Source organism: Tachyglossus aculeatus, chromosome 14 (assembly GCF_015852505.1).
Source record: "Tachyglossus aculeatus isolate mTacAcu1 chromosome 14, mTacAcu1.pri, whole genome shotgun sequence".
In the NCBI taxonomy this organism is placed as follows: domain Eukaryota; kingdom Metazoa; phylum Chordata; class Mammalia; order Monotremata; family Tachyglossidae; genus Tachyglossus; species Tachyglossus aculeatus.
Genome location: NC_052079.1, coordinates 58,785,118 through 58,855,205, shown reverse-complemented (window position 1 = coordinate 58,855,205; position 70,088 = coordinate 58,785,118). Strand labels below are relative to the sequence as shown.

At 51.6% G+C, this 70,088-nt stretch overlaps 2 protein-coding genes across 6 annotated transcripts; one reads left to right on the top strand and one right to left on the bottom strand.

Annotated features, from left to right (window-relative positions):
* The first annotated feature begins 9,545 nt into the window (after positions 1 to 9,545).
* On the top strand, positions 9,546 to 40,197 carry MPPED1 (metallophosphoesterase domain containing 1). Of its 3 annotated transcripts, none has more exons than XM_038756879.1 (7): positions 9,546 to 9,622; positions 19,528 to 19,815; positions 22,366 to 22,547; positions 23,891 to 24,116; positions 32,328 to 32,443; positions 37,516 to 37,629; positions 39,344 to 40,197. In XM_038756879.1, the coding sequence occupies exons 2-7, from the start codon at positions 19,664 to 19,666 to the stop codon at positions 39,460 to 39,462; spliced, it is 909 nt and encodes a 302-aa protein (XP_038612807.1). In that variant the 5' UTR covers positions 9,546 to 9,622; positions 19,528 to 19,663; the 3' UTR covers positions 39,463 to 40,197. The 3 variants fall into 3 exon arrangements, with proteins under 3 accessions (XP_038612807.1, XP_038612806.1, XP_038612808.1); XM_038756878.1 differs by lacking the exon at positions 9,546 to 9,622 and adding an exon at positions 13,579 to 14,541; XM_038756880.1 differs by lacking the exon at positions 9,546 to 9,622 and adding an exon at positions 17,569 to 17,623.
* A 7,553-nt stretch (positions 40,198 to 47,750) lies between these two features.
* EFCAB6 (EF-hand calcium binding domain 6) lies at positions 47,751 to 57,897 on the bottom strand. Of its 3 annotated transcripts, none has more exons than XM_038756847.1 (7): positions 57,851 to 57,897; positions 53,598 to 53,840; positions 52,573 to 52,791; positions 51,671 to 51,842; positions 50,689 to 50,873; positions 49,024 to 49,173; positions 47,751 to 47,972 (listed from the first exon to the last, which is right to left on the bottom strand). In XM_038756847.1, the coding sequence occupies exons 1-7, from the start codon at positions 57,866 to 57,868 to the stop codon at positions 47,850 to 47,852; spliced, it is 1,110 nt and encodes a 369-aa protein (XP_038612775.1). In that variant the 5' UTR covers positions 57,869 to 57,897; the 3' UTR covers positions 47,751 to 47,849. The 3 variants fall into 3 exon arrangements, with proteins under 3 accessions (XP_038612775.1, XP_038612777.1, XP_038612776.1); XM_038756849.1 differs by lacking the exon at positions 57,851 to 57,897 and adding an exon at positions 57,733 to 57,818; XM_038756848.1 differs by lacking the exon at positions 57,851 to 57,897 and adding an exon at positions 57,733 to 57,818 and having other exon boundaries at positions 53,598 to 53,835.
* Positions 57,898 to 70,088: the final 12,191 nt, after the last annotated feature.

Here is a 70,088-nt window from a genome sequence, read left to right as displayed (position 1 = left end):
GTTTAGTCCCTGAGGGAGAAGACCTCCTCTCCCTAGAGAAACAGCGTGTAAAATCCTACGAGGAGGCCGTGCGGTTCTATGGGCAGGGCCGAGGCCCAGGAGCCGGGAGTCCCACGCCCTAGTTCTTCAGAGGTCTCGGAGGAGCAGTGCATTATGGGGCAGGCAGGGGGTGTTAGGGTCTGGGGGCCTGGGTCCCTCTTCAGCCCCAAACCCACAGATTTTCTTCCCCCGGGCCCCCAAAACACTCACGCGCTGAGGACAAAGACCCCGAGACTGCCTTACAGAAGAGAAGCAGCGTGGCTTAGTGTAAAGAGTCACGGGAGTCAGAGATCTTGAGTTCTAACCCCACCTCCACCACTTATCAGCTGTGTGACTTTGGGCAAGTCACTTAGCTTCTCTGTGCCTCAGTGACCTCATCTGTAAAACGGGGATTAAGACTGTGAGTCCAGTGTGGGACAGCCTGATTACCGTGAGCCCTTTGTTGGGTAGGGACCGTCTCTATATGTTGCCAGCTTGTACTTCCCAAGCGCTTAGTACAGTGCTCTGCACACAGTAAGCGCTCAATCAATCAATCAATCGTATTTATTGAGCACTTACTGTGTGCAGAGCACTTTACTAAGCGCTTGGGAAGTACAAGTCGGCAACACATAGAGACAGTCCCTACCCAACAGCGGGCTCACAGTCTAGAAGGGGGAGACAGAGAACAAAACCAAACATACTAACAAAATAAAATAAACAGAATAGATATGTACAAGTAAGATAAATAAATAAAGAGTAATAAATATGTACAAACATATATACATATATACAGGTGCTGTGGGGAAGGGAAGGAGGTAAGATGGGGGGATGGAAAGGGGGACGAGGGTTGAATGAATGAATGCTGGGCACATAGTAAGCACTTAACAAATACCATCATCATCATCATCCTCGCTCCGCCTCCGACTGCCCAGGCAGCGGCCTCTGCTCCCTGAGCCTCCCTGCCAGCACCGAGAAAGCCCACCTGGGACGGTCTCGGGTGTCACTCACAAATGTTTCACCAGGTGGCGCAGCTTCCCATCACATGGGAGACAGACAGAGACAGAGAGAGAGACAGAGATAGAGAGAGAGACAGAGGCAGAGATAGAGAGAGAGTCAGAGTCCCCGAGTGTCCATTCGCAAGAGAGTGAGAGTGACCTAGACTGTGAGCCCGCTGTTGGGTAGAGACCATCCCTATATGTTGCCAACTTGTACTTCCCAAGCGCTTAGTACTGTGCTCTGCACACAGTAAGCACTCAACAAATACGATTGAATGAATGAATGAATGACCTAGGTTCTAATCCCTTCTTCACCGCTTGCCTGTTGTGTGACCTTGAGCAGCTCACTAGACCGCTCTGTGCCTCAGTTTCATCTGTATAATGATGATTAAATATCTGTTCTTCCTCCTACTTAGTCTGTGAGCCCCATACAGGATAGGGATGCTCCCAGATCTGATGATCTTGTATCTGCCCCAATGCTTTAAACAGTGCTCGGTAATATAGCAAGCGCTTAACACATACAACAAATAATTATACAATAATTATAAATACAATAATTATAATTACCTCCCTGCTCTCCACGGCTGGCAAGATTCTACCCAGAATCCTCCTGGACTGGCCACTTTAGAATGTAGCCAGCTGGAATCCTGCTTGGTGCCTTTGTGGTGGGAAGGACAGAAGCAGTTTGGACACCGTCCCTGTCCCACGTGGGGCTCAGAGATCAGGGATCGAGAGAGGTAGAGAGAGGAGGAGGAGGAATCAGGGGTGTTGGGTGGTTCACTGGGTCAGTCAGGGCTGGGGAGATGGAGAGGAAAGAGTCGGGAGTGTGGGGTGGTCCCTCCCAAACTGTGAGGTTTAATGGCCAGGAGGTGATGCCCCTGTGGGAGAGGGAATCCTCGGCTGGACTGATTGAGCCAGGGTTGGGTTTCTCTTGGACTTGAGTGGCTTGTTCCACTAGCCCTGGCCAAACGGTTCCTTTCATGTGGGAGGAGGGGTATTTCTGAGGCTGCTCTTCCAGCTTGTCCACTCTCTCACAGAGGCTTGGGAGAAGAGAGGAAGAGGGGGAGGAGGTTAGGGATGCCGGGGTGGGGGATGGGGGAAGTGCACTACCCCATTGGCCGGTAAGATAACCCTCTGCCAACCGCCCCGCAGAAGCTCGACCCCGATGGCGGTGTGCTTGTGGGTGGGGGGGGTTGGGGAGGTGGAGCTAACGTTCCCTTCCCTCTGTTTGCGGTAAACACGGACTTTTACAGTTCGGACCTGGCTCAGGGCCCTTCCTGTTCCTCCCGGATTTACATCCTGCACGAGGGGTCCAGCCCCTACCCTTTCCCCGCGGGCATCATAGCAAGCCAGCCCTGATTGGGGGCGGGAGTTCACGCAAGGGGCCCCGGAGGGCAGAGGAGTTGAGGGAGGGAGGTCCCATGAGATCCTCCCCTTTCTAGGAGTTGGCCAGAATGGGAGGGTGGGGGCTGTCCAAGTTGGGATGGGCTCCTTGGGTCAGGGGGTCAGAGTTCAGAGGGGAGGCTGAGCACTTCTCACAACAGAAGCAGTGGTGATTGGTTCTATCTGAGCGAGGCAGACCCAAGTCCAGACTAGCCACCTGAGGGTGTCCTTGGTCTTCTTGGTCTTCTGCAGGAGGGTTGGACAGACGATGGTGAGGATGGTTCTCTCTCTCCCATGAGTGTCTCCCTGAGCCGGGGAGCAGCGGCTGGCCAAACCCGGGACCTGGCTGCGTGGGGAAGAGTGGAGAGGAAGGTTGTGGGGAGTGGGAACAGGGATAGAAGTGAGAGGGGGGTGAGAGAAGATAGGGATTTGGGGAAAGAAGATGGGGGGGAAGATGGTCTTTCCCCGTCAGGTGGCCCCCACCCACCCCTACCCCTGGCAGTCACAACCTTGAGCAATTAGTGCCAAGCCAAGACCATTGGCACTGTCTTGATCCAGTGCCAGGACCCAGCTCCACTTCCAGCTCCAGCTTCAGCTGCAGATTTAGCTCCAGACCCAAGCCCAGCTTCAGCCCCAGTATCAGCTCCAGACCCAGTTCCAGTTCCGTCACCACACCCAGCTCCACTTCTACCTCCAGTGCCAGTTCCAATACCAGACCCACCTCCAGTGCCAGCTCCAGCACCAACCCCTCCTCCAGCTCCACTTCCACCTCCAGTGCCAGCTCTGGTACCAGGCCCACCTTCAGCTCCAGCACCAGCCCTTCAGCTGCCAAGCCACTTCGGGGCCTCCTCAATGCAGTAGTAGGGTTTGGGCTGTGGTGCATCCAGAGAAGAGTACTCATTTGTGCCTTCTTGATAGGGATTAATTGATCTCCTGATCTTGTATTACCCCAGCCCTTAGTAATAAAAATAATAATAATAATAATAATAATGATGGTATTTGTTAAGTGCTGACTATATGCCAAGCACTGTTCTAAGTGCTGTGGTATATACAAGGCAATCAGGTTGTCCCACAGGAGACTCACAGTCTTCATCCCCATTTTACAGATGAGGTAACTGAGGCACAGAGAAGTTAGGTGGTTTGCCCAAGTTCACACAGCAGACAAGTGGTGGAGCAGGGATTAGAACCCACATCCTCTGACTCCCAAGCCCATGCTCTTTCAACTAAGCGATTCTGCTTGCTCAACAAATACAGCAATCATTATTATTAATAGTTCAATAACTCTCAATCACCACCCGTTAAAGATTGTGGGTCAGCTGTTCTCTCTGCTTCCGGTCTGTTCTCTCTGCTTCCAGTCTATTCTCCTTGCTTCCCATTTCTGCTTGTTTGCCTGTGTTGTCTGGCTCCAATCTGGGCTGTGCTGCTCTGGACAAGGTGCTCATCCATCCTTGGTGACCCACTCAAAACTCAAAGGGCCTCACGGCTTTCAGGGTTACCCGTTTCAACCAGTCAGTGGCATTTGCTGGGCACCTCTTGGGAGTGGGGCATTGTAGTAAATGTTTTCTGTGCGTAGAGCACTGCACTGAATGCACAGCATTGTGCTGGGCATCACCTGTGTGCAGAGCTGTGGTCTGGGAGCCTCCCGTGTACAGACTGCTGTTCTGGGCATCACCTGTTTGCAGAGTGCTGTACTGGGTATTTCCTGTGTGCAGAGCATTGTGCTGGGCCTCACCTGTGTGCAGATCACTGTGCTGGGCCTCACCTGTGTGCAGATCACTGTGCTGGGCACTTCCTGGGTTCAGAACACTGTCTGGGCATCACCTGTGTGCAGAATGTTGTGCTGAGCATCTCTTGTGTAGCTGAGCATCTCTTGTGTAGTGAGTGCTGTGCTGGCTGCCTCCTGTGGGGGCCTCCTGCTGCAATATTTACCTCTTTGGTACGAAGTACTGGTCTAGGCAAAGGAAGCGAAAGACACAATCCCTGCCCTCTTGGAACCTGCAATATACAGTGTGCAGAGCGCGGGACTGAGCATCTGAAAGAGTACAGTAGAGTTAGTAGGCATGATCCATCTGGATCAGGACATCTCCATCTGGATGTCTGCCCGCTACCTAAAACTCAACATGTCCAAGACTGAACTCCTTGTCTTCCCTCCCAAACCCTGCCCTCTCCCTGACTTTCCCATCTCTGTTGACGGCACTACCATCCTTCCCATCTCACAAGCCCGCAACCTTGGTGTTATCCTCGACTCCACTCTTCTCATTCACCCCTCACATCCAAGCAGTCACCAAAACCTGCCGGTTTCAGCTCCGCAACATTGCCAAGATCCGCCCTTTCCTCTCCATCCAAACCGCTACCCTGCTCGTTCAAGCTCTCATCCTATCCCATCTGGACTACTGTATCAGCCTTCTCTCTGATCTCCCATCCTCGTGTCTCTCCCCACTTCAATCCATACTTCATGCTGCTGCCCGGATTGTCTTTGTCCAGAAACGCTCTGGGCATGTTACTCCCCTCCTCAAAAATCTCCAGTGGCTACCAATCAATCTGCACATCAGGCAGAAACTCCTCACCCTCGGCTTCAAGGCTGTCCATCACCTCACCCCCTCCTACCTCACCTCCCTTCTCTCCTTCTACAGCCCAGCCCGCACCCTCAGATCCTCTGCCACTAATCTCCTCACCGTGCCTCGTTCTCGCCTGTCCCACCATCGACCCCCGGCCCACGTCATCCCCCGGGCCTGGAATGCCCTCCCTCTGCCCATCCACCAAGCTAGCTCTCTTCCTATCTTCAAGGCCCTACTGAGAGCTCACCTCCTCCAGGAGGTCTTCCCAGACTCAGCCCCTTCCTTCAGAGGAGTCCCCTTATCCCCCTCTCCATCCCCCCATCTTACCTCCTTCCCTTCCCCACAGCACCTGTATATATGTATATATTTTTGTACATATTTATTGCTCTATTTATTTATTTATTTTACTTGTACATATCTATTCTATTTTTTTATTTTGTTAGTATGCTTGGTTTCGTTCTCTGTCTCCCCCTTTTAGACTGTGAGCCCGCTGTTGGGTAGGGACTGTCTCTATATGTTGCCAACTTGTACTTCCCAAGCGCTTAGTACAGTGCTCTGCACACAGTAAGCACTCAATAAATGCGATTGATTGATTGATTGATTGATTGTACCAAGAGGATGCTCAAGAAATATTGACACTATCACTTCTAGAATTGTTTTTTGGTTTGGTTGTTATTGTTTTTTGTTAGAGATGGAACTGATTCAGCACCTACTTAGTGCTAAACAGTATGCTAAATGCTGGGGCAGTTACAAGATCACAAGATCAGATTCAATCCCTGTCCCATTTGGGGCTCACAGTCTAAGAGGGAGGGAGGACAGGGAATTTATCCCCCATTTCACAGAGGAAGAAACTGAGAGCCTAGAGAGGTTCAGTGACTTGCCCAAGGTCACACAGTGGACCAGGGGCATAGCTGAGACTAGAACCCCGTCTCCTGGTTCCCAGCCTTACGCTTGCTCCCCTAGGCCAGACTAGAAAAGCCCTTTTTCTCATCCTAATGTGACTCCTCCCCACATTGTCCAATCTGCCCTGCCTCCCCCTCCCCCTATCCAGCCCCCGCCCCTCGCGCCCCCGTCCCCTCCCCTCCCCTCCCCGACACGGGCGAGAGCTCTCACCAGGCCAGCTCTGAGTCAATCCCAGATCCTCTGGCTGTTTCCACTCACTACAGCCCCGGAGCCCTTGTACACAGAGAACCAGGCCAGAGGAGGAACAGACCAGCAGGCAGACAAACACAGGCAGACAGGCAGGAGTACAGACAAGGGGAGGCAGACAGCCAGTGCTGTCTGCAGAAACAAGTGGCTAGACACAGGCAGAAAGACAGACAGAGACAGGCAGGTGGGCAGTCAGGCAGACAGAGACAGGCAGGCAGACCAACACAGGCAGACATACAGATAGATGAGAGACAGGCAGACAGACAGACACACACAGGCAGAGAGGCAGGTGGACAGACACAGGTAGACAGGCAAGCAGAAAGGCACAGACACAAGTAAACACAGTCAGAAAGACAGATGGGCAGACATAGGCAGAAAGACAGGCGGACAGACACAGGCCCAGCAGGTGGAAAGACACAGGCAGACACATAATAATAATAATAATAATGATAATAATAATAATAATAGCATTTAATAATGATAGTACTTGTTAAGCACTTACTATGTGCCAAACACTGTTCTAAGCACTGGGATAGATACAAGTTGGACACAGTCCCTGTCTCACATGGTGCTCACACTCTTAATCTTCATTTTACAGATGAGGTAACTGGAGCTCAGAGAAGTTAAGTGACTTGCCCAAGGTCATACAGCACATGTGGCAGAGGCTGGATTAGAACCCAGGTCCTCCTGACTCCCGGGCCCACGCTCTATCCACAAAGCCACGCTGTTTCTCTAGATAGGCAGATAGACCCAGGCGGACAGACGCAGGCACAGAAAGGTGGATAGAGAGGTGGACAGAGAGACTGACACAGAAGCATGGGCAGGTGGGCAGACACGGGCAGATGGGCAGGCAGATGGACATGGGCAGACCAGTGGACAGATGGATGGCCCTGCACAGTCCGAACTCTTAATTGGTCACTGCAAGAGCAGGGAATGGACCCGGGCACTCGGGGACAGGTGAGGGCAACCCTGGAGCAGGGTCCTCGGGTCAGTCAGTGAGTTAATCATATTTATTGAGCTCTTACTGTGTGCACAGCACTCTACTAAGCACTTGGGAGAGTACAATATAACAGACACATTTCCTGCCCAAAATGAGCTTACAATATAGAGGGGGAGACAGACATTAATAGACATAGATAAATTACAGATATGGACGGACGTGCTTTGGGGCTGGGAGCAGAGGATGAATAAAGGGAGCAAGTCAGGGCGACACAGAAGGGAGTGGGAGAAGAGGAAAGGAGGGCTTAGTCAGGGAAGACCTCTTAGGACTGGGGGCCATAACTGCTGACATTAGCTAGGCCTGGTCTGAGGAAGGGGAGGGGAAGCTGTGTGATCAGTTGAGCCTGTGGTCAGTGGTAATGACCACAGAGCAAGAGAAGAAGCATGGTCTAGAGCACGGGCTTGAGAGTCAGAAGGTCATGGATTCTGATCCCAGCTCCACCACTTGTCTGCTGTGTGACCTTGGGCAAGTCACTTAATTCCTCAATTACCTCATCTGTAAAATGAAGACTGAGACTGTGAACCCCACATAAGACAAAGGAACTGTGTCCAACTCGATTTGCTCGTAACCATCCCAGGGCTTAGTACAGTGCTCTGCACACAGTAAGTGCTCAATAAATACGATTGAATGAATGAATGCCTGGTACACAGTAAGTGCTTAACAAATACCATTATTATTATTAATTGGCCCCCTCCTGGATGGCCCCTTCTGCCCCCTAGTCCACTCACCTGGGACTTCCCAGCCCCTGGCAGCCTTAGCCCCCTGGAGGGAGCCAATTCTGTACTGACTTCCCAAAGTGGGAGCAGAACAACAAGCCACCCCCACCCCAACTCTTCCTCCTCTCTGGGAGGTGAGGGGCAATGTGGCTGACCTTATGGGAAGAGCAGAGGGCTGGGAGTCAGGAATAATAATGAATGATGGGCATCAAGGTATTTATTAAGCACTTTCTATGCGACAAGCACTGTCCTAATCGCTGGGGTAGATAAAATGCAATGACAGCAGATACAGTCCCTGGCCCACATGAGGGTCTCAGTCTAAGGGGAAGAGAGAATAGGTATTTAACCCCCATTTTACAGATGAAGAACCTGAGGCACCTAGCAATTAGGGACTTGTCCAAGGTCAAGCAGCAGGCAAGTGGCTGAGAGAGGATTAGAACCCAGGACTCTGCTTCAAGAGATCTGGTTTCTTGGCCCAGTTCTCTTCCCGGCTTGATGTGTGACCCTGCAAGTTGTTTAACCTCGCTGGGCCTTAATCTCCCCATCTGTAAAGTGGCGATAAGATCGCTGCTCCTCCTCCCTCTTAAACTGTGAGCTTCTGGTGGAATGAAGACCACATCCACTCTGATTATCCCGCTTCTCTCCCCAGGGCTTAGCACTGTGCTTGGCACAAAGTATGAGACTAAATCACTGATATGATAATCATGATTATGGCTGCTGTGGGCTGCTGAGGTAGTGAGGATGGGGGAGGGGAGAGGGAGAGGGGGAAAAGAAAGGGAGGGCGAACAGGAGGGGAGGGTGAAGAGGAGGAGAGAGAAGGGGAAAAGGAAGACAGAAGGATAGGGAAGGGAGGAAGTGGAGGAGACGCAAAACGGGAGGGGTGAAGGGGTGGGACGCACAGCAGGAGAGAGGAGGGGAGTAGTAGGGGAGAAGGGGAGGGGAGAAGGGGGTCAGGAGAGGCGGGAGAAGGGGAGGGGAGAATGGGAGGGGAGGGAGGGTTACGGGAAGAGGGGGCACCGGTATCCCTGGAGGGGGTGCCAGGGGTCCCTGTTGACGGCGGGGCGGGGCCGGGCTCAGGACCTTGGAGAGGGGGCTAAGTGGGGGAGGATTCTCACTCCGTTTCCCTGAAGCTCCCCGTTCTCCTAGCCATTCTCGGCTCTTTTTCTGAAATTTTCGGCCTTCCCGGAGCTTACCGCTCCCCCTCGGATTCCAGGATCGGGGCGACGAGTGTTTTAGTGAAGGTCCCCGGGGGCGGCGGAGGGAGGAGGGAGGAGGGAAGGGGAAGAGGTCGGCCTCGCAGTTCTGCCCGGGCGCCCTGGGCCAAGTTACTTGGGGCAGGTGTCGGGGGAGGAGAGTGGAGTGGGGTGGAGGGGAGGCATAGCTCCCCACCCTCCCCGCCCCCCGCCCCCGTCCCCCGTCCGGAGACCCCCTGGTCGCGGATACCTACACTGGGACACGAGGGAGAGCGTGTCTTTGGGCGGCGGGCGGGCAAAGGACCTCACTCTGTCCCCTCCTCCACCTTTCCCCTCGGGCCCGGGGGGCTCCGGGGGACCCCAGACTTCCTCGCCCCCCCCCCCCCCCGGGGGAGGGGCGGGCCGCGGCGCCCAGGATCCCCCTTTCCGCGGGGGGGGGGGGGCCCGGGGGGCGGGGGGGGGGGGTGTCCCGGCTCCCCCAAACGAGCGGGGGGTGGGGAGGGGAGGGGAGGGAGGGAGGGGAGGCCGGGAGCTCTCGGAAAGCCCGGAGAAGAGGCCGGGTCTCCACTCCGGGCGGCGGCGGAGGCGGCGGCTCCCGGGGACCGGGGAGGTGAGTGCGGGGCGGGACCTCCGACCCCCAACCCGGGGGACCCGCGGCCTGTGGGCGAGTAAAGGCTTGGCCCCTCCGGAGACGGGGGTCTGGGCTAGCCCCCCTCCTTTTTTGCGCAGCACCTCCCTCCTCCCCCCCCATTCCTCCTCCTCCTGCAGCCCTCCGGGGCAGCCCGCCCACAGGGGTCCGGCCGCGACCCTCGGGGGCAGGACAGGACAGGACAACGGGAGAGGGGCGACGATTTGGCGGAGGACCCCCCCGCCCCCCGGCCTTTTCTTGTCCTTTCCTTGGTCGGGCTTCTGGATCGCTCCCTTACCCCGGCCCTTTCGGTTCCTTCGTCCTTCTTCGTCGCTCCTCGCGCTCCGGAGCCCCGGGGGCGGCGGGTGGACGGACGGCCCCCCGGACGGCCCCCCGGACGGCCCCCCGGACGGCCCCCCCGGACGGACCCCCGGGCTCTGGGAGCCTTTGCAGAGCGGCGGCGGCGGCGGCGAGGTGGCAGAGCCGGACCCAGCCCCGTCCCCTCCGTCCCAGCCCCCTCCATCCCAGCCCCCGCCCCTTCCCTCCCTCCCAGCCCCGTCCTCGTCCCCTGGCTGGGTTGGATGCCGCGAGGCTGCGCGGACTGCAGGGGTCTGTCCAGGTAGGAGTCCGAGTGCGTGGGCACGTGCGGGTGTCCGCGCGCGCGCGCGCTCTCTCTCCCGTGCGCGCGTCCGTGCGCGAGTGCGCCGGGCCGGGGGACAGAGGCCGAAAGGGGAGGGGGGCGGGGCGGGGTCCGGCCCCGGGAGCGGGACCGGGACCGGGACCCCCTAGCGGGAAGGACCGGCAAAAACTCCGAGGACCGAGGTCCGGGGGGCGGGGGGGGCGAGGGGGTGTCAGGCCTTCCTCCTTCCCTCCCTCCCCCCTTCCCGCCCTCCCGCCCTCCGTGCCCCCTGATGGCCCGCTCTTCCTCGTCTCCCTCCTGCCGGCCCTCTCGGCTTCGCCGCCCTGCAAACTTCCTGGTGATTTTCGCGAGTTCCCGCGGCCGCTTCCTCAGAGCTCCTTTCCTTCCTTCCTTCTTTTCTTTCTTCCTTCCTTCCTTCCTTCCTTCTTTTCTTCCTTCCTTCCTTCCTTCCTTCCTTCCTTCCTTCCTTCCTTCCTTCCGTCCGTTCTTCCCTCCCTCTCTCCCTCCACCGAGGCCCCTGGTCGCCCCTGGCCGGTCCTGCTGGAGGGTGAAGGGGGGCGGGTCCGGGAGCAGCTCACCCGATTACAACCCCCTCATCGCTCTTGGCGATTAGGGCAATCCAACTGAAAAACAAAAATTCCTTGAGACTGTGTCCCATTCTGTGCCTCTCCCTCCCAACCCAACCGCGCACCCTGGGGCTGTACCCCGCCCCCCCACCCCGCCATCTGCCCCCTGGAGCTGTCCCCTTCCTCTGTCCTCTCCAGCCCACACCCTGGGGCTGTGCCCACCCTCTGTGCCCCCTCAGTCTGCCCCCTGCCCCTCCAACCTGCACCCTGGAACTGTTTCCCTGCTGCTTCCAAGCTTTTTGTTTTCATTGGTCAGTTTGGCTGAGGGTTGGAGGTTCCTGTCTTCACCCAATTCCAAGTGTGCACTTCCATGGCTAGGCTGCTTAGGACAGAAGGGACTCCATTATGAAAGAAGCCCAGGGGTGAGCAGAAGGGGAGAACAAGTTTGTCCCACCCTCCTCCACCCCCACCCTCCTGCCCCTCCTGCTGGAAAGGCCCATCCTGAGTTTGGACCAAAGGCTGATTAAATCTGTCCAGCTACTCTCCTGCGAAATCACCCCCAAACGCTTTCGGAGTTGCAAACGAATCAGGAACTCTTCAAGAGGGTGATTCTTTGGAGAAGGCTGAAGGGGCTGGAGGGGACCTGTGTTTCAAGATGAACTTTCCTGTGTGTTTTGAGTGCAGTTTTGTGGATGAAGTGCTGTGGGCACAGTACTGTGGATGCAGTACAGGAGGTCTGGTGCTGTGAGCAGTACTGTAGACTTAGTGTTGTGGGCACAGTGCTGTGGAGGTAGTGCTGTGGATAGTATACTATGGGTGCAGTGTCATGGACAGTGTTGTGGCCACAGTGCCCATGGATGTAGTACTGGAGGTTTAGTGCTGTGGAGGCAGTTCTGTGGATGCAGTGCTGTGGGTGCAGTGCCATGGGGATAGTGCCGTGGGTAGTGCTGTGGATGGAATGCCATGAAAAGCAATATTTTGAGAACAATGCCATGGGTGCATTAAATCTGTGGATGCAGTGCTGTGAACTCGCCAGGGATTTGCCCTGGCATTAGTGAGGAGATGGGTCCTAAGGAACAAAGTGCCCGAGAACCACTGGATGGTCAGGGTCTTCTGCCCAGTTCGGCCTGCACTCCAGCTGAACTTAAAATGATCTTCCTTAGTGCCTAGCTGGGACCTGGCCCTGGCCCAGACATCCAGGGGAGCAGCCACGTGCTCGCAAACTCTTTTATCTGGGGATGGAAGTCAAAGAAATTGTGAAGATGGGTCCAAACTCCTCCTTCCCAGGACTTCAGGGATCAGCCGGCTGTCTCTCCCTCAGGAGCTAATTCAGCTGCGGAGCTCAGACCTGTCAGCAGAAGAGGCCATGGACACCCACTGTTGGCTCTCGCTCTGCCCGGATTCCAGAGACCCTGACTGATCTGCCCAGGGACACTTTCCCCATCTCTTTGTGGATGAAAGAGCAGCCCCAGAGGACTCCCTGCATCCAGCCAAGCCCCCTCCCAGCCACCTGCGTGCATGGGTCTCCGCAGGATTGGGTCACTTCCTGACCGAGCCCGCGAGGGAGACTCACGGACGCTGCCTTGGAGAGTCCAGAATTGAAATGGTTGCTGCAGCCGCAGCCATTCCCGAGTGAGAAGGCTCAGCCCTGAAGCTGAAAATCTCACCCGTCCTGAAACTATTCCAACCCGGGTACACGGGAGAAAGGGTTTTGGCCTCTTCTGAGGGTGGTGGGAGCAAGATTCCCACTTGGCTGTGCACTCTGGCCATGCTGTCATGGCTTTGGAGAGCCTGGAGTGTCTGCTTGATCCTTCTGGGTGATGGACCAGACCCACTCTGGCCATGGACCACCAAGTGGTCTTTCTGCCTAGCTGCACAACACTGGTCTCCCTGCCCGATGTGGGGTCGGGGGCTGGCAGAGAGCCAAGAAGGTGGCTGGGTGAGGGGGATCCCCTTCTCAGTCCAGTCCAGCTGACTGGATGAGTGCATGAGGACCGGGTGGTCCCTGGCTTGGGCTGGTCCCAGGGGTGGCCGAAGCTGAAGGCCCCTGTGGGAGCTGCTGGGTTTTCTCCCCGCATTAATCATGCAAGTTTCTCCATAAATGGCCTTGGCTTCCTTGCATCTCCCTTGCCGTTTCCGTGGAAAATCTGAGCTTCTCGGTGACACTGATCCTGGGCCCTGTTGGCTTGGTTTTGATGGGGGTTACCTGGGAATTTCTCTTACCTGTGGTGGCCCCTGGCCTAGATGGGGCAGGGATAGAGAAGGTGGGACCGGCTAGGCCGGACAGGAGTCCCAGGCCCAGGGCAACCGCATTGTGAGCATTAGGAAAGCATTCTGCCAATTCCCCTATGCCCACCCGTCTGGGCTCCCCCAGCTAGCTCCAGCCACTGGAACAGGTGGGTTGTGGCTTCTGGGAGAGGGTGGTCTCTCAGGTGAGACTCCAGGGGGGTCGGCTGGGGCCAACTGAAGCAGCATGGCCTCATAGATAAAGCATGGGCCTGGGAGTCAGAAGGACCTGGGTTCCAAACCCTGCTCTGCCACCCGTCTGCTGTGTGACTTTGAGCAAATCACTTGATTTTCTGTGCCTCAGTTACCTCATCTGTATTAAGTTTGTGAACCCCCACGTGGGACATGGACTGCATCCAACCCGATTAGCTTTTATCTACCCCAGCACTTAGTACAGTGCCTGGCACATAATAAGCACTTAACAAATACCATTAGAAGCAAAAGAGCTGGGGGCCAAAATGGAAAAAAAGCCAAACATCACATTGTCTCTTTCCCTCCTTATCCAATCCAGGACATGGAAGGCCATTTCCTTACAATGCTCCCATCTCTTTGTGTCTGCGTGGACCCCTGGGAGTCAGGGTCAGGTCAGAGTTGGATCAGGGTGGGGGCAGGTTAGGGTCAAATCAGGGCCATGTCAAGGGGCTGGTTAGGATTAGGGCCAGGTCAAGGTTAGGATTAGGGTGGCCAACTCTGAGGCAGATCAGGGCTAGGGTCAGGTCAGGGCTGGGGCAAGGTCCGGGCCAGATCAGGGTCAGATCAGAGTCAGGAAAGGAGATTGGGTCTGTTCAGGGTCAGGCCAGGGGCCGGATCAAGGTCATGGAGTCTCCGGGCCTCTCCTCCACATACCGTAGACCCTGTCACCCAGGAGATAGTTGCTCACTGGATTTTTTTCCCCTTTGGAATTTGGGCCTTCCAATAGGATGGGCCAGCTACTGTTGACTTGTTAGCCCAATGCGGGAGATTTCCCATTTCCTTTTTCGGGTCGGGAGGGGGGAGCGGTTCTGCTTTAGACCCCTCCACAAAGGCTCAGGCACATGATCCCCTCCAGACCTCATCCAGTTTCTGGGTCTCACACAGATCAGGCCCCTTAAACTAACTCGGGCACCCAGACAGACCCCCACACAGGTTGGGGTACTCGGACAGACACATGCCCATCTTGTCCAGCCCGGGATATTTGTGCTTGTGCGTGGGCTCTCTGGGCCACCTGCATATATGCCGTAAGAGCCATTGCAGCCAGGAAGCTGGCAGTGAGCAAAGAGTTTGGGCGTCGACCATTTCAGCTGCTCGTGCGGAGGGAGAAGACGAGAGGTGTAGAAATCGGAAGCCGCGGCGTCTCCCTCCCTTTGATGCGGAGCCTTGTCAGGCAGTATTCCGGCATCAGGGAATCAAGAGTTTTGACTGCACACCTGGTATGTTGTCACTCCATCCCGGGAATTTGGGCTTTGGGATTTCTGTGGGACTGAAGCTAGCAGCTCACTCTCTCACTCGGAATCATCATCCCTGAGTGCTGGGTCCTGAGGGCCAGGCCCCTGCTAGATTGTTCACTTCTTGATTAATTGATGGATTGATTTATTGGGTCTCACTGCGCGGAGGAGAATGAAATCTGGCCTTGGAGACTCTAGAAAAATGCTGCCCACAGCACCTGTATATATGTTTGTACAGATTTATTGCTCTATTTATTTTACTTGTACATATTTACTATTCTATTTATTTTGTTAATGATGTGCATCTAGCTTAATTTCTATTTATTCTGATGACTTGACACCTGTCCACATGTTTTGTTTTGTGGTCTGTCTCCCCCTTCTAGACTGTAAGCCCGTTGTTGGGTAGGGGCTGTTTCTATGTGTTGCCAACCTGTACTTCCCAAGCGCTCAGGACAGTGCTCTGCACAAAGTAAGCGCTCAATAAATACGATTGAGTGAATGAATGAATGAATGAGTCCTTACCCATAGCCTCCCGGTCGATTGAATTTTCATCTCTAACTGCTCAGAGAAACGCCAAGTCCATCAGAATCACCCTGTTCGATTACGCGCCAGTGACACCCGCTGAATAGGTTTTCACGAGGACTGCAGATTCTTGCTGACTTTCTGCATGAGTTTTATCTGACCGCCGAAACCCTGGGGGCCTACATGATCAGGCCACCCGAATGGAAAGGGAGATTTCTTTGGTGCGGATTTTACACATCTGCTTTACCTTTCATTCTGTGTTTCTGATGGAGTTAAGCAGATTCCAGGCATCTCTGTTTCATTCTGGATGTAAAACCAGCATAAAACAGTTCACTGTCTCAACAAAGGAACCCGATAGGAAATTGGCGGAATATCCATCCATCTATCATGGTGTTTCCTGCTGAAATCAGAGATAGGTGAAGTGAGAACCAGCCTCAGAATCATTTGGGAGGTGGCAGAGGGTTTTGCTGAATGTCTCTGTGCATTTAAATGCAGGTTTTTAAAAAGTCATTTTGTGCTAATATCTGTTGGAAGAGGGTACACTATAGAGCTACAGAGCGCGGAAGGAAGACATCCGGATGTAGCCGGGCTGCATTGATTCTAAAATGAAAGGAGTAAGTAGTGACTGTCTGTGGGCTCTGGCCATGATTCTGTACATAGTTTGGCCACTTTGTCATCCTGGAATCAAAGTATGTAATAAATTGGAAGCCATAGCAGTCATAGTCTTTTGGGGGTCAGAATTAAAAAGTGTAATGTAAAATTAGATAGTTGTGCTGCAAAGTGTTAGCCTGGATAAAAAAAGGTTTTTAAGTGGCAAACACCTTTCCATCAGCTGAAGTGGATTTGGATTTCATTATTATTATTATTACTACTACTATTAACAATAATAATAATTGTGGTATTTGTTAAGCGCTTACATGTGCCAAGCACTGCACTAAGCACTGGGGAAGCTACAAGATCATCAGGACCCACTTGGGGCTCACAGTATAAAAAGGAAGGAGGACAGGTAATAATAACAATAATAATAATAATTGTGGTATTAGTTAAGCACTTACTATGTGTGAGGCACTGTACTAATCGCTGGGGTGGATACAAGCTAATCGGGTTGGACACAGTCCCTGTCTCACATGGGGCTCACACTCTCAATCCCTATTTTACAGGTGAAGTAACTGAGGCACAAAGTGAAATGACTTGCCCAAGGTCACACAGTAGACATGTGGCAGAGGAGAGATCATTCTGGTTCCAACCCATGACCTTTCTGACTCACAGGCTTGAGCTGTATCCCCTATGCCGTGCTGCTTCTCTGGGGAGAAGGCCATGAGGCCTCTAATCTGCCAACAGGACCAGACCATAATAGTGGATGGGATGGGGTTAGAAAGGCAGTGAGCGGTTTAGTGGACAGAGCACAGGATTGGGAGTTAGGAAACCTGTGTTCTAGTTCCAGCTTTGGCCCTCATCTGATGTGTGATTGGGGGCAAGTCACTAGATCTCTGTAGCCTCAGTTTCCTCTCTTGTAAAATGGAGAAAAATCAGTTCCCCTTATCTCCCTCTTAGACCATGAGCCCCGCTGTGGCAGAGACTAGGTATAATAATAATAATGTGATAATAATAATAGTAGCTAGGCACTTATTAAGTGCAAAGCACCTTGCTAAATGTTGGAATAGATACAGGACCATCAGATCAGATACAGTTTCTTGACATCTGCCAAGCTAGCTCTCTTCCTTCCTTCAAATCCCTACTGAGAGCTCACCTCCTCCAGGAGGCCCTCCCGGACTGAGCCCCCTTTTTCCTCTCCTCCTCCCCATCCGCCCCACCCTACCTCCTTCCCCTCCCCACAGCACCTGTATATACATTTGTACAGATTTATTACTCTATTTATTTTACTTGTACAGATTTACTATTCTATTTATTTTGTTAATGATGTGCATCTAGCTTTATTTCTATTTATTCTGATGACTTGACACCTGTCCACATGTTTTGTTTTGTTGTCTGTCTCCCCCTTCTAGACTGTGAGCCCATTGTTGGGTAGGGACCGTCTCTGTATGTTGCCAACTTGTACTTCCCAAGCACTTAGTACAGTGCTCTGCATACAGTAAGTGCTCAATAAATATGATTGAATGAATGAATAAGTAGGAGGGAGAACGGATATTAAATCCACATTTTACAAATGAGGAAACAGAGGCACAGAGAAGTGAAATGATTTACCCAAAGTCACACAGCAATCCAGTAGTAGAGCTGAGATTAGGACTCAGGCCCTCTGACTTCCAGGCCTGTTCTCTTTCCACTAGTCATTGTTCTGTATCCATCTCAGTGCTTAGCACAGTGCTTGGCCCTAGATGGCTCTTAATCAATACTCCCATTATGGGTAACAGCTGAAATACTTGTTTTTTCACTTAATTGAACATTTATCCTTAGTTGATTTTTTCTTCATGATAATTTCCCTCTAGCTGGACCATGAATGGCTCTTAACAAGAAACGATAACTAGTCCGCACAATAATTGGAAGGAAAAGGAGGAGGGAAAAAACAAATTTCCCCCTCAAAAAGGTGAAAAATTCCCCCTCTGGCTTCCTTTTCGACCTTACTCATGCCCTTTCCAACTACAATGATTAAGGAGTGTCAGTACAGTCCATTTTTTCTTTCTTTTTTTATGGCATTTGTTAACCACTTACTCTGTACCAGGCACTGTACTATGCACTGGGGTAGATAAAAGATAGTCAGGTTGGACACAGTCCACGTCCTACATGGGGCTCACAGTATTAGTCTCCACTGTTCAGGTGAAGTAGCTGAGGCACAGAGAAGTTAAATGACTTGCCCAAGGTCACACACCAGACAAGTGATGGAACCGGGATTAGAACTCAGGTCCTTCTGACTGCCAGGCCCTTGCTCTATCCACTAGATCACACTGCCTTGACTTCCCCAGGGTCACCCAGCAGGCCAGGAGCAGAGCCAGGACTAGAACCCAGGTCTTCTGGCTCCCAGCCCCATGCTCTGTCCCCTGTACCATGCTGCTGCTCTTCTGCTTCCAGAGACAGTCTCAGCTGGAGATGAGGGACACAGCACCAAGGTCAGCGGACTTAGAGGATCATCTCTGGGGAGGGGAGGCTTTGGGCAGGAGGATCCAGGGCCCCCCCAGCCGCTGGTTTAATTGCCAATAGCACCTTGCTCCTCCCCAGAGAGCAGCTGGGCCCGAGGGAGAAGGACATTCATTCATTCATTCATTCAATCGTATTTATTGAGCACTTACTGTGTGCAGAGCACTGTACTAAGCGTTTGGGAAGTAGAAGTCGGCAACACATAGAGATGGTCCCTACCCAACAACGGGCTCACAGTCTAGAAGGGGAAGACAGACAACAAAACAAAACCTGTAGATAGGTGTCAAAATTGACAGAACAAATAGAATTAAAGCTATATGCACATCATTAACAAAAGAAATAGAATAGTAAACATGTACAAGTAAAATAAATAGAGTAATAAAATCTGTACATATATATATATATATATATATATATATATATATATACAGGTGCTGTGTGGAGGGGAAGGAGGTAGGGCGGGGGGATGGGGAGGAGGAGAGGAAAAAGGGGGCTCAGTCTGGGAGGGCCTCCTGGAGGGGGTGAGCTCTCAGTAGGGCTTTGAAGGGAGGAAGAGAGCTGAGAGCTAGGACAGAATGACCCCGCACAGATGGTTGGTCTTGGGCAGTCAGACTGAGCAGAGAATGAAGTCTCAGGGTGCTTTGGGCCTAGCTGCTTGGGTCCCCTCGTCCTGAAGGCTGGGTAAATCACCTTTTTGCCTTGGAAAACAATTAAAGCGTTCTCTAGTCTCTAATTTCTGTCATTTTCCTAATCTAATTTGTGTTCTGACTGTGCCTTCCAAGCACAGAGCGAAAGGGGCTTTTTCCTCATTTCATATGTCTTTGGAATATGACTGCAGAGGAGCTGAAACAGGCTCATTTTCTCCTTCGGTACACGCAGTGAAGAAATCAGCCCTCGGCCCTCAAGAAGACTGAGGAAAAAAAACATCTTGTATCTATCCCAGATCATAGCCTAGTGTTCAGTACTTAAGTAAGTGTTGCATACCATCATTACCAAAATACCAACTCTATTGCATTTTCCCAAGTGGTTAATGAAGTTCTCTGCTCACAGTAGACTTCCAATACAGCTCTCTGGATACAGAAGATGGTCAGTTCAGCACTCGGCACATGGAACACACCTCTTACAGCATTCTGTGCACAGTAGGCTCCCAGCACACCTTTGTTCAGGGCTCTGCTTTCAGGAGATTCCCAATACAGTGCTCTGCACACTTTAGGTACCCAGTATAACTCTCCAGATCTAGGAGGGAGGACAGCAGGCATCCAGTAGAGTGCTTTGCCCACAGGTGCCCAGTACATACTATTGGTGGGTAGGTAGGTTGACTGAAGGTTGTCTTCCTTCTCTGCCTTCTGCTCACAGGTGGTGAAAGTCACACATGCAGGGGAGTGAGGAGATGGCCTGGGCTCCTGCTGATGCTCTGGAGAGGAAGGGGCACTGAGAGTTGGAGGAGCCACTGGCTGGCTGCCCACCTAACCATCTGCCAGCCCCCGCCAGGATGGCCTTCTCCCAGTCACACATCATGGCGGCTCGCAGGGTGCAGCACGGCCGGCTCCTCATCGAGGTGGATGAGTACAGCTCCAACCCCACACAGGCCTTCACCTTCTACAATATCAACCAAGGTCGCTTCCAGCCGCCACATGTCCAGATGTGAGTGCGTGTCCTGCCATCCTGGACCCCCACTGGCCTCCGCCTCTGTCCACATGATCCCTGTTGTCCCCTACTATTTGTCCACATGATCTCCTGCTATCCCCTGCCATCAGTATACAAGGCCCTCACTGTGCCTTGCCATCTGTTCACCCTGGTGCCACCTTGGCCTGGACCGTGGCACAAAACAAATGCTGAGGGTTTGGGTCATGGTGGGTGCAGCTTCAGCCTATTTCCAGCTGTTCTATAATTCAGCTGTGAGTCTGGACACCAGTTCAGTATTGGCCACTGTGGGCATTTCAGTCCCCTTTATCCCCAGAGTTGGAACCTGGGGTCACCCGTCCCTGCCAGCCCCACAACTGGAGCCCGGGAACATCAGTCCCCACAACCTCCACAACTAGAACCCGAGGTCACCAGTACCCACCACCCACAAAGCTGGAATTAGGGAGCACCAGTCCCAATCCCCTCTCGGCTGGAATCAGGAGATACTGGTTCCCACTACCAAACAAGTGGAACCCCGGAGGATACTGGTCCCCACCACTCCCAGAACTGGAACCTGGGGTCATCAGTTCCTACCATGTCCTCAGCTGAAGCCCTGGGGCACTGGTGCACACAGCTAGAACCCAAGGTCATCGGTCTCCACCACCCATATAGCTGGAACCATGGAACCAAGGGTCACCCATCCCCACCACCCACACAGCTGGAATTAGGGAACACTGGCCCCAGTCCCCTCTTAGCTGGAGTCAAGGAACACCGGAGCCTGGGATCACTGGTCCCCACCACTCCCACAACTGGAATCTGGGGACACCCATCCCCAAAACCTCCACTGTTGGGACCCAGGATTGCCAGTCCACACTACTCACATAGCTAGAACCTGGGGTCACTTGTCCCCCACCACAGCTGGAACCCGGGGGGCCTGTGCTTTCACAGTACAGTATTAGCACAGGCGACTCCTATGTGAGCAATTCATGGGCTTCGGATGGTGCTCACAGTCTGTTGAGTTGGAAACGTTTCCCAGTGGAGTGAACATGTTTCACTGTTGATATTTTTCACTGTTGAATTTTAACTTGTTTTCATTGCCGATTGGGTTAGGGTGCTACTGTTTCTAATAATGATGTTATTCATTAAGTGCCTTTTACGTGCCAAGTACTGTGCTCAGTGCTGGGGCAAAGGTGAGGTAAACTGATCGGACATAATCCCAGGCCCCAGCGGGGCTCACAATCTATTTTATCCCCATTTTTCAGAGGAGGAGACTGAGGCCCAGAGAGATTAGTTGACTTGCCTTTGGTCACACAGCAAGACAGTGGCTGTGTCTCTGTCCACATGTCTCCCCCACCCTCCCCAATGCATGCGCGCGCATGCGCACACACACACACACACACACACACACACACAAATGGTGAATGTGGGGCAAGGACGTTTCTGAATTGATTTCCATGTTAATTTCCATATAAGTGATTCCAGCACTTAGTCCAGCATTTTACCCACCGGAAGCACTTTATAAGTGTGAGTGAAAATGATCACCGGAAGATTAAGCAGTGTAACAAGAATGGTCCCTATAAAAATACTTGTGTGGGCAGGTTGGGAAAGGGCCAAGGGAGGTGGGTCTTAGTGTGGGTGGGGCCCAGGGAGGATTAAGGGGAGTGGGCACAGCACCCTCCCCACACTGGGTACATAGTGGGCACACAGTAAGTGCTCAGTAAATACCAGCGATTAGTTAAAAGAAGAGATGGGAAAGGGAGGAAGGGGTAAATCAGGTACTCACTCTGTGCCCAGCACTGTACAAGAGACTCAGAGGGGACTGGTGGCCACTGCCCCTTGATTGCTTGTTTGTTTTGGTTTATGGTATTTGTTAAGTGCTTACTATGTTTCAAGCACTGTTCTAAGTACTGGAGTAGATATAAGTTTATCAGGTTGCACCCAGCCCCTGTCCCACCTGGGGCTCACAGTTTAAGTAAGCCCTAAGTGATGCCTCCCCAATCCCCTAAGGGGGTCTGCATTGGCCTGCTGAGTGTGGAAAACCAGCCGAGTTGAGTCTGAAGGGTCTGGATGAAGGGCTACTGGGACCGTGCCTTTATGAGACTGAGGCCAGGGCACTGGGAAGCAGCTGGACCTGTATTGAGTGCCCTGGGGCACCACCCCGCTTTTTGTCTGGACTAAGCCTGGCCTGAGCAGAGGGAAATGGAGGGAACTCTGGGCTCTGCAGCCTGTTGGCGACTCACAGGTTCTATCACTAACCTGTAAGCTCCTTGAAGGCAGGGGCTGTGGCTACCTATTTTATTGTATTGTGCACCTAGTGCAGTGCTCTATACACAGTAGACGCCAAGTTCCTTGAGGGCAGCAAATGTCTCTACCTACTCTATTATATTGTCCTCTCCAAGTGTTTATTTCAGTCTTCTTCTCACAGTAGATTCCAAATTCCTTGAGGGCAGGAACCAGGTCTACCAACCCTATCATATTGTCATCTTCAAGTGCTCAATAGAGTGCTCCACACACACTAAGTTCTCAATGCTTGCAAGTGATGGATTGATGGAGAGTAACTTTCTCTCCTAGGGTGGACCCAGTACCCCATGATGCTCCCAAACCTCCTGGCTACACGCGCTTTGTCTGTGTGTCTGACACTCACTCGAGGACGGATCCCATCCAGATGCCGTATGGAGATGTCTTAATCCATGCTGGTGACTTCACAGAGCTGGGCTTGCCGAGCGAAGTGAAGAAATTCAATGAGTGGTTGGGTGAGTGCTGGGTGATAACAACAGTAATAACTGTGGCCTTTGTTAAGAGTTTACTATGTGCCAGGCACTATTCTAAATGCTGGGTTGAATACGAGTAAATCAGGTTGGACACAGTCCCTGTTCCACATGGTGCTTTCAGCCTACATCCCCATTTTACAGATGAGAAAACTGAGACACAGAGAAGTGAAGTGACTTGCCTAGTGCTGCAGAAGCTGGGTCTACGCGGGCAGGCTCTCCAGATGATTCAGGCCCCCAAAATACCTGGGCCACAGCTGCTCAACTAGCAAAAGCAGAAGGGTTTTTTTTTGGCTTGCTGTATACTGGACTGGAAGCTCCTTAAGGGCAGGGACCAGGTGTTCTATTACATGCTCCCAAGTGCTCAGTACAGTGCTCTGCCCCAGGCCAACTGTAAGATCTTCAAGGGCAGGGAATCCTGCCTACTAACTTTTTTGTACTCTCTCCCAAGGGCTCAAGAGTAGACTTTAAGATCCTTGAGGGCAGGGATCATGCTCTACTAATTCTGTTGTGCTCTCCAAAGCACTCAGTCCAGTGCTCTGCACACCAGAGACTCTAAAACTCCTTGAGGGCAGAGATTGTGTCATCTACTACTACTACTAATGATGGTATTTGTTAAGCACTTACTATGTGCCAAGCACTATTCTAAGCACTGGGGTAGATACAAGGCAATCAGGTTGTCCCACATGGGGCTCCCAATCTCGATCCCCCTTTTACAGGTGAGGTAACTGACATACAGAGAAGTGAAGTGGCTTGCCCAAGGTCACACAGCAGACAAGTGGTGGAGCTGGGATTAGAACCCACGACCTCTGACTCCCAAACTGGGGCTCTTTCTGCTAAGCCATGCTGCTTCTCTAGCTCTAACTCTATTGTGCTCTCCCAAATGCTAAATACAGTGTGCAACACTCAGTAGATGCTGACTAAATACCAGAGATCAATGGATTTTTTTGATTTTGTCTAACTGCCCCTGTTCATGAAGAAAGAAAACCTTAGGGTTTGCCCAGTTCCTGCCCACTCCATTCCTAGTCCCTGGGAAAATGGCTGGCCGGTCGGTGCCTTCAGACTTGGAGCAGAGGAGGAAGGTGAAGGGAGCCCAGAAGTGTTAGGTGTGCCCTAAGCCGTGGGGAGTTTCTGTATCTGGAACAGCCAAATTGAAAATTCATGGGCACCCACCAGTGCCTGTCAACAAATTCCCTCTGACTTCCAGAGGGGACACTGCTCTTGGTCACAAGAGTGAGTTGGGTGGAGGACAGGTGGTGAGTGGTGGGGCGAGGGTTCTGGCCCCGGCTTTCAGAGAGGTGATGGCGCTCCACTTTCTTCCACTCTAGGGAGCCTCCCCTACGAATACAAGATTGTGATTGCCGGCAACCACGAGCTGACCTTCGACCAGGAGTTCATGGCTGACTTGATCAAACAAGACTTTTACTATTTTCCCTCTGTGTCCAAGCTGAAACCAGAGAATTATGAGAACGTTCAGTCTCTGCTCACCAACTGCATCTACCTTCAGGACTCAGAAGTGTCCGTAAGGGGCTTCAGGGTGTATGGGTCCCCATGGTAAGCAGCCTGGGCAGCAGCAAGTGCAGCCTCTGCCTGGGACATCCATTGGCCTGTCCATATGCCCGTCTGGGCACAACTGTGATCCTGGGAACAGGGGAACTGGGGTGGGGGGAATGGGGAGGGAGGGAGAGGGGCACCTGAAAGGTGAGGAAGGGCACCCTTAGGGTCTGGGAGGGGAGCTGACTTATAAGAAAATACATGCTTTTCCTTCCCACTGTGTGTTTTCCTGGGCCAACAAGCTCCCTGTTTGTCAGTATGAAAAAGTGGGATGCTTCTTGCTTGTCATGGGGAAAAGTGGGACACTGCCTGCTTGTCTATGCAGAAAAGTGGGACACTACCTGCTTGTCTGTGAAGAAAAGCGGGGCATGACTGGGTTGTCTGTGGGGAAAGCGGGGCACTGTCTGCTTGTATTTGGGGAAAAGTGAGATACTGCCTGCTGATCAGTGGGGAAGAGGGAAACATTGTCTGCTTGTCTGTAGGGAAAGTTGGGACATTACCTGCTTGTCTGTGGGTGAAAAGCTGGACACTACCAGCTTGTCTGTGGGGAAAAGTGAGGCACTGCCAGCTTGGCTATGTGGAAAAGTGGGATGCCTGCCTATTCATGGGTAGAATCAAATCGCCTCTGGTCAGGGTTGGGACCTTCTCCAGGACAGAGAGAAAGTGTCTGCTGCCACTATGGAGCACAGCCCCATGTTCCTACCATCCCCTGTCCCAAGCTCCCTGGGCACTGAGGACCAGCCTCCCCTCCCCGCACCCCCTCGCCCCACGTTGAGCACTGACGGGGTCTGATCCTAACCAAGTGGATCTAATAATAATAATAATAATGATAGCATTTATTAAGCACTTACTATGTGCAAAGCACTGTTCTAAGCACTGGGGAGGTTACACAGTGAACTGATTGTCCCACATGGGGCTCACAGTCTTAATCCCCATTTTACAGATGAGGTAACTGAGGCACAGAGAAGTTAAGTGACTTGCCCAAAGTCACACAGCTGACATGTGGCGGAGCAGGATTTGAACCCATGACCTCTGACTCCAAAGCCCATGTTCTTTCCATTGAGCCATGCTGCTTCTCAAGGAGCAGCTGACCAAACCACCTGACCAAGCCTCCTGCCCACTGAGCCATGGTTGGCTCAGGATGGGCAGAGCAGGCCCAGATGGGGGGTGGGAAATTCCCTGAGATTAGGAAGCAAGAGTCAGTGCTGGGTGGAAACTGGGGACTTCTCGAGGGCAAGGGTCACTGTGATCGATTAAGCCACCTTAATTGGACTTCATTGGGCGATAATGGGGGGAGTGCGAGGAGGCAGGAAGGGTTAACGTATAACAGATTACATTGTAGTCAGTGTTCTGTTAAAGTTTGAATTAATTTTTCCCATGGGTTTTTTCACATTCTAATTTTCAACTAAATGAGACATCTGTTTCAGAAAAGGAAAATTTGCTACGGTTGTCATGGCAACTATCATTCTGTAAGAAAATTATTCCAATGGTGACTTTAGAACAGAAAGACGGGAATTCGGTGCAAAAATCCTCACTGGATGGGCACAGGTGCTGCAGCTTCTGCCTCACCTCGGTGTGGGGTGGGGGTGGGAGCGGGGTCCTGGGGGAGGGCTGGGCCTAGGGCTCAGCACAGACCAGCAGAGAGTTGTCTTGGACACGGGCTCCTCGCTGTCTCTCTGTCTCTCCTTCTCTGAGGCCTCCTGCCATCTCTCTGTCTCTGAGATCACCCACTGTCTCTCTGCCTTTGAAGTATCTACCATCTCGGAGAAGTCTCACTGCCTCTGGGATGTCCTGACTATTTCTGAGTTGTCCTGTTGTCTGTGAGGTGTCCCGTTACTTCTGAGTTGTTCCACTGTCACTGAGGTGTTCTTTTGTATCTGAGGTGTCTGTCTCTGTGGTCTCCCGCTGTCTCTCGGTCTCTGAAATGTCCCACCTTCTCTGAGGTATCCCGCCGTCTCTCTGGTGTCCTGTTATCTCTGAACTGTCGTGCTGTCTCTGGGGTGTCCCGCTGTCTCTCTGTCTCTGAGGCGTCCCGCTAGAGGCTGCTGTTGTCCAGCTGGCTCCCGGATCAGGTCGGGGCCGTCGACGTTGGCTTTTCCCGCCCAGAAACGGGAGAGTTGGCTCGGAGATCCCCCCGACCTGTGCCTCGCCTGGCCGCACGGCAGTGCGCCGCGGGTAATTAATAAGAATAATAAGAATAATGATAGTATTTTTAAAGCGCTTACTATATGCCAAGCACTGTTCTAAGCACTGGTGTAGATACAAGGTAATCAGGTTGCCCCACTTAATAATAATAATAATAATAATAATGATGGCATTTATTAAGCGCTTACTATGTGCAAAGCACTGTTCTAAGCGCTGGGGAGGTTACAAGGTGATCAGGCTGTCCCAGGGGGGACTCACAGTTTTAATCCCCGTTTTACAGATGAGGTAAGTGAGGCACAGAGAAGTTAAATGACTTGCCCAAAGTCACACAGCTGACAACTGGTGGAGTAGGGATTTGAACCCATGACCTCTGACTCCAAAACCCGTGCTCTTTCCACTGAGCCACGCTGCTTCTCCACTTGGGGCTCACAGTTTTAATCCCTATTTTACAGATGAGGTAACTGAGGCACAGAGAAGTGAAGTGGCTTGATCAAGGTCACACAGCAGACAAGTGGAGGAGCTGGGATTAGAACCCACGTCCTCAGACTCCTAAAACCGTGCTCTTGCCACTAAGCCACGCTGCTTCTCCGTCATAGATCTCCGTGGATCGGGGGACAGGGAAAGGAGACTTCGGCCCGGCAGAGGGGGCGGCCTGGCCCCCCGGGTGGGGGCGGCCTAACTCGGCATAGGGAGCGGCTCACCCTGGTCCCCCGTCCGGGCTCCTCGTTGGAGAGGCACGGAGATCTGGTCTTGCCCAGTTTAGCACAGGCCCACGGCGCTCCGACATCCGCGGGGGCTGAGGGGAGACGAGCAGAAGGACCAGCGCAGCAAAGCGCAGCGCAGAATGTGGAGGCTCAGTGCAGTCCCCCTCCCCACTCCCCGAGGGTGAGGGGTCTTAGTGCAGCCCCCCAGGGTGAAGAAGTCATTTATTCATTCATTCAACCGTATTTATTGAGCGTTTACTGTGTACAGAGCACTGTACTAGCAGCTTGGCTCAGTGGAAAGAGCCCGGGCTTGGGAGTCAGAGGTCATGGGTTCTAATCCCGGCTCCGCCACATGTCTGTTGTGTGACCTTGGACAAGTCACTTCACTTCTCTGAGCCTCAGTTACCTCATCGTAACATGGGGATAAAGACTGTGAGCCCCACGTGGGACAACCTGATCACCTTGTAACCCACCAGCGCTTAGAACAGTGCTTTGCACATAGTAAGCGCTTAACAAACGCCATGATTATTATTATTACAATCAGCAACAGATAGATACAATCCCTACCCAACAGCGGGTAACCAGAGACTCCCCTGGGCGGGCCGACAACTCCGAAGCGTCCGGCCCAGTTGTTGGGGTCAGAGAGGCGGGAGGGGGAGGGGAAGGGCCCGGCTGCTGCTCCCCCCCCACCGACTAACCCTCCCCACCAACCCCCCCCGACCCTCCTCCTATTCCCCCCCCCCCCCAGCCCCGCCACACGCAGCGGCGTTGATGGATGCGGCAGGCTCCGTCTCAGGAATCGCCTCTTTTTTTCCGCGCGCAAACTTTGATGACTGTTTTGTCATGAAAATTTCACTGGAAGGGAGCCGGTTTACAAAATCCCTGCGTGCTTGCGAAATTGGCTTGTCTTCGGCACAGCGAGCGCCGAAATGAGAGTCTCCCCCTCCCCCTCTCCGCCCTTTCCTCTCTCCTCATTCCATTTCTCTCTCCGTGCCTCTGCCCCTATTTGTGTCTCTCTCCGTCCCGCCCCTCGTCTCTGACTCTCTGTGTGTTTCGGCCTCCTTCTCTCCCCGCATCTCTCTTCCAGAAATGTTCTGTGGTGGCTTCGAGGCATCAGGGTTCATTCATTCAACCGTATTTATTGAGCACTTCCTGTGTGCACAGCACTGTACTAAGCGCTTGGGAGAGTACAATATAACAATAAACACAACATAAACGATAAACAGAACACAAAGGGGCTAATTGCACTCTACCATATGGGCGAGTTACAGAACTTCTGAGACGTACTGAGGCGCCCTCTTTCTGACTTTTTTTTTTAACCTGGGCTGCTGAGGAAAGCTATCGCTCGATAACCAATGCCTTTCCTAAAAATGGCCTCCTCAGGATTGTTCTCAGAACTTCTCCAAGCTGGTCTGTCACCTGCCGACAGAACCCAGGGTGTCCGAGTGTTTACTCCCTGGCCCTGCAGGCCCCGGCGCAGGGAGCAAGGAGGATAGGTACGTAGGGGGTGGCAGGGAGCGAGGTCCAGGGGAGGAGGGGTGAGACTGAATGGAGCTCCATGTCCAGCTGGAGCCAGGATGCTGGGCGAAGGAGACTGAGTGCCCCCTGGGCACTAATTGGGCCCGCCGGTACCAGACCCCGGACTTTCCATTGACCCTTCACCAGCGGCTCATAAATCCATCTTTCCTGCGACAGGGGACCGGCCCTGGAGGAGAAGCAGCATGGCCTAGTGGAACGCGCATGGTCCTGGGAGTCAGAGGACCTAAATTCTAAACCCGGCTCTGTCAATTGCTTGTGGTGTGATCTAGGGCAAGTCACTTAACTTCTCTGTGCTGCAGTTTACAGAAAATGGGGATTCAATATCTGTTCCCCCTCCTACTTAATCTGTGAGCCCCATCTGGGACAGAGACTTCGCCCATCCTAATTCATTTATATCTACCCCAGAATTTAGAACAGGACTTGACTCATAGTAATCACTTTACAAATACCATTTTTTTTAAAAAGAGTTCATGCCGCCAAGCCCCCTGGGTCAGGGCCAGTGCTGGGCATCACACCCCCACCCACCCTTCTCATTCATTGTGCTCTGGACCCTGGTGGAACATGTTGGACAGGGACCAGTGAGCACCAGCCACTGGCACTAGAATCAAGTCCTCGAGGCGGGCTCTCAATCCCAGAGTGCTGGGGATCAGATCGAGGATCAAGGCCTACTTGGTGCTGAGGACGGGCTGGCACTGGATCCAGGGGTGAAGGCAACCTGTACCTCCCTGGGGACCTGCTCTTAATGCCAGAGGAAGATTGGTCGTCGGGAGTGGGCTGATGTGAAGAGAAGGGATGGTGTGGGTGTGCAGTGAGGAGAAAGGAGGGATGGACATTGGCCAGGGTCAAAGGAGGGTGGGGACAATTGGGTGGGAGTTGGGGGAGGTTCGGTTGGGGCAGCCAGGTCTGCCTACCCGCTGGTCTGCCTACCCCCTGGCTAGGAGCCGGGTCCCCTTCCTGCACAGGCCAGGTTACAGAGGAGCTCAGCTCTGCTGCCCTTCCCAGGGCTTCTGAGAAAGAACAGGAGACTGAGCTCCTTGTCTTGCCTCCCAAACCCTGTCCTCTCCCTGACTTTCCCATCACTGTAGATGGCAGTACCAACCTTCCCGTCTCACAAGCCCGCAACCTTGGTGTCATCCTTGACTTCACTCTCTCATTCACCCCACACATCCAAACTGTAACCAAAACCTGCCGATCTCACCTCCACAACATTGCCAAGATCCGCCCTTTCCTCTCCATCCAATCAATCAATCAATCAATCATATTTATTGAGAGCTTACTGTGTGCACAGCACTGTACTAAGCCATTGGGAAGTACAAGTTGGCAACATATAGAGACGGTCCCTACTCAACAGTGGGCTCACAGTCCAAACCACTATCTTGCTGGTGCAATCTCTCATCCTATCCCGACTGGATTACTGCATCAGCCTCCCATCCTCCTGTCTCTCCCTGCTTCAGTCTATACTTCACTCTGTTACCTGGATTATCTTTGTACAGAATTGCTCTGGGCATGTCACTCCCCTTATCAAAACTCTCCAGTGGTTGCCTGTCAACCTACAAATCAGGCAAAAACTCATCACTCTCGGCTTCAAGGGTCTTCATCACCTCGGCCCCTCCTATCTAACCTCCCTTCTCTCTTTCTACAGCCCAGCCCGCACCCTCCCCACCTCTGCTGCTAATCTTCTCACTGGGCCTCGTTCTCAACTGTCCTGCCATCTGCCCCTGGCCCACATCCTTCCCCTGGCCTGGAATGCCTTCCCTCTATACATCTGCCAAGCTAGCTCTCTTCCTCCCTTCAAAGCCCTACTGAGAGCTCACCTCCTCCAGGAGGCCTTCCCAGACTGAGCCCCCTTTTTCCTCTCCTCTCCATTGCTCCCCTGCCCTACAGTACTTGTATATATTTGTACATATTTATTACTCTGTTTATTTTACTTGTACATATTAACTACTCTATTTTATTAATGATGTGCATATAGCTATAATTCTATTTATTCTGATGGTTTTGACACCTGTCTACATGTTTGGTTGTCTGTCTTCCCCTTCTAGACTGTGAGCCCATTGTTGGGTAGGGACCATCTCTATCTGTTGTCGACTTGTACTTCCCAAGCGCTTAGTACAGTGCTCTGCACACAGTAAGCACTCAATAAATATGATTGAATGAATGAATGAATGAATGGTTCACAAAGTCTGTGCAGAAAAGAGGGAGAGAGAGAGAGAGAGAGAGAGAGAGAGAGAGAGAGAGAGAGAGAGCGAGAGAGAGAGAGAGTGTGTCATTACTTTGTAGGTTTCCTTCTTTGTCTCTGCCAGGGGGACAGGCAAGACTGAGCTCAGGGAAAATGACTGGAGGAATAGCTCATTTAGGGGACCTAGAATGGGAGGGGCAAAAACCTCCACCTGCACAGTCGCCTCTGAGCAGGAATGTGGGCAATGGGAGTGATTGCAGCAGTAGCAGTGATGAAGGCGGCGGAGGTGTGGTGGTAGTGGTGGAAGCGTTGGAAGTGACGATGGTGATGGAAATGGTGGTGGTGGTGATGAAGGTGGTAGTAACAATGGTGGTGATGAAGGTGACAGTGGTGGTCATGGAGGAGGTAGTGGTGGTGATGGTAGTGATAGTGGTGATAGAGGTGGAGGTGGTAGAGAAGTAGCGTGGCTCAGTGGAAAGGGCACAGGCTTGGGAGTCAGGGGTCATGGGTTCTAATCCCTGCTCCACCACTTGTCAGCTGTGTGATTTTGAGAAAGTCACTTAACTTCTCTGTGCCTCAGTTACCTCATCTGTAAAATGGGGATTAAGACTGTGAGCCCCACGTGGAACAGTCTGATCACCTTGTATTCCCCCAGTGCTTAGAACAGTGCTTTGCACATGGTAAGTGCTTAACAAATACCATTATTATTAGTGATGGTGGTGGTAGAGGTGATAATTTTTTTGAAATCATATTTATTGATTTTAGCACAGTGTAGAGCACTGTGCTAAGCTCTTGGAAAGTACAATTCAGCAATAAAGAGGGACAATCCATGCCCACAACAGGCTTACAGTCTAGAAGGGGGGAGACAGACATCAAAACAAGTAAACAGGCAACAATATAAATAAATAGAATTATAGATATATACATATATATAAGTGCTGTGGGGTGGGAGGGGGAGGACAAAGGGAAAGATTCAAGGTGAGGTGGAAGGGAGGGGGAGCTGAGGAAAGTGGGGCTTAGTCTGGGAAGGCCTCTTGGTGGAAGTGAGCCTTCAGTAGGGCTTTGAAGGGGGGAAGTGTGATTGTTTGGCAGAGACTGTAAGCCCATTGTTCCGTAGGGACCATCTCTATATGTTGCCGACTTGTACTTCCCAAGCGCTTAGTACTGTGCTCTGTACACAGTAAGCACTCAATAAATACGATTGAATGAATGAATAATGGTGGGGATGGGGATGGTGGGGATAATGGTGATGGAGTAGGAGGTGGTGATATGGTAATGATGAAGTAATGGTGGTGGTGGTGAAAGTGGAAGTGGCAGCAATGAAGGCAAGCTAGCTCATGGACAGCAGCATTAGCAGTAGCAGTATTTGCTGAGCACCTCCATGAGCAGTGCACTGTACCCAGTTCTTGGGAAGAACAGCAGAAAAAAGCAACACATTCCCTGCCCACCAGCAGGATTCCAAAGTCAGAGGCTGAGACTGAGACTGAGATGTGTGCTTGACCAGAGCTGGATTGTAGCAAGCAGTCATTGGTCAGCTCTGGAGATAACCCTCCTTTCCCTCTCCCTCCTCTCCTCCTCCCTCTTTTCCTCCTTTCCCTTCCTCCCCTCTGCCCACTCCTCCTCCTCCTTCTTGCTGTTTTGCAGGCAGCCCTGGTTTTACGGCTGGGGATTTAATCTCCCGCGAGGCCAAGCCCTGCTAGAGAAATGGAATCTCATTCCGGAGGGGACAGATATTCTCATCACGCATGGACCACCGCTCGGTAAGACCCCGTTCTTCCAGACTGGGAGTGGGCTTGGGATTTAGAGGACTTGGGTTCTAATCCTGGCTCTGCCATTTGTCTGCTGTGTGACCTTGGGCAAATCACTTCACTTCTCTGTGCCTCAGTTACCTCATCTATAAAATGGGTACTAAATCCTACTCCCTCTTCCTTATTCATTAATTCATTCATTCAATCGTATTTATTGAGCGCTTACTGAGTACAAAGCACTGTACTAAGCGCTTGGGAAATACAAGTTGGCAACATACAGAGGCGGTCCCTACCCAAAAACACACTCACAGTCTAGAAGGGGGAGACAGACAACAAAGCAAAACATGTGGACAGGTGTCAAGTCGTCAGAACAAAATACTTAGACTATGGGCCCCATGTGGGTCAGGGACTGTGTCCAACCTGATTATCTTGAACCTACACAGTAAGCGCTCAATAAATATGATTTAATGAATGTTTATTACAGTGCCTGGCACATGGTAAGCACTTAACAAGCATCATAAAACAAATACTGCCTGGTGTTTGCCTGAGGCTGATACGTCTTTGGCAAACCCCCAACCCTGCTGGACATCCATTCCTCCAAGACCCCAATCCTACCCGACCCAATCCCCACCAGATAGCCACTCCTTCAGATCCTCATCCTTCTGGACCCCCAACCTAGCTGGACCTTCTTACCTCCAGATCTTCATAATAATAACAATAATGATGGCATTTGTTAAGTGCTTACTATGTGCAGAGCACTGTCCTAAGCGCTGGGGAGGTTACAAGGTGATCAGCTTGTCCCACGGGGAGCTCACAGTCTTAATCCCCATTTTACAGATGAGGTAACTGAGGCACAGAGAAGTGAAGTGACTTGCCCAAAGTCACACAGCTGACAATTGGCGGAGCTGGGGTTTGAACCCACGACCTCTGACTCCAAAGCCCGTGCTCTTTCCACTGAGCCACTCTGCTTCATCTTGCCAGATCACCACCCACTGGACCACCTTCCCCCTGGGGCCCCATCCCTGCTGCATCCCCATCCTCCCTGCCAACATCCCTCTGGACCCCCAGCCCAGCTGGGCCTCTGGCCCTTCCAGACCCCTGTCTCTGCCAGACCCTCCTCATCCCTGACAGATCCCTATTTTCACTGGACTGCTTTTCCTCTAGACCCTTATTCTGGAAGAGCCCCATCCTACCGTGGCCCCATCCTCCTGAGCCTCCATCGTTCCTGGACCTCCATTCCCCTAGGCCCTGTTGGATCCCTGTTGGATCCCCATTTCCCCAGACCCCCATCTTGCCAGGACCCATTCCCCTGCATGCATCCCTATCCCAGCTGGACTCCCATAACTTCTGGACATCTTTCTCTGCCAGACCTCCCCCCCGTCCCTGCCAGACCCTCATCTCCACCAGACTCCACCCCTTCTGGACCTCCAGATCCTGCTTTCCCTGTTCACTGGGATCAGTTCCAACAGACCCTCATTTCCCAGTTCCACTACCCAGTTATGGGCAGGAGCATGGCATAGTGGATAGAGCATGGGCCTGGAAGTCATGGATTCCAATCCTGGCTCCATCACTTATCTGCTGTGGGGCCTTGGGCAAGTCACTTCACTTCTCTGTTCCTCAGTTACCTCATCTGTAAAACGGGGATTAAGACTGTGAGCCCCATGCGGGACAGGGACAGGGTCCAACCTAATTTTCTTGTACCCATCCCTGGCACATAGTAGGTGCTTAACAAATACCATTATTATTATTATTATTATTATTATTATTATTATTATCATTATTATTAGTTGGCCACAAAGACTCAATCATTTCCACTGGCCAGTGGATAGCTGGCAAGGATAGCAGAGAACTGTGGTCTACCAATAACAGCAGTAGCAGCAATCATGGAAATGATTCATCACTTACTCGGGGATAAGCACTGAGGTCAATACAGGATAAGCATCCTCAGTGGTATTTCCTGAAGGTCTATTTCGCACAGATACCATGCTAAGCACCTGGGAGAGTGCAGCAATAGCAGCAACTGTAATCCAAGACGTGGCCCCTGCCCTCCTGGGGCTCTCCATCCCACAGGGAGACTCAGACCACTTCCTGACAGTGGGAGAGGGTGGGAGCATGGGGCCTGGGGTGTCGGAGTCAAAGCGCAGATGGAGGAATGCATGGAAAAGGAAAGAAAGGAGTGGAGAACCTCAGATCACTAGTACTCAGTCAGATCAGCCTCTCCCCTTCCCCCCGGGCTTCACTGCTGTAACTGTCCTAAACTCAACAGCTTACAAAGGCCTGGTCATGAGATACACCCTCCTGCCCTGACCTCTACAGGGAAGATCCTCCCAGAAGGATGGGGGCTGCCCTCCCAGCCAGATGCCTTTGGAGAGGTTGTTGGGGTGTTCGCCTTGTAAGCATGGCCACTCTAATGACCACAGCATCCGGTCATGCTCAGAGCCCAGGGTGGGACGAGGGCCTCTCTCCCCAACCAGGCCACTTCTCCCCTTTCTGTGCCACCGGATGTCTGCAGTCGGGGAGGGAGAGTGACCCATTCTTTCTCTACAGTTGCAGAAAACCATTTTGATTAAGTGAACATAAAAAAGCTTGGACAAATTGTAACTGTTCTCTGGGGTTAGCCAGCTAGTCTCACTTTGTGTATCCATGTCCGTGCATGTAGACTCCAGCCGCAGGGCTAGGGGCTTCAAGAGGAAGGAGATGGCACAGTCTCCTGGACAAGTGCAACAGAAATAATGCTCACCTTAGTGAAGGAGCTAAATTTAAGATTTTCTAGCTTGCTTGTATAGTTTCTGAAATGAAACTTTCTTCTTTCGAGACCACACAGTCGTGGGGAATCAATCAACCCTGGTCCTAGCAGCCTCAGGGGGATCAGTCTTGGCACCAAAGTCCATTGTGGAGACACTCTTGACCACTCAGACTGGGCCTCCAACAATTCAGTTGTGATTCCAGCACTGCAAGACTCCATTTCTCACTGAGAATTTGCTCCCCACGGCCAGCTCAGCTGACCCCAGCACTCTTGAACCCAGAACCTTGGAGGAAGATGATCATGAGCATTCTTCTGCTCTCCATTCTTCTCCCAATCTTGCCCCAGTCCTGACCCTCTGACTTGGAAACCTAAGCTGAAGACTTATCCTCAAATCAGAGTCTCCATTGACACTTTGGTGGTCATGGGAGGGCAGTCACTTCAGTCACCCCTGCCCTTAGTGGGGGGATGGGGGACAGCTCTGCTTCCCCGTGGGCTCTAGGGATGGGTGCCTTTCTGTCAGTGCTATGGGGGAGTTACAGCCTGGACATCTTGCCAATCTTTGATCCCAGTGTATGCTCAGCCCAATATGATTTTGGTTCTTTCTGCCCAGATTGATGAGGGAGGGCAGGAGAGTACCCCTTACCAGCACAGGGCTGGACCCTGCATGACCGACTGTACTGGACAGCCTCTTAGGCTCCTGCAGCCTTTCTTTCAGGATCCCTCAGCCTCTCTCTTTTGGGCTTCCATGGTCTCTCTCTTGGGCTCCCTGAGGCTCTTTCCCAGGATCCCATGGCCTCTCTCTTTTGAGAAGCAGCATGCTTAGTGGATAGAGCACAGGCCTGGGAGTCAGAAGGACCTGGCTTCTAATCCTGGTTCCACCACTTGTCTTCTATGTGATCTTGGGCAAGTCACTTCACTTCTCTGGGCTTCAGTTACCTCATCTGTGAAATGGGGATTCAGAGTATGAGCCCCATGTGGGACAGGGACTGAGTCCAACCTGATTAACTTGCGTCTATCCCAGTGGTTAGTTCAGTGCCTGGAACATAGTAAACACTTAACAAGTACCATAATAATAATTATTATTATTAGGGCTCCCATGGCCTCTCTCCCCATCCCCTTTCTCAGGCTTCCTCGGCCTCTCTCTTTTAAGCTCCCACAGCCTGTCTCTCTCTCTCTCTCTCTCTCTCTCTCTCTCTCTCTCTCTCCCTCTCTCTCTCTCTCCCCAGCTTCTCTTCTGTGCTCTCATGACCTCTCTCTTTCAGGCTCCTATGCCATTGTCTCTCAGGCTCCCATGGTCTCTCTTTCTCTCTCTCTTGGGCTCCCTCGGCCTCCCTCTCTTGAGCTCTGCCTGTTGGAAGCAGCCAGGAAGATTTCATTTTAACATCCTTTCACACTTTGGCTATTTTCAAAGAAGAACATTTTAGTTTCATTTCCAGTTGCCAGACTCTCTAAATCCATCCTGCAGGGACAGGCTGGAGTGGAGCCTCCTTGGAACTTGGACAGGGTAATTTTAGCATCCTGGTTGCCATGATCCAAGGCAGATTTCCTGTTCCGATTTGCCTTTTGCTCCTCTCTGGGGTGCGGGTCCCAGATGATGCTCCAGGCACAAGGCCCCCAGAAGAGAAGGGGAACCTGGGCTGCTTCCTGGGTAAGGTGGAGAGGGGGAGTGCACTAGCTGTGGATCGCAGCTTGTCCTCACCAGGGGTAGCTGGAAGTGGAGGTCAGCAGAGGCTAGAGAAGGAGGATGGTAATAATAATAATAATTACGGTATTTGTTAAGCACGTACTATGTACCAGGCACTGTACTAAGTGCTGGGATGGATACAAGCAAATCAGGTTGGACACAGTCCCTGTCCCATGTGGGGCTCACAGTCTTAATCTCAGATGAAGTAACTGAGGTATAGAGAAGTTAAGTGACTTGCCCAAGGTCTGATGATGGAGGACTGGTGATGGAGCTGGGTTTAAAACCTCAGTTCCTTCTGACTCTCAGGCCCATGCTCTGTCAACTAGGCCATGATGAAAGGCAATCAGACGGGAGGACTGAATCTGAAATTGTGTCCCTCCATGACTGGTGGGGGCGGCTCCGTTGGGGTCATGGCCTCTGCAGGTTCTCAAAAGTAGCACTGAGTCCCTTCTTCCCCTCCCTTCCCTGGAGAATTTGGGGTCAGAGAGCTCCTTGGCTTGGATCCTGGAGTCCAGCTATGGTCAGAGGGGCTCAAGCAGCAGAAGGCATGGAAGAGCCAGAGTTAAAACTCCACTGGGCCCACCTGGACTTTGGCTGTTTAGGACAGCCCAGAGCAGGGCCTGGCTGGGATTTCACCATTCTTTCCCCCTTTAGGCTTTCTCGACTGGGTCCCCAAGAAGATGCAGAGAGTGGGGTGCGTGGAACTGCTGAACACAGTCCAGAGGCGGATACACCCGAGGCTCCATGTCTTTGGCCACATCCACGAAGGTTGGGAACTGTGCCAGGAAGGCAAACGTTGGGGACTTGCTGGTGGGCCCAGCCTTGCAAATTAGCACTAGCCAATGGCCCCACAGGCCCACAGGCCCCTAGGCCTGAGCCCTGGAAAAATCAGACTGGGGGCTGGGTAATCTTATTCTTCAAGTGGCAGCTCCAACCCTACATCTCTTTAGGTCAGGGGTTCACAACTGGGCACCTTGGGTAACTCCCAGGGAGTTCCAGTGCCTCAACATTCCTCCATCTTGAGTTTCACCCCTATTTCTTCAGCTCAGGCCTGGGTCCACAATCACATGGCCATGACTTAGACGGTTGCATCCAGAACTGGAGACCACTCTGGCCCTCCATATACTGCTGTCTTGGCTATCATTCAGTCCATCACTCTATCAGTGGTATTTATTGAGTGCCCACTGAATGTCAAGGGAACACAGCAGAAGCAAGACCTGGTTTCCTGCCTTCAGGGTGCTTTCAGTCTAATATATGGATGGAAGGTGAGAGCTGGGAAACATTGGCAGCTCTGAATAACACTGGGGAGTTTAGTGGAATCATTTGTGTGGGGATAATTCACTGGCCCTGGCAACACAACTGGGCCAGGCCCTCATCAAAGTCCCTTGTCCTTTCTGCTTATCACCAGTGATCTGCTGCAATTGAAAATAACTTGGGAATGGACTTAAAAACGGGAGATTTCTTTGACTCAATCTTCCTCCTGGTCAGCTGTTGCTTTCTCCTCTTCCTTCCTGTCCTATCTCTCTACTCCTCCTCCTCTTCCTCCTCCTCTGTCTTCCTGTTCTACCTCTCTCTCCTGCTCCTTCTTCTTCTCCTCAGCCTTCCTGTCTTAACCTCTCTTACCTCCTCTTCTTCCTCTCCCTTGGTCTCCCTATCCATCCCCTCACCTCCGCTTCCACTCTCCAGCCCCCAAAGTTCCTGGGCTCTCTGGCCAATCAGCTCCTCAGAGAGTCCTCCTCGATCAATTGCTGGTGCCCTGAGTAGTATAATTCTATCAACCACTGTTAACTCTCAGGGACTCATTAATTCGCGCCCTCTGCCCTTATGTACACAGATCTGTTTCATTGTGCAGTTGATCACTGATTCTGATTTTCCTCTTTGTAAATATTTTTCTGTCTGTTTCCCCTGATAGAAGGAGGGAATGTGTCACTGCTCTGTGCTGAGCTATCTCCACCGTTCAGTACAGTTCAAGGCCCCCCAACCAGGAGCACTCAATAGGTGCTCTTATGGCTATCCCTGCTCCCAGAACAGCCAATGCTGCACTGGCATTGCAATCGGGAACCCAGGCCCAGGCCAGGGTTAGGTGGCAACCATCTGCTGACCTCTGAGCCAGCCCACCCTGGGGACACTCTGTAGCCCTCAGCCAGCCCATCCCCACCACTTCCCACAGCCTCCACTCCAGCCCACCCCTGTGACCCCCGCAGCCCTTGTGCTAGCCTGCCCCTGTGACCCCCTGAGGCACCTGCACCAGCCTCCCTGGGGACCCTCTGTAGCTCCCATGACTACCTGTAGCCATTGTCGCCAACCTTCCTCCACAGCTTCCTGCAGCTACCAGCTGCAGCCACCCCATGATTCCCCCGCTCCAGTCAACCCTTGTGACCCCCCCAACCACTCTCCAGCCCACCTCTGTGATTCCCCCCCCAGCCCTCCCTTGTGATCCCCTGCAGTCGCCGTCACTGATGAGAATCTGCCTCCTCCGCAGGCTACGGCGTCATGGCAGACGGGACCACAACCTACGTGAATGCATCCGCCTGCACCGTCAACTACCAGCCCGTCAATCCCCCCATCGTCATCGACCTGCCCACTCCCCGCAACTCCTGATCCCGGAGGGCTTTGCTCCCCTCCCCCCACCCTCCAGCCTTTCCCTCTCTTCCCGTCCCTTCTGCCCATGCTCTGGACCAATCTGACCCGCAACATGGCTGGAGGCTTGTTGGGGGTGGTCCCATCACATGAACAGGGTCATACTCCCCTCGGCCTCCAGAAGACTGGGCAGAGGAAGGCATCCCGGGGGTCAGGGGTCTGACCGAAGGCACCAAGGCACCGGCCGCTCTTACCTTCCGGCCCACTGTGGCTCCTTTCTTCCGGTCACACTCTAAGCCACAATCTAGCACACACGTGCCACTTTTCTGGGTGTGTGTGCATGTGTTTGTGTGTGCTTGTTTTCAGGGTGTGTGTGCATGTGTTTGTGTGTGCCTGTCTGCGTGTGTGTGTGGGTGTCAAGCACGTGTGCGTGTGCGTGTGTGTGTTGAACTTGTTAAGAGGCTGCCTTGTGACCACGAGGGAGAATCCACATGTCAGCATGGGGTGGTCTGGCCCCGGGCCCCGCTCTGGCTCCCTGTCCCACTCTTGTAGCCACAGGGCAGTGGCACCACCAATTATGAGCCCACGGGACAACTGCTCCCCACCTACTGACTGGCTGTCTCCTGCTAGAAGGTCGCGATCCCATTTCATGCCAAACTGGGGGCATGTCCCACTGAATGCTGGGCATGGGGAGGCGGGAGGAAAGAGAAGGGTTCAAGGAAGGAGGGGATGAAGAGGGAGGAAAGGAGATGAGAAGGGAAGGGAGGGAACAAGAAGGGAAGGAAGAGGAGAGGGAAGGGGAGGAGGAGGGAGGGCAGAGAACAAGGAGGGTGGGAAGAGGACAGGGAAGGAGAGGAGGAAGGAGAGGAGAGAACAAGGAAGGGGGAAGGAAGGTGGGGATGGGCAGAGGAGGGAGGGAAGGGGACACAGAGTTATCCTCCCGCTGGACCCTGGCTCTGCTTTTACCAGAACCATTTAGACAAAACTGCTGGTCTCCATCCTGGGTGGTCAGAAGGCAGCAGCCATGTTGAAGCTTCGTTGGGGTCACCATTGAGGGGGAGCTGCACAGGGGGGTGGGTCGTAGGCATAGTGGGTGGGTGTCCACTATGGCCCAAGCAGCCATGGGGTGACCAAGCCATGAGGTAGAGGGAGCGGGGGAAAGAGCTGGTTGTCCACATAGAGGCCCAGTGGCTAGGAGATGGGCAACTTGGTCTCTCTGCCCAACCCACCAGTTATGGTAAAACCTCTCCCAAACTCTCTGGGAAATTCAAGGCCAGGGATTGGACTGTTTTGTACTTCATTATTTGTTGACTGGGATCACAGTGGTCTTTGATTGGTTCTCTTGAAACCCTGGTTTCTGTTTTTGTGTTTACAGAATCAATGGGGATAGCCAGTGTCTGAACTCTCAGAATGCCTGCCTGTCCATAGCCCCTCCATGGGCCATAGCTGAGCCCTCCTCGATCCCTCCATGGTCCCTCCATAGGCCTTCCATGGGCCTCTCATGGGTCCTGCATGCTGTACTCCACCGTCACTCCCTGGTCCCTTCGTGGCCTCCATGTTCTCTCCTTGGCCTTTCCCTTGCCCCTTCATAACCTCCTTGGTCTCTCCAAAGTCTCTCTATGTTCCCTCCTTGGCCTCTCTCTGGTCGTCACTCCACGGTCATTAAAGGTCTCTTCATGCCCTCTTTTTGGTTTATGCATGTTCCCTTCTTGACCTCTCCCTGGCCTCTCCAATATTCTCTCCCTGGTCTCCTGATGGTCCTTTAATGGTCTCTCCCTAGTCTCTCCATAACCCCTCCCTGGTCTCTCCAGAGTCTCCCCATGGTCTCCCCATGTCTTTCCACAGTCTCTCCATGGTCTCTTCTTGGTTCCTTCCTGGTCTCCACGGTCCTTCTTTGGCCTCTCCATAGTCTCCTGATGGAAAATACTGAAAGGGGTCTGAGAGGCTGAAGGCTTGTTTATGATATTATATATGTGGGAGTTGGTGATATCCCCATTTTGGGCTCAAGTCTGAGACTTCTCCCTGGACATCCTCTCCCCATGCCCAATAGCTCTAGCCACAGGTCTTTCAATTAATCCAACAATCCATCAGCTGTACTTACTGAGTGCCTACAGTGCTTAGAGAGCTTGAGTGCTTAGAGAAGGAATGTGGCTTAGTGGAAAGAGCACGGGCTTGGGAGTAAGAAGACGTGGGTTCTAATCTCACCTCCATCACTTGTCTTCTGTGTGACCCGGGCAAATCACTTAACTTCTCTGTGCCTCAGTTACCTCATCTGGAAAATGGGGATTAAAAGTGTGAGCCCCATGTAGGATAACCTGATTACCCTGTACCTACCCCAGTGCTTAGAACAGTGCTTGGCACAGAGTAAGCACTTAACAAATATCATAATTATTATTATTATTATTATTACTGTGTGGGGGGCTGTGTACCAAGAATCTGGGAGAGTATGATGTAGTCAGAAGCCTTCAAGAAGCTTACAGTCTAGTAGGGGAGACAGACCTCAGTCAACTTTAGGATGGAGGAGGGGAAGGAGAGAATGGAAAATCAGAGAGGGGACAGTGAGTGCATGCTCAAGCAGTAGCGTGTGTAAATCGATGAGCCCAGAGATGTTGGGGTGGCTGGGAGGGATGGCTGCGGAGGTGGCGGTCGGCGGGAAGTAACCCAGGAAGCAGACGTTTAATCAGAAAAGGCCTCCTGGAAGAGGTATTGGGTGGGTGGGTGAGGGGGTGGGACTTACTTGGGGAGGATTGGGCCCTGAGCCCATCCAATGTACTGAAGGGGGCAAGAGATGTCCCACCTGAGGGTCTTCCCCAGGCCCCTGGGCCCCTGGTGATGGTTGGCAAAGCTAGATCTGCCAGCCAGGGGGAAGCCACAGGTCCCAGAAGCTGGCTGCCTCCACAATCCCTTGAGCACTTCTGAGTCTAGACATGTTGGTGGGGGGTGGGGAGGGGGATGGAAAAGAGGCATTTTTATTGTCCTCTTTTAAATTTCTATGCCAACCCTAAAGTATTCTCTTTAAAAAATCGTTTTTCCTAAAGTATCTGCAAAATAGTGTGTATTTTTATGTGCAAAATGCAATGAAAACAGCTGTTCCTTCAGAATGAAATTCACGAGAAGCCCTTGAGGTGTGGAGGATGGAGACGTTCCTTCAGTCACCTGGGTGTGACTTGGCCATTGCTGTACGTTTCCGTAGCACTGTTGGACCAATAAAACCTTTCCAAAACCTGCTGCCATGTCCAGCCGGGCGCGTCCTGATGCTCATTTGGGCTTCGATGTCCCGGGAAGCTAGGCTCTCCCCTTCCCCTGTCATCACCTCCCAACACCAGGCGTCTGGGCTCTGGAATCCGGAGAACCACGGCAACCAGCGCCACTTCAGTGGGCCGAACTCTTGTCCTACCCCCACACTGCCACGACTGCGGAAGGACCTGGGACTGTGCTTGAGCCAGGCACAGTCTCGGACTCCGTAAATTGGAGGAGGGTCTTGGGAGCCAGGGGCTCCGAAGAGGAAATAACTGTAATATTTAATAACTGTGACATTTGTTAAGCACTTACTATGTGCCAGGCAATGTACTAAGCACTGGGGTGGATACTAGCCAATTGGGTTGGACACAGTCCCTGTCCCACTTGGGGCTCACAGTCTCAATCCCCATTTTACAGATGAGGTCACTGAGGCCCAGAGAAGTAAAGTGACTTGCCCGAGGTCCCACAGCAGACAAGTGGCAGATTAGAACCCATGACCTTCTATCCACTATGCCATGCTGCTTCCCAACAGTCAGCAAAAACAGTCAGCAAAAACAGTCAGCAAAAACCCACAGGAGACTGAAGCTTTCTGGCCCAGATTTGAGGGGTCAATCAACCAATCCATCCATGGGTCCCTGCTGTTTATTGAGCACCTACTGCATGCAGAGCTCTGTACTGGGCACCTACTGTGTACAGAGGCTATACTAAGTGCCTACTGGGTTCAGAGTGCTGTACAGAGCATCACAGAGCAGAGCACAGTACAGAGCAGCGTGGTTTAGTGGCAAGAGCCCAGGCCGTGAGTTCTAATCCCAGTGGGGATCAAGATTGTGAGCCCCACGTGGGACAACCTGATAGCCTTGTATCTACCCCGGCACTTAGAACAGTGCTTGGCATGTAGTAAGTGCTTAATAAATACCATCATCATCATCATCCTCGCTTTATGCAGAGTGCTGTACTGGACATTTGGCTGTACTTTCTCTTCCTTTTATATAATAATAATAATGATGGCATTTGTTAAGTGCTTACTATGTACAAAGCACTGTTCTAAGCACTGAGCACTGTTCTAAGTGCTGAGAACTGGTATTTGTTAAGCGCTTACTGTGTGCCAAGCACTGTTCTAAGCCCTGGGGTAGACACAAGATGATCAGGTTGGACACAGTCCTTGTTCCACATAGGGCTCTCAATCTAAGTGAGAGGGAGGAGGGTTTAACCCCTATTTTACAGATGAGATAACTGAGGCCCAGAGAAACTAAGTGGCTTGCCCAAGGTCCCACAGAAGACAGGTTGTGGAGCTGGAATTAGAGTCCAGGTGTTCTGACTTCCAGGCCTGGGCTCTTTCCACTAGGGCCAGGCTCCTTTCTCAGCAGGTGCTGCTGAAGTTCAGCAGTCAGGCTGGGCTGTTTTGGGGCTCAGTTTCAGCCTGCGGCTGATCCGCTCCACTCCCCGTCTTTAACCACATAGGGCTCTGCCGTAGCATGTGACCTCTCACCTTCTGACGAGTCCCTCCAGCCCCTTGGCATCCTCCTGCCATCGACCTCTCTCCCTCTCTTCCCTCCCACCCAGCCGAGTCCTGCAGGGACCTGCTCTCAGGAGCCGGGGGCCGCTGGGTGAGTGCCCTTCTCTGTTCTGCTGCAGCCTGCAATTCTGCTCCCACCCCACGTGGGTGACTCCAGCCAGATGGGTGCCCGGGGTTGGTTGACCAAGACAGACTCGCCTATTCCCAGTGTTGATGTCAGAGCTCCCACCTACGTGGGGTGTCTAGGGACCCTTTCCTTCTCCCAGGAAAATTCCCGGAGTTGGCGGGCAGCTCTCCGGAAGCGAGCAATCGTGCAGGTGGAAAAAATGTTGAAACATGGAAAAGTGGGCTTGGGTTTGAGATTTCTCTGGCCATTCTGTGGCATTTCTCAGCACGGTGGCCATCTCTCAACACACTCTTCCCGAGGCCTGGGTGAACTGAGTCTCCCACAGTCCTGCTTTATTTCACAGAGCAAAGCCAGTTTGCAATCTGCTACGAGCAGGGCACACAAAAGGAATCCTTGATTCCTTACCTTCCAATTTAAAGCACTTAATCAGCTCACCTCCTCCTATCTCACCTCACTGATTTCCTACTACGAGCCAGCCCTCACACTTCTCTCCTGTAATGCCAACCTACTCACTGTACCTCAATCTCATCTATCTCCTTGCTGACCCCTCACCCACATCCTCTCTCTGGACTGAAACTCCCTCCCCCTTCATATCTGACGAATGATTACTCTTCCCACCTTCAAAGCCTTATTCAAGCCTTACTGAGAAGCAGGGTGACTGAGCGGATAGAGCACAGGACTGGGAGTCAGAAGGACTCAAGTTCTAATCCCAGCCACACCATTTGTCTGTTGTGTGACCTTCACTTCTCTGTGCCTGTTACCTCATTTGCAAAGTGGGGATGAAAACTGTGGGAAATGAACTGTGTCCAACCTGATTAGCTTGTATCTACCCCAGCACTTAGTAGAGTGCCTAGCACATAGTGAGTACTTAACAAATACCATTAAAAAAATTAAAATCATATCTCTTCCAAAATGCTTTCTCCAACTAAGCCCTCATTTCCCCTACTCCCTGTCCCTTCTGTGTCACCCCTGCACTTCGATTTGCCCTCTGTATTCACTCCACTCTCAGTCCCACATCATTTATGAACATATCCATAATTTATTTTACTGTCTGTCTCCCCCTCTAGGCTGTAAGCTCCTAGTGGGCAGGAAACATGTCTACCAAATCTGTGATAATGTACTTTCCCAGGCCCTTAGCACAGTGCTTTGCACGTAGTAAGTGCTCAATAAATGTGATTGATGATTGACTGCAGCTTTCTGTCTCTCAGTCTTTGTGTCTCAGTTGGTCTCTCAGTCTTTTGTCTCCCTCTCTCTGTGTCTCTCAGTCATCCTGTCCATCTCTTTGTGTTTGCCTCTGTCTCCCTCACCTATGACTGGCAGTGAGCACAAACCTGGCACATTTTGGCAGACCCAGGGAGCCCGACTTCGGCACAGAGGCCGAACCCCATTTGCCACATTGTTCCTGTGGGAAAATCGTCCTGACTTCTGGCTTTCTGGCTGGGGGTGCCGGTCCCAGGACCTGTCGCGGTGGAGGGTGGCCTTCACATTGGCTCTGTCAGCCTCACGTGGCATTATAATAAATGCAGGGGGAAAAACTCCAAAACACGTGAAGGAAAAACAGAAGACAATTCAAGTGGATTTTAAATATCTGTCCATATGCTTTGCTATCTCTTGAGAGAAAAACACATTTCAAGTCAAAATTGCTAAGAAAAGGAACTTGGATCTCTGCCATTGTGAAAGAGACATTTTGGTCAGAGTTGTTTCAGTCAGAGATGTCATGGTCAGACATTCTGATCATAGACATTGTGGTCAGAAATACTGTTGTCAGAGTCATCGCAGTCAGAGATATTGCCGGGCCAGAGAGGCCACAGTCAGAGATATCGCGGTGAGAGATATCACTGTCAGAGATGTCATGGTCAGACATCGTGGTCAGAGACACCGTGGTCAGAGATATTGCAGTCAGAGTCATTGTAGTCAGAGATACCACCAGACCAGAGATGCCACAGTCAGAGATATGTGCCACAGACAGAGATATGGCTGGACTAGAGATATCACCAAGCCAGAGACACCACAGACAGAGATATTGGGATCAGAGACATTCCATACGGAGATAGCATGATTAGAGACATCACAGACAGAGATATCGTGGTTAGTAATGACACAGTCAGATATATTATGGTTAGAGATATCATTGATAGAGCTATCGCACCCAGAGACATTACAGTCAGAGATGTTACGGTGAGAGGCAATAATAATTATTGTATTTGTTAAGTGCTTACTATGTGTCAGGCACTGTACTTAGTGCAGGGATATATACAAGGTAATCAAGTTGAACACAGTTGTCCCTGTCTCACATGGGGCTCAGTTATAATCCCCATTTTACAGATGAGGGTGCTGAGGAACAGAGAAGTTAAGTTACTTGCCCAAGGTCACACAGCAGACAAGTGGCAGAGCTGGGATTAGAACCCAGGTCCTTCTGACTCCCAGATTCATGCTATTTCCACTAGGCCCTGTCAGCTGGTCAGAGGCCACTGGTCACTAATTCCCCTCTTGAGCTAGCAGCTCCCAAAGCCATCCTCTGCTTTCTGGAGAGCAATTAGCGTTGCCCTGGATTCCTGCCTCCTTGAGTCCAGTTGAATCCCATCCCCTCTGGGGATCCTGCTCCTCCAGGGCCCAGGACCCCTCCCTCCACTGAGACCAACTCTTGGACCTGTCTGCTTCCTCTTCCACATAATAATAATAATAATAATAATGATGGCATTTATTAAGCACTTACTATGTGCAAGGCACTGTTCTAAGCACTGGGAAGGTTACAAGGTGATCAGGTTGTCCCACGGGGGGCTCACAGTCTTAATCCCCATTTTACAGATGAGGTAACTGAGGCCCAGAGAAGTGAAGTGACTTGCCCAAGGTCACACAGCTGACAATTGGCAGAGCCGGGATTTGAACCCATGACCCCTGACTCCAAAGCCCATGCTCTTTCCACTGAGCCACACTGCTTTTCATGCCACATGCCAGCCAGTCTGCTCAGGACCAGTGGGGCTGGACCTAAGAAGCCCTCCAGATCCTGAAAAAGTGACAGTGGGGCTGAGCCACCTGACTTTACCTGAGTGCTCCCAACCTGGCCTCTTCCTTCACTGCAGCCAGGGACATGGACCCACAGAAGAGAGAGAGAGAGAGAGACACAGAGAGACAGAGAGACACAGAGAGAGACAGAGAGACACAGAGAGAGAGACAGAGAGAGAGAGAGACAGAGGAGGGGAGAAAGAAGGGAGAAGGAGGGAGGGAGGGAGGGAAGAAGGAGGAAAGAGGGGTTTCTGTCCAGGGCTTCAAACATCTTCAAGGTCTTGGCAGAAGTCTCTTAGTATCCTGCCCAGCTCTTCAACTACCTTCAAATGTTCCCCAGCTCTGAGCACATCCCCTGTGATTAAAGCCACTGCCCGGACAGCAGCAGAGGCCAAGCCAGGGGCTGCATTTTCATGATTTATTTGTCTCTGTGAAACCAGCCAAGGATGAATCAGGAACCAGGCCCACTGCTTACAGTTCCAAGGGGCCGAGGATGCCTGAGTGGTCCCAGATCATGACCTACTGAAGGAACACGCGCAAGAAGTCATTGTAAGCCATTTTGGAAGATAAGGTTCTGTCATAATATTCCTTAATGTGAAAGAACTCTTCCTCAGAGAGGCTAATCCCATATTGCAGCAGAACCTGGAAAAAAGATGGGAATCTGGAGTCAGAGAGGACCCCTTGGGGCAGGCCAGCATGGTCACTAGACATGTAGGAAAATGGGTGGACAAGGCCCATGGCCTCAGGCACAAAAAACTTAGTCGTTGATGATCCTGATGGCGATCTGGGGTGAGGCGTTCAGAGAGCAGAGAGAGACAGACAATTACTCTCCCCACTTCAAAGCCCTACTGAAGGCACATCTCTTCCAAGAGGCCTTTCCTGACTTAAGCCCTCCTTTCCTCTTCTCCCACTCCCTCTGCAACACCCTGACTTGCTCCCTTTATTCAACCCCGTTCCCAGCCCCACAGCACTTATGTCCATATCTCTAATTTATTTATTTCTATTAATGTCTGTCTCTTCCTCTAGACTGTAAGGTCACCGTGGGCAGGGAATGTGTCTGTTTGTTATATTGTACTCTCCCAAGACTTTAGTACAATGCTGTGCTCAATAAATACAATTGACTGACTGACTGGCTGGTAAGTGAGGATGGCTGAGGGTGTAGGAGGAGAGGACCGGGCTGGCTGGGGCATAAGTGATGCACACAGGGAGCTGTGGAAGCCGAAGTGGGGTTGGCCAAGCAGGCCCTGGTGGCTGTGGAGGCCCTGGGAGGGGGGTGGTCATGCTTGGCTCCAGACCAGCAGGGTATGATGGATATTTTAGCCAGGGGGCTTAGAGCGACTCTCAAGGGGAGCAGGGACCAGTGAGGCCTGTGGCTGGGACCCAGAGGGTGCGAAGGCACAAGGGGCAGCAGGGTGGGCACTGGAGGCAGACAGGAGAGATGGACTGAAACATGGGACACCGGCAGGGGCATTGGCTGTGGTTGACCGGGGTTTGGGGAAGTTGGAGGAAGAGAACATTACCTGCCCACTGTTTTGACCCAGACAGGACACGACTGAGATGTTAACATTGCAGGGCCGGGGAGACACATGACTATCTGGTGCACACAGTGGGTAACCCCCGCCTCCCTCCTTCAGCTTCCTGACATCCAGGACAAGCCAGGTTGTGGCTGTGGGAACTGATGGGCCAGATTTACCTCTCTGAAATCTGCCACGTCCATCATCCCCGTTCTGGCCTGGTCATACTCTTTAAAGGTGCGTCGCAGAGGTCTCCAGCAGTGCAGGATTTGGGGCTGGATCCGGAGCAGGACGGCGAAAAGCTTTGGACTCTGGGGACCAGGGCCTTCCTGTAGAGGGGGTGCAGGGACACAGGGGTCGGGGGCAAACTTCTGTCAGACCAGGCTCTGGGTCACAGAGTGGGGTCCTCTCTTCTGGACCACCCTGACCCTCTCCCCCAACACCCTCCCCAACAACTCCCCCCAACAGCCCTACTCATCCAGCTGGGCTGGAGGAGAGTGAGGAAGAGAAAGAGGAGAAGGAGGAGGAGGAGGAGGAGGAGGAGGAGGAGGACTGGGAGGGGGAGGAGCAGTGGAAAGGGAAGAAGAGAGGTGGAATCCATATGCCATCAAATGGTTTTAGTGAAGGAACAGATTTCAGTGGGTCTTCCAACGGATAAGTAGAAATAAACAGGATTTTTTTTCCATTCAAAGGTTGTAATTATATCTCATAATTAGACAGCATGCTACACTGTAATTATTTCATTTAGGTGTTGTGAGATTGAAAACAAATTATTTGAGCATGATTTCACCCTAGACCCCGCTGCATATCACGGAGGTGAACCACACATAAGACACCCTTTAGGGTGGCAGAATTTGAACAGTGAATAATCCTGAAGCTACATGAGTTCTGAAGCTGAGCAGCTTGGGGGTGGGGGTGGGGGCGGTGCTAAGGAGAGGGGGAAGGGACAAAGCCCAAGTTCCCATACTGGAGAGCTGGGAGAAGCCTGGGGCCTGTCAGCCTGGTGAGTCTGGGTCTGGGAATGAGAGCCAGTGTGGAGGCTCTTGGAAAGGGGACCACAAGTCCAGATGCCCCCCACGCAGGGTCTCCCTATGCCAGGCTCTGGAGGTTTCTGCCCTCAGTTTGCCCCCTCCCCCTTGGGGTCACCCAGCGAAGACTCCCCCACCCTGCAGGGCCTGGAAGGTGGGACTCTCCGACCAGCATCTCCAAAGGACCAGGCCAGGCTCGATTTAGCTTGAGGAACCTGTCTTCCTTTTGGCCTTCCCCTGGGATGGAGACCAAAGCCTTTACAAGGGTTGGAAATCCAAAGCCTTTCTCCTCACCAGGTTCACCCTGTTTCTGGCCTTATCTCTCCATTTCCTTTCTGCTGATTCTGGTATTCCTACCCCTGCTCTCACTGCCTTCCAGGGCTCCTACTGCTTCCATCCCCACCCTGCCTGTCTGCTTCTTCTCCTGTGGACTCCCGAGTCACTACCTGGCCTGATCCCTCCTGTTCCGGTCCCACCCCGCCTCCCTCTTCTACTTCGCAACAAACATAGCTGACCCTTCCTTAGCCTCCAACCCTCCACCCACCCCTGCACTGCACCATCTTACAGATTGGCTATAACGATTCAAGATCCCAGGGGCCAGCTTGGGTTTTCTTCTGGTCTAGTCAAGACCCTGGAGACCGGGGTTCTGGTAGTGCCATTGTGGCAGGTGGGACGAGGGTGGGATGATCAGCGTGGCCAGTGGCCTGGGCACAAGTGGGAGGTGAGGGAGGAGCCGATGGGGTTTTCAGGCTGACTCCTGCCATCTCACCAGGCCCTCCCACTCCTCCCAAGTGACCTGCCTCATGGATGACATACCAGCATCGAGGGCTTCTGGATCTTCAGCCTTCGGAGCACTGAAGGCTTCTGGGCCGTGAACAGCAGCACATAGCCTTGGAGGAAGTCACAGTAGGCAAACCGTCCATTGCTCTTCTTGTCGTATTTGGCCGTAAGCTGCTGCTGATCAACTTTACTGAAGTTCAGGCCGAACTTCTCTGCTAGAGCTGAAACACAGGAATGACCCTTTTGGGCCGGGGGCATCGGGGGAGACCGACCTCCGACAAGCCGGCCTGCATTCATGCAAACATCGGTCAGGCCACCCAACCAAAGCTCCAGTTACTCCAGCTGGTTGGGCTGATTGGATCCCAAAGCACTGCATAAGGAGGTGTGGGGGCGGTATAGCCTGGTGGAAAGAGTCCAGGGCAGGGAATCAGGAGCCCTGGGTTCTAGTCCCAGATCTGCCGTTGGCCTGCCATGTGGCCTGGGGCAAGTCACTTCTCCTCTCCGGGCCTCAGTTTCCTCCTTTGTAAAATGGGCACAAGATCTCTGCTCTCCCTCCAAGTGTCATGACTTAGTGGAAAGAGCATTGGTCTGGGAGTCAAAGGTCCTAGGTTCCAATCCCTGCTCTGCCACTGGTCTGCTGTGTGACCTTGGGCAAATCACTTAATACTACTGTACCTCAGTTTCGTGATCTGTACAGTGGGGACTGAATACCTGTTCTACCTCCTGCTTAGACTAGGAGCCCCAGGTGATGGTGTAAGACATAATTATCTTGTACCTACCCCAGGGCTTAGTGCAATGCTTGGCACAAAGTAAGCAATTAATTAATATTATTATCATTATTGTCATTATTATTAGCCTGGGAGTCCCTTATTGGGTGGGGCTGTGTCCCACCCTACATCAGCCCAGCACTCAGGACAGAGTAAGTGTTGAATAAAAACCATAACTAGGGAACCAGCAGCTCACAAATCTGGATTCAGTTGGTTTGAGAAACCCACACTTGGGTGAAAAGAAGACAAACCCCAGAAATCTGCAATGGCCATTTCTCCTTGTTGGTCTAGATCTTTGCCTGAGCATTCTTTCAGCAGGGCTTTCCAGCAGCTCTGAATTTTTTTCCTCAGCCTCTGCTCGATGGGCTCGCAGGTCGGCAGGGGTGGCGCCAGGCGCTCTGGACACACTGGATGCCCCAGGGTCTGAAGGCCAAGAGCAGATGTTCTGAGCTTGTGGTCATGCTGAGAAGTGGAGCCATTCCAGCCATTGGTTCCTTGTATTCCCATTCTGCCTCCCTCTCTGACCACCCTCCCCCTCAACCCTTGGCAGGGAGAGTGGAGGACCCCCTCCACGACTCTGGGGAAGGTCCCCCACTGTCTCTCACTTTTCACTCCCTGAACCTTCAGCCATGCCATTCCAGCCCACAGCAGGACACCTCAAAGACACACCTCCTCCAAGAGGCCTTCCCTGATTAAGCCCTCCTTTCCTCTTCTCCCACTCCCTTCTGAGTCCCCCTATAGTCATCCCCATTTCCAGCCCCACAGCACTTTTGTACATATCTGTAATTTATTTAATTTTATTCATGTCCTTCTTCCCCTCTAGACTGTAAGCTTGTTGTGGGCAGGGAATGTGTCTGTTTATTGTTATATTGTACTCTCCCAAGTGCTTAGTACAGTGCTCTGCACACAGTAAGCACTCAGTAAATATGATTGATTGGCTGACTGACTCAGAGTCACCATATAAGCCCCCAACCCAGACCATGCCCCACCCTGGCAACTCAGGCTACCCCGTGCCTTCCTACCCACTGAGGCGTGGCCCTGGCCCAGCCCCTCCCCACCCCTGCCTGGTCCCCTTCTCCCCAGCCTCCAGAGGGTGGGGTGGGGTGGGCCAAGCACTGACCCAGGCCCTGGGGGCTCCTGCTTGGGCACCCACCTGGGAGTGGCTCGTTGGAGCGGGTGCAGCTTCAGGGTGTGGATAGCTGGTGCTGCCCCCAGACAGGGAGACAGGCCTGGAGCCTCTCTCAGGAACCCCAGCAGGGTTGGTGGAGGTCAGGGGTGGGGTTGCCATTTTCCTGCAGAACTTGGCCAAGAAGTCACGGTATTTCAGCTTCCCGCTAGCGTCGAGTGGCATGTGGCTCCACAGGTTCTCAAACTGGTGGGAAGCATGAGGGTCTGTATGAGTGGGTGGGCTGGAAGGCCTGGGGTCAGGGAGAAGGGGCCTGAGGTGAGAAAGAAGAGGCCAGGGGAGGGGGGCCCAGGGTGGGAAAGTGGAGGCCAGGATGGGGGAGGGGAGGGTCTGAGCGGGAGAGAGGCCCCTGGAATGGGAGGGAAGAGGGTAGCAGGGTGGGGGTTGGGGGGCTTCAGGTAGGAGAAATGGGAGTTTCTACCGCCAGAGTTCAGTACCCAGCAGTGGCTCCCAGCAGGGCTCTTAACAGAGACACCTGGAGACACCTCTGGTTCTTGGGAAAGAGACTTTTTGTTCACTTTGATGCTGGGGGTGGGGTGTGTGTGTGTGTGTGTATTATACACACACACACACACACACACACACACACACTTGTGTGCTGCTGCGGTTGTTGCTGCTGCTGCTGCTGCTCCACAATCCAGAGCTGGGAAGTTGGGGGTTTGGCTGAGGGGAAGGGATGTGACTGGAGCACCTCCCCCACCCTCTCCCCCACGGGCCTTCCTTCCTCTACCACCCACAGAGGTGCCCTGGCAGCTACCCCTGAACCAGGCACATCATTGGGATCGACCACCTTCAGAGCTCATCCACAGTCACTCCTGGAGCTTCCCCCTCTCCCCATACCTCGCCCCAACTTGCTCCCTTTGCTCTACCCCCGCTCCCCGCCCCACGGGACTTGTGCATATATGTACATATAATATATGCATATATATTAATTTATTTATATTAATGCCAGAAGCCGACCGTGTGCTGAACCTAGACCCCCCTGTCCAGACCTGTTCATCACTCCAGAGTGGGAATTGGCGGCTGCAGATGCCTCTAAAATCCTCCTTGGTCACTGTCCCCGCCTGCGGGGGGTCGGCGTCTGCCAGGGCTTGGGCCAGCTGGGTGGAGTGAGCCCTTAGCGTCTCGCTGAGCTCAGGAGGGAGGTCATGCTTGGACTGCCCCTGTGGGGGCGTTCGGCCAGCAGACCCCGGCATCCCCTTCTCTTTGACCTTGCTGCCGGTCATCTGCCTGTGCTGAAGAGAAACAGCATCTCTTTGATTAATGCACGACAATCCCGGCGGCCGGCAACAATGAGTTGGGGGCGATGGGCAGCGGTGGGCAGGAGGTGAGTGGAGGGCAGGGGGCCAGGACAAGCAAAGCTCTGGCCCACATCAGGGCAGAAAACCCCACAGCACTTATGTACATATCTTTCAATTATATATTATACATCATTTATTTATATTCACATCAGTCTCCTGTTCTAGATGGTAAGCTTGTCATGGGAAGAGACCCTGTCTGCCAACTCTATTGTATTGTACTCTCCCAAGCATTTGGTACAGTGCTTTGTATATAGTAAAGGCTCAATAAGTACCACTGATTAATTGATTGATTGAGACTAGACTAATTGCTGCCGGACTTGGGTCTCACATTCTAAGGAGGAGAGAGAACATGTATTTAATCACCTTGGACAAATAGGAAATTGAGGCATAGAAAATGTAAGTGACTGCCCAAGAGCACACAGCAAGCCAGTGACAGAGCCAGAATTCTCTCCTGAGAATGCTAGACTGGTGACTAAATTTTCTGTGCTCACATCTGGACCTCAGTGAATCTTAATACAGTTATAAATATTATCATGTTTGTCTCTTCAACTAAAGTGGAAGCTGTGTGTGGGCAGGGTATGGGTCACTTGGCTTTTCTATTCTTCCCAAGTGCCTAGTACAGTATGCTGCATTAAGTGGGTGCTCTATAAATCCTCTTCCTTTTCATCTTCCTCCTCCTCCTTCACTTCCTCCTTCACTTCCTCCTTCATGTCCTCCTCTTTCTCTTTCTCCTCTTCTCTTCATTTTCTTCTCCTTTCTCCTCTTCCTCCTCTTTCACTTCCCCCTTATCTCCTTCTCCTCCTCTTTCTCCCCCTTCTCTTCATTCTCTTCTCCTTTCTCCTCTTCCTCCTCCTCCCCTTCCACCCTTCTCTCCTCCTCCTCTTTCTCTTCCTCATCTTCCTCCACCTCCCCTTCTCCTTTTCCTCTCCCCCTTCCTCCTTCTCCTCTTCTCCCTTCTCTTTCCCCTCCTTCTCTTCTTCCTCCTCGTCCTCTTGTTCCTCCCCCTCTGTCTCCTCCCCTTCCCTCCTCTTCCCTGCCTCCCTCCTCTTCTTCCCTCAGCTTTAATCAGGCTGTGATTGGGGTGTGGGTTGGTGTGCAGAGAAGTGTGGCCTAATGGGTGGAGCAGGGACTGGGAGTCTAAAGGACCTGAGTTCTAATCCCGGCTCTACCACTTATCTGTTATCACTTCCAACTTGGGCAAGTCATTTCACTTCTCTGGTCCTCAGTTCCCTCATCTGTAAAATGGGGATTGAGACCGTGAACCCTATGTGGGATAGGGACTGTGTCCAACCTAATTTGCTTGTATCCACTCCAGCGTGTAGTATGGTGCCTGGCACACAGTAAGTTTATAACAAATGCTACCACTATTATCCCCCTCTGTAGGGCCTCTCAACCTTTGAGCAGTCTCTGCTCCAGGACCTTGTTCCTGGGAGGAGAGTAACCCTGTTCCGCCTCCAGCCCCACTGCTGAAGGCATGCTCTATGGGTCAGAGGTCGGCCTGTTTGCTGCCAGGAAACCTGCTTTGCCCACTTGGACCCCATGAGTAACCCCTGAACCTCCTGAGACCCTGCTAGGGAAGTAGCCCTCTGGGGGTTCTTCCAAGTCAGGCTGGGGCAGCTCAGGCTCCCGCATCCCTTCCAAACTCAATCCTCCACTTGTTTTCAGGGTGAAGGAACTGCCTCCAAAGATGGAAAACTTGTTTCACTTGATCAAATATTTTGATTTGCAAAGACATTAATTGTATCTTCATTTGTATTTACGGAGAGAAGACGATCGCTGAAAACAACAGCAGCGGCGAGAAAGGTTTGCCAGGGAAAAAAAAATCAAGCTGTTCTCCAACCAAATGCAAAACCAGAATGGGCTCTGCAGCCTAAACCCCACAAAGCCAGACTCCTGGATCCTGCCCGGATGGACACAGATGGATGCAGACAGACCCAGGTGGACTCGCCGAACACACGTATCCCCTTACAGTCACTGGCTCACCACGTGTGCCCGGGCAGGGCCAGTTCATTCAGTCAATTAATCAGTCAATCGATCGATCATTTTTACTGAGTGCTTACCGTGTGCGGGGCACTGTACCAAGCACTGTGAAGAATACCACCCAACAATATAACTGACATGTTCACATATCTAACAGGCCCAAGATGCTCACAGTGGGACCTGGTGCTCATATTGTGGGTGGGGATGGGGAGCTCAGGAACCTTGTCCAATCAGTAGCATTTGCTGAGCCCTCATTTTTTTGTGGAGTGCTGTACTGGCCCTCTGCTGTGTACAGACCACTGTGCTGGGTGGCTACTGTATATAGAGTTCTGTACTGGGTGTCTACTCCGTGCAGAACACTGTGTTGTGTGCAGGGCATTTTGCTGGGTGCCTATTACAGGCAGGCAATAGGCCAGATGGATACTGTGTGTAGAGTGCTGTACTGGTTGTCTATTGTGTACAGAATGCTGTATTGGGCACCTACTGCATGACAAGTGTTGCATGAGGCATGTACAATGTACAGAACACTGTACGAGAAGTCTACTGTATGCAGAGTGTTGTACTAGACAATGACTGAGAACAGAACACTATAGTGGGTGCCTGCTGTGTGCAGAACACTGTACTGGACACCTACTGTATGCAGAGCATATCCTGAGCTCTTGAAGACCCTGATAAAGACCAAAATCCCAGACTTACCCTCCCTCCATACCCCACTAACACTTTACACATAGTGCACCACTGAACACAAAATCTCCCAAGTGCTCAGTACAGTGCTCTTTACATCCAGGCATTTTTTTTAATGGTATTTGTTAAGCACTTAATTATGTGCCAGGCACTTAGTAAATACCATTGATTGATTGATCAATTGATTATTCCAGAGTTCTCCCCCCGTGGGAGCCACTGAACCAGACGACATAGGAGCCCTTAAGTGAGAGCATGTGGGAGAGGAACAAAAAGGGGGACCCTCTGCTGCTGGGGAAGATCACCCAGGATGAGATCCCCCAAGGAGGCTGGCTCTGTCCCACCACAGCAGGTAAATGTAGAAGCCTCCCGCACAGCCCTGCTCCCTCTCCACTTTCACAAGTGCTCAGTACAGTGCCTGGTGCCTAGTGTTACTGCTTGATTATCAGGCTGCAAACCCTGCCCCTTCCCCAGCCTGCCTCCTGCTGCTGCTGGTCCCCTGTGTGGAGTGGTCACACAGGCACTGACTGACCCACGGCCTGCAGGCAGGAGCACAGAACCAACCCTCCAGCCCCCAGCCCCCAGCCCCCAACAACCCGGGGCAGGAGGAAAGGCAGAAGGGCCCAGTAGATAACCAGGGGTGGAGGGAGGCAGGAAGGCCCAGCTGATATGAGGGGGCTGAGGCCTTGGTGGAATAATAAAAATAATAATAATAGGTGTGGTATTTGTTCAGCGATTACTACGTGCTAGACATTGTACTGAGCACTGGGGTAGATACAAGGTAATTGGGTTGGACACAGTCCCTGTCCCACATAGGGCTCACAATCTTAATCCCCATTTTACAGATGAGGTAACTAAGGCACAGAGAAGTGAAGTGACTTGCCCAATGTCACAGAGCAGAGAAGTGGCAAAGCCGGGATTACAACCCAGTTTTTCCTGACTCCCAGTCCTGTGCTCTATTCACTAGGCTTCACTGCTAAAACTTCCTAAGCATTTTCCATAAGAGAGTTTCATTTGGTTCCTCCCTCAGTAAGAAGATCTGACACTTCTTGTTGCAGTAACTCAGTGTCCACCATCACCTGGACCGGTCTCATAAAAGGGAAAACCTATCCCGGTAACCCTGAGCAGGAGACCGAGACATGGAAAGTCAAAACGGATTACAAACATTTGACTGGAAATTGTGGATCCGCCTTCAGTTGAAAACAGCAATCTCCAACTCTCTCTCTCACTGAGAAAAAAGCCCCTAGAGTTATTTAATGCTTAACGTGGGCTGGGAGACTCACCAAGTCCAGAGAGCTCATTGGTTCTCTGGCTGCTTGACTGTGACATAATATTTAATTACCCCGTGGTTTGGTTCCGATGCGTTTCGTTCTGAATTCTATTATTGCCATGGTAATAAAGCAGAAAAACGGATGTGATTTTTTTACTGGGTGATGACTTTTTTTTGGTTTCAATTTATTTATGCTGAAAGCATTGTTTTTATATTTGCAGGGGAAGCTGCCGTGGGAACATGTCTGCTAATTCTGTAGTAGTGTACTCTTCTGAGCACTTAGTACTCTGTGTACTCTGGACATGCAAGAGCTCAATAAATACCATTGATTGATTGATTGACTCGTTAAGGCCCAACATGGAAAACATGTAAGCAAGAACCCCTAATATTATGAGTTTGTGTTCCCTACTGAGGGAGCGTGCATCTCAACTTTGACTTGTAATTGTAGATTTACCGATCTGCGTAGTTTAAAATCTGCATGGCCCACTGGAAAAAGCACAGGTCTCAGAGTCAGGAAACAGGGGTTCAAATCCCGGCTCCACCTCTTGTTCGTTGGGCGACTGGGCAAGTCACTTGACTTCTCTGGGCCTCAGTTTCCTCATCTATAAAATGGGGATGAAATACCTGTCCTCCCTTGTCCATAGACCGTGAGACAGGGACTGTTTGGGACAGGGATTGGGTCTGATTTGAATGTATTGTGTCAACCCCAGTGCTCAGCACAGGGCTTGACACATAGTAAACACTTCTCAGAGACCCCAGTCATTATTATTGTTAATAATAGCTAGTAGGATGGGAAGGAATGGCCATCAGCCTAGAGCTCTGCCAGTGTCACTGGCACTGCTGTAGAAAAGACCCCCAAGGGGCTTTGTTTTGCCCTCCTGCTACAATCAATCCATCATATTTATTGAGCATTTGTTGTGTGCAGAGCACTGTAGTAAGACTTGGAAGAGTACAATTGAGAAGCAGCATGGCTTAGTGTATAGAGCACAGGCCTGGGAATCAGAAGCACCTAGCTTCTAGTCCCAGCTCCATCACTTGTCTGCTGTATAATCTTGGGCAAGTCACTCTCGGCTTCAAGGCTCTCCATCACCTCGCCCCCTCCTACCTCACCTCCCTTCTCTCTTTCTACAGCCCAGCCCGCACCCTCCACTCCTCTGCCGCTAACCTCCTCACTGTACCTTGCTCTCACCTGTCCCGCCATCGACCCCCGGCCCACATCCTTCCCCTGGCCTGGAATGCCCTCCCTCCACACATCCTCCAAGCTAGCTCTCTTCCTCCCTTCAAAGCCCTACTGAGAGCTCACCTCCTCCAGGAGGCCTTCCCAGACTGAGCCCCCTTTTTCCTCTCCTCCTCCCCATCCCATCCGCCCTACCTCCTTCCCCTCCCCACAGCACCTGTATATATATTTGTATAGATTTATTACTCTACTTATTACGTGTACATATTTACTATTTATTTTGTTAATGATGTGCATATAGCTTTAATTCTATTTGTTCTGACGATTTTGACACCTGTCTACATGTTTTGTTTTGTTGTCTGTCTCCCCCTTCTAGACTGTGAGCCTGTTGTTGGGTAGGGACCGTCTCTAGATGTTACTGACTTGTACTTCCCAAGCGCTTAGGACAGTGCTCTGCTCTAAGCAGCGTGGCTCAGTGGAAAGAGCCCGGGCTTTGGAGCCAGAGGTCATCGGTTCAAATCCCAGCTCCGCCACTTGTCAGCTGTGTGACTTTGGGCAAGTCACTTCACTTCTCTGGGCCTCAGTTCCCTCATCTGTAAAATGGGGATTAAGACTGTGAGCCCCCCGTGGGACAACCTGATCACCTTGTAAACTCCCCAGCTCTTAGAACAGTGCTTTGCACATAGTAAGCGCTTAATAAATGCCATCATCATCATCATCATCATAACACAGTAAGCACTCAATAAATACGACTGAATGAATGAACTTGACTTCTCACTTGTAAAATGAGGATTAAAAGACTGTGAGCCCGATGTGGGACATGGACCGTATCCAACCTGATTACCTTATATCTACACATAATGCTTAGAACAGTTCCTGGCACATAATAAGTGCTGAACGAATGTCATTAAAAAATTGATTACTGTATCAGCCTCCTTGCTGACCTCCCTGCCTCCTGTCATTGCCATTCCAGTCCATAGTTCCCTCTGCTACCCAGATCACTTTTCTACAAAACTGTTCAGTCCATTTTTCCTCACTGCTCAAGGACTTCCGATAGCTGCCCATCCACCTCCGCATCAAACAGAAACTCCTTACCGTAGGTTTTAAAGCCCTCAATCACTTTGCCCCCTCCTACCTCACCTCCTGCTCTCCTGCTATAACCCAGCCCGCACATTTGCTCCCCTGTGTAAACCTACTCACTATACCTCGATCTCATCTATCTCACCACTGCTCAATAAACACAATTGATTCATTGATTACAATATAGCAGAGTTGGTAGACATGTTCCCTGCCCCCAACTTGCTTACAGTCCAGAGGGTTGCCGCCACAGAACAACCCCCAGGACAGGAGCAGCAAACGGACTCCCACACTGGAGCTGCCATATTGGAGCCTCCCACAGTGGAGCCCCCCACACTGGATCCCCCCACACTGGAATCCTCCAAATTGGAGTGCCCTACACTGGAGCCCCTCATGGTGGAGCCCCTCACACTGGAGCCTCCCACACTGGAACCTCTCACTGGAGCCTCCCACACTGGTGCTCGCTAAACTGAAGCCCCTGACACTGAAAGAGGAAATCATCAGTACCCCTTCAGCAGAAAGAGAAATTGAGAACTTGGTATTAAAATGTACTAGTAAAACCAAACGCACGTGCCAATCTACTCCATATTATTTAGAAAAGTGTATTTCCGACTCAGAAAAGAGTAATCTGCATATAATTACAAACAACAGAGATGTTTATCATCAAGGGAGCTTTGAGGAAAACGGACGGACAGGGATTGAGCAAAGAATGAGCTTTTATTGAGGTCCAATTCATGAACAAATTGTTGTCTCCCTTGCAAGGGAGAACCAGAAAATAGTGCTTCTTCTTCTTCTGCTTGATCGTGAGAGGTGGATCCAGCCATCCAGCACATGTCTCCCTGTCAGTCTCGATCTCACTCTTTACCTCAAATTATTTTTAACGATTCCCTCATTTTTCATGCATCCTCTCTTGGTGGTCAATCCATTGGCTCCATGGGCCAGAGGTTGAAGAATAAGAGGAAGGTGAGCCCCACCATCTGTCTCCTCCTCTCCCTTGAAATCCTGTTGCCCCATGACCTGGTTCTCCAGGACTGATCCTGGAGTGGGTTGGCTGGCCACAGGCCTCGGGCCTTGGACCCTTAGTCCATCTCACTCAGGAACCCCATGGAGTGGTGGCAGAGGCTGAAACCTGACCCCACTTCTCAGATAGACAGGAAGGAAGCTCCTTGGGGGCACTGATTATCGAGTCATCTCCTGTGATTGTCCTCTCCCAAGCACTACTCTCAGGAGGCTTCCAGTTCAGTGCTCTACAAAAAGCAGGTTCCCAGTCCCAGTACAGTGCTCTGTACTCAGTAGGTGTCCAATCAAGCATTCTGTACCCCTGAAGTGCCCAATACAGCACTCTGAGCACAGTTGATGCTCAGTATAGGGCTCTGCCCACAGTAAGACACCAAATACAGCACACTGGACAAAATAGGTCAGCAGTACAGCACTCTGCACATTGTAGGTACCCAATACGGTCTTTGGATTGATTTCTGGCTGACATTGATTCTCCAAGTGAATGGCTGCAGTCCAGTTTGTAAGGCCTGAAATAAGATTACTAGTGGTCAGCTGGATAACTGGGGGCTGGCTGGGGGCAGAACAGGAGCTGATCAGACTGGGCAGGGACTGGTAGGACACTGAGCAGGGGCTGACTGGAGGCTGACTGGAGGGCTTAACGGGCTGGCCGGGGGCTGGCTGGGGACTGATTGGGGGCCTTACCAGGGGCTGGCAATGGGCTGAATCGGAGCTGACCTGGGGCTGACCAGGGGCAGAGCAGGGTTTTGCTGGGGCTGGCCAGGGCTGAGCAAGGGACTGGCCAGGGGCTGGCTAGGGGTTGAGCAGGGGCTGGCCGAAGGAAATATGATTGAATGAATGAGTGAATGACAGCAGCTTAGTTGATATAAATCAAACAGGGCTGAAATTGCAGGTGAGGAGAGTGGCTGGGAGGATTGTCTGAGAACAGGCAGGATCCTCTCCAGGGAGAAATCATTCAGCTCTGCTCCAACTGCCCCCTCGGCCCTGCCAACCCCACCAGGAGAGAAGCCGCAAGTGGCTGGGGTTGGAGGAGCTATGTAAACTTCCCAGTGTGGCCTAGTGGCAAGAGCCCCAGGTTTAGGAGTCAGAAGGACTTGGGTTCTAATCCTGTCTCCTCCACTTGTTTGCTGTGTGACCTTGGGCAAGTCACTTAACTTCTCTGTGACTCAGTTATCTCATCTGTAGAATGGGGATGAAGACTGTGAGCCCCATTTGGGACAAGGATTGGGTCCAACCCTATTAGGTTATATCTACACCAGAACTTAGTACAGTGCCTGGCACATAGTAAGTGCTTAACAAATTCCATTAAAAAAAAAAGAACACCTTCCAGGAACCACTGAGGGACAGGCGAGATGCCTAGTTAGAGAAACATCACCCAGGAGGGAGCTCTCTGGTATCCACCCAATGCCTGCATCTCAGAGCCACGGGGATTTGTTAATTTTTGCTTAAAATTTGCCCGTCTTGGCTCTGCTCTGACAAATGAAACAAGTTAACTGACTTTCCATTTCAACTTCACTAGTTCTGAAACAGGAAAGAACTGGAGAGCGTTTGGAAGATACAACTGTTTTTTCCAGGGTGGACATATGTACCAAGACACAACTCCCCACTTCGGAGCACGAGAGGCAGAATCAGTTGTGACAGAATCATAAAAACCTGTTCAGAAGATGGATGAACTGCTCTTTGTTAAGGGATAATTAAATCCTCGCAACAGCCCCTGAATCCCATTTATGGCCACACCAGCCACTTTTATTTTTATCCAGTCTCGCGAAGTCCTTGCTGAAGGCTTGGTAACGTTCCCTAAACTTCTCCCTGGAACAGAGCCTATTGAAGAGTCCCAGTTGGCACCAGGAAACGAATCGACCAAACTATAACAGAGAGAGTAAGGTAAAAGCAAGTGTTTTGTTCGTGTACAAAGCTTCATTCTAGGGCTAATGTTAGTCCATGGGCAACCCTGGTGATCAGTCTCCCAGCCCATTCCTCCAACTCCAGATGCAAGACCATCACCGCCCATGAAGGAGGGAAGGTCGGAAATATTAGAACTTGAGACCTGGGACCGGGACTCTGCTCCCACCAGCTGGGTTCCTGCTAATCCTGAGTGGGGAGTCATGAATTCAGGAGTAGAAAACAAGATCAGGCAAAGCAGGGTCTGTCTGCCTCTGTGTGGCTAGGAAGGCGTTGCCGTCACCCACCATCCTTCCAGTCCTTTCGGTGCCCAGGGGCTCATTTCTCATCACTGCGGCATCTTTGAGGTTGGAGACAGATTTGCTCATAGACCTGACTCCATGCCCCAACAGCACTGGACCCAGACTCCATGCCCGAAGCCTCAGGCCTGGGCCCAGGCAAACAGCCCTGGCATCAACACCAACTGTTTCATGTTGAAGGGGATGATGCTGGATCTCTTCTGGTGGGTGGGGTGGTTAGGAGGAGACAAGCAGGAATATTTGAAGGTGGCTTAGTACAGGGCTCCACACACAACAAGCACTCAATAAATACGATTGAATGAATAGGTTAGTCTGCCCTAAAAGTGCTTCCCCTTGGGGCCCAGCTCCCAGAAGCTTTGGTTCAAGAGTTCAATTGGCTCAGATCTGAAAGCCTGGGGGTGTGGTCCCCTAAGGAGTGGGACTCAGAGAAGTGGTCCCAATTGGCTCTTCCCTAGAAGGAGTCTGGAAGGCAATCGATCAATCAATTATATTTATTGAGCACTTACCGTGCAAATCGTGGGACTCTCTGCTCCTTCACTTTAAGCCCCCACCACCATCAGCTGAGCTGAGCTGGGACAGGGAGGCTGGAACCGTGCAGATCTCCCTAGTTCAGGAATCTGAGCCGGCCTGTAGGCCCGGAAAAAGGACCCGAGGCAAACCTGATCTAAGGTGAGACTCGGGCAGACCTGATCCCGCATGGAATCTTGGCCCCAGAGAGCAAACAGCTGGGAGCCACAAGAACCACGTGGGCCAACACTCCAGAAGCCACAATAGTTGACGACTTCCACTGCACACCGCCACATAGTGGAGACAATGGACTCCAATCAATCAGTCGATCAATCTATGGTATTTATTGAGTGCTTACTGTGTGTAGAACTACATGTTTGAGAGAGTACAATAGAGTTGGTACACATGGTCCCTGTCCACAAGGAGCACACAGTCTGGAAGGGCAGACAGACACTAAGATAAACTACAGATATGTACATATAAGTGCTATGGGACTGAGGAAGGAGTGAAGATCAAGTGGTTAAAGGGTCCAGATCTCAGTGCCTAGGTTATGTAGACAGGAGAGGGAGTAGGGGAAAAGAGAGCTTAGTTGGGGAAGACCTCTTAGAGAAGATGTGATTTTCAGGGCTTTGAAGGTGCGGAGAGTAGCGGTCTGTTTCCATATAAAGGGGGAGGGAGTTCCAGGCCACAGGGAGGACATGCACAAGGAGTCAGTGGTGAGATAAGTGAGATCCAAGTACAGTGAGTAAGTGAGGGCTGGGCTGTAGTAGGAGATCAGCAAGAAGAGGTAAGGGGAAAGAGCTGACTGAGTGCATTAAAGCCAAGGGTACGTAGTCTCTGTTTGATGTGGAGGTAGGTGGGCAGTCACCTGAGGTTCTTGAAAATTGGGGAAATGCGGACTGAATCATTTTGTAGAAAAATGATGTGGGCAGCAGGATGAAGAATGGACTGAAACGGGGAGAGGCAGGGAGGTCAGTGAGGTGGCAGGTGTAGTAGTCAAGATGGGATAGGATTTATTTATCTTAATATCTGTCTCTACCTCTAGATCATAAATTTTTAGTGGGCAGGGAATGTATCTGTTATACTGTTCTATTGTACTGTCCCAAGAGCTTAGTACAGTGCTCTGCACACAGTAAGCGCTCAATAAATATGACTGACTGAGTACTTGGATCAGCATAGTAGCAGTTTGGATGGATAGGAGAGGGCAGATTTTACTGACGCTGTGAAGGTAGAACTGACAGGATTTGGTGACAGATCGGTTATGTTAAATATTGAATTACTGTTATTAAATCTGGAAAGAAAACAGAGCAATTCAGTATGAAAACGAAAAGGTGTCGCCCCTTCCTCCACCCTGGAACTGAATGGGACTGGTGAGGGCAGGGCAAAGTCCAAGTGGTAATAGAGGTCGTTAGAAGTGCCCACCCTGGGCAGCACTCAGCTTGGGACCCCAGGGAAGCAGCCTTTTGCATCAATTGATCAATCAATCAATCAATCGTATGTGCTGAGAGCTCACTGCATGCAGAGCATCAGTCAGCACTGGTCCTGTTCACAGATGCTGGGGACGGTAAGAGTCCGAGCTCTGTTACAGGTGCCCAGCAGAGCAATTACCCGTCATTATCCTCCACTTAATCCTTCAAAATCAAAGCAAATGAAGATGCAAAAGCAAAACATTTTTTGAGAATCATATTTTTAGAAAATTGAGGCATTCAGCATTTCTTGGACGGAATAATGGTTTCTAAGCAGTAATTATCCCTCTTGCAGCAGTAAACATGTGCACTGAGTAAATGGGTGGGGGGGATGTGGAGATGTCGGGCTATAGCTGCTTTGCCAAATCAGGCCCTTTTATGGCAAAAGGGGCTGGTGCTTCCGGGTGGACTGGAGGAGTCAAGGTCATATCCGTTGTTAGTCTGGGTCAGAGTGGAAATGTTACGCGTTACTACTACAACCCGACCCGCCTGCTTTGCTCCTCCAATGCCAACTCACTCACTGCACCTCAATCTCAACTAGCTCACCATTGACCCCTCACCTGTGACCTGCCTCTGGTCTGAAACCTCCTCCCCCTTCAGATCCAATGGATGATCACTCTCCCGACTTCCAAAGCCTGACACCACATCTCCTCCAAGAGGTCTTCCCTGACTAAGCCCTCTTTTCCTCTTCTCTCACTCCCTTCTGAGTGGCCTATACACTAGGATATGAACCCTTTAAGCATTTGATATTCACTTCATTCATTCATTCATTCAGTCTTATTTACTAAGTGCTTTCTGTGTGCAGAGGACTATACTAAGCACTTGGGAAAGAACAGTACAACAATAAATAGTGACAGTCCCTCCCCACAATGAGCTCACAGTCTAGAAGGGGGGAGACAGACATCAGTATAATAAAATTACAGGCATATACATAACCACAAAGACATGTTTCTCCTCAGGGAAGGAATGGCCTCCTCCTCTGTGTGCCCCTACCTGTCCCCTGCTAAGGATCTCAGAGGTACCCAGCACCCACCCCCTCTCCCGCTTTCCAGTTCCAAGGCCTAAATCCCACTCAGAAATGGTGCTGAAGGGATTTCCCAGTTCTTTACCAGGAGCAAAAGGAATTCAAATGTACGAATCCTAGAATGGGTCCATAGCAAGTTGGAGGAGCCTCCATGAGCGGGTCCTGGTTCCTTGAATCATCCCTACTAGACGTCCTGGCACCCAGTGGGTGCTTAGTCTATTCTACACTGCTACTACTCCTATCACTGGAAGCTCAGGACATACCACCACCCCTGCTTCTGCTACTGCTCATGCTACTGCTGCTGCTGTCCACAGCCCTCAGCAGTTGTGCACAGCAATCCTTCCCCATCCCTTTGTAAAGCTTGGGGCCGAGTCAGACCGCCGGTACTGGGATCCATGGCAGGAGAACTCTGTGGGGTCAAAGGTGACAGTTAGGGGTGTCCAGACTACAATCAGTCAAGCAGGAACTCCCAACTCAAGAAACAGGTGGTGAGGGCTCTCTTCCATTTCCACTCCTGACTGGTCCCTCTGGGGCTGGAGCCAGTTCTGATAGGTCCATTGGCTGGGTTGGACCATTGCTAACTGGTCACTCTAGGACCAGAGCCCATCCTGAGGAGATGTTGGCTAGGCTGGACCAACCCTGGCTCAGCATTCGGGGATGGAGCCAGCCCTGACCTGCCATTGGCTGGGCTGGATCAACACCAACTCAGCATTCTGGGACCAGGGCCAGTCCTGAACTGCCATTGGCTGAGCCAGACTAACCCCGACTCGTCATTCTGGGACTGAGCCAGTACTGACCGCCATTGACTGGGCTGGACCAACTATGACTGGATTTCTCTAGCCAAAGTTGGAACCAGTTCTAACTGACAACTGGTTCTGCTGCTTCTTTATGGCCACTGAAGGCTGGCATAAAGGTCTCACCCTCGTGGCCTTTTTAAAGGCTCTCCTGGCTCAGGTTAAGCAGGACTCCCTCATTCCAAGTTAATTTTGTGGGCACAGGAGGAGAGTGAAGATTTCAGGCTTCCAAGATTCTCTCCTTTGGTACTTTACCTCTTCGATCGGCATCGTTTCCCATGAGGATAGAAATATGTTTCTCTCTCTCTCTCTCTCTCTCTCTCTCTCTCTCTCTCTCACTCTCTCAGACACACACACACACACACACACACACACACACACACACACACACACACACACACACACACACACATACACTCCACCTCCCCGGCATCCTCCCTGCCTCATTGCTCCTGGAAAAATGAGGCTTTTCTTGGTGGGATGTGGGCAGGGGGGCTGAGGGGTAGGGGAGGAGAGGGGAGAGCCGGGGGAGGGAGGGAGAGATGGTGCTTTAGCTTTTCGTTATTACTGAGGGGAGAAACAAAGATGAAAAACCTTGCTGGAGAAATATCTGGAAGTCAGAGTGACTGAAGGTTATATGAAAGAAATGATTTTGCGAAGGTATCTAAAAAGTTGCCTTAAGAGAATGAGTGATTAAGATTATTAAGAGCATGTGAATAAGACAAACTCAGGGGACTGCTCCTCCCCAATCTATCGGGTAAGTGAGGGCTGCAGATTTTCACCCACCATCACTCTAAGTGATTTCAGCGTGTAACTGTCGCAGCGGCATCCCATAATGCACCAAGATTGCAGAAGTGGGAGACAGGAAAGTCACAATTCAGGAGAGAAGAGTGGGGGAGGAGTTGAGGCGGATCCACTTTCCGACCAGGACAGAATTCCAGAAAGAATTCTGTTGAAAACTGTTACACTTTTCATTCAGCAGCCATGTTTCTTCCAGGTTCCTCATAGGGGAACAACAGATCAGCATGTCAACAAGAACATGCTTACAAGAGCCTTATCTGAATATGCCATCACTTGAGTCCAGGGGAGGGCACTGGACACATAGGTGGGCAGGGGCACAGAAACCGGCACAGGGCCTGGGTGGTCTCAGTCCCTGTTAGCCAGCTCCAGTGGCTAATGTACATATGTACATATGCTGTCTCCACTAAGCAGCGTGGCTTAATGGAGAGAGCATGGGCCTGGGTGTCAGAAGGACCTAGGTTCTATTCTATCTCCACCACGTGTCTGCTGTGAGATGTTGGGCAAGTCACTTAACTTCTCTATGCCTCAGTTACCTTATCTGTAAAAATTAGGGATTAAGAGTTTGAGCCCAATATGGGACAGGTACTGTGTTCAGTCTGATTAACTTGTATCTACCCCAGCTCTTAGAACAGTGTTTGGAACATAGCAAGTGCTTAACAAGTTCCATAATTGTCAATTATTATTATTACATATCTTTAAATTCCATTTTATCAATTATTTATTTATATCATATCTGTCTCCCTCTGTAGACTGTAAACTCATGTTGTGCAGGGAACATGCCTGCCAACCCTGTTGTACTATACACTTCCAAGCGCTTAGTATAGTGCTCTGCACGTAGTAAGTGCTCAATAAATACCATTGATGTTGATGGAGCTGGGGGAGAATCCAGTTCTCCCTGTTCCCAAAGGTGAGTTCTTGTCCTGATCCTGCAGCAGGGCTAAGCCCATGCCCATCCAATCTACACCCTGGCTACTGTTACAAGATTCGCTGAACATTAGTGGACCTCGTTTAACGAAACTCACAGGGAAGACAAAGTGTCTTTGCAGAAGCAGAAATAAAGGTGAAGGTTTGTCCTGACACTCTAGCTGGACTTTAAACTCACACAGGTGCCTCTAAAGCAGAAACAGCTTGGCTTGGGAGTCAGAGGTCATGGGTTCTAATCCCAGCGCTGCCACTTATCAGCTGTGTGACTTTGGGCAAGTCACTTAACTTCTCTGGGCCTCAGTTGCCTCATCTATAAAATGGGGATTAAGACTGTGAGCCCCACATGGGGCAACCTGATTATCTTGTAACTACCCCAGCACTTAGAACAGAGTTTGGCACTTAGTAAGCGTTTAACAAATACCATCATTATTATTAAAGCCTCTGAAAGTCCCAAGCCTGCTCTGTTAAAGAGCAGCTGTGAAGCCCAGAATTTCTTCAAATCCCCGAGAGGAACAGCAATTTGGGCCCAGAGACCAGACAGACTTATGTGACCAGGATCCTGGGGAGGATCCCCGGGGCTGCCCGCAGCAGCTCCTTAATTCACTTGCCGCCAGACTGACCTCCTCATAGCCTTACTGAAAGGCACATCTCCTCCAAGAGGCCTTCCCAGACTAAGCCCCATTTTTCCTTATCTCCCTTTGAGGGCAATAAGACAATGTTTTGTAGCACAAGCGTGGACCATGTGATGAGACCTGGGGAAACTCAGCTTAGATAATAGTTGTGCTATTTGTTAAGCACTTACTATGTGCCAAGCATTATACTAAGTGCTGGAGTAGATACAAAATCATCAGGCTCCACATGGGGCTCACAATTTAAGTAGGAGGGAGAAGAGGAATTGAATCCCCATTTTCAGATGAGGGAGCTGAGGCACAGAAAAGTTAAGTGATGTGGCCAAAGTCACAAAGCAGATAAGTGGCAGGTCTGGAATTAGAACCCAGGCCCTCTGACTCCCAGGTCCGAGCTCTTTCCACTAGGCCACTCTGCTTCCCAAAAGTTCACATGTTGAATGGTAGAGAATGGCAGATCAAATCTACATCTCTGCCCCTGCTGTCCCTCCCTCCCTTCAGGCTCGTGTCTCCTCCTGCCTTCAAGACGTCTCCATGTGGATGCCTGCCCGCCATCTAAAACTCAGTATGTCCAAGACTGAACTCCTTATCTTCCCTCCCAAACCCTGCCCTCTCCCTGACTTTCCCATCACTGTAG

Coding starts and splice junctions, on each gene's coding strand:
- EFCAB6 (XM_038756847.1), bottom strand. Junction 51,843..52,572: donor CTCCAACGAGCCACTCCCAG/GTGGGTGCCCAA, acceptor CTTGGCCTTCAG/ACCCTGGGGCATCCAGTGTG. Junction 47,973..49,023: donor ACGTGGCAGATTTCAGAGAG/GTAAATCTGGCC, acceptor TCTTTTTTCCAG/GTTCTGCTGCAATATGGGAT.
- MPPED1 (XM_038756879.1), top strand. CDS start 19,664: ATGGCCTTCTCCCAGTCACACATCATGGCGGCTCGCAGGGTGCAGCAC. Junction 19,816..22,365: donor CAGCCGCCACATGTCCAGAT/GTGAGTGCGTGT, acceptor TTTCTCTCCTAG/GGTGGACCCAGTACCCCATG. Junction 37,630..39,343: donor CTTTGGCCACATCCACGAAG/GTTGGGAACTGT, acceptor CCTCCTCCGCAG/GCTACGGCGTCATGGCAGAC.